This window comes from Ictalurus punctatus, chromosome 14 (genome assembly GCF_001660625.3).
Source record: "Ictalurus punctatus breed USDA103 chromosome 14, Coco_2.0, whole genome shotgun sequence".
Taxonomy (NCBI): domain Eukaryota; kingdom Metazoa; phylum Chordata; class Actinopteri; order Siluriformes; family Ictaluridae; genus Ictalurus; species Ictalurus punctatus.
The window spans coordinates 28,265,086-28,317,585 of record NC_030429.2 but is presented as its reverse complement, the minus strand read 5'-3'; the positions used below and the strand labels follow the sequence as shown (position 1 = coordinate 28,317,585).

Below are 52,500 nucleotides of genomic sequence, written 5' to 3'. Positions count from 1 at the left end.
GTTCCAATGAGCTGTCAATCACACTGTCTGGAGGTGGAGTCTGAGTCACATCTGACACAAGATGGAATCAACAGACATGAATGTGCATGTGTGTGTGTGTGTGTGTGTGTGTGTGTGTGTGTGTGTGTGTGTGTGTGTGTGTGTATGTGTGTGTGTGTGTGTGTCCCCGCTTTGCTAAAGACCTTTGACCGCCTGGTCCATCAAGGACACAGAAGACATGTCTGAACTTGTACCACTGCCTGAAATGTGCTGATGGACCTCGGGTCCAGTCCTGAGCTCCTGGACAAGAATGTCAATCAGATTTTACGCTGTTGGATTGTGGAACTTCTCAAGGTACACCTCAGAGCTTCATATTCTTCACCATGCTATATAATGGCAAAACTGTCACCAAAAAAAAGGTACGTTTTTGATCAACATATATTTTGTATGTGCTTTGATCCAACATGAGTATGGATCTATGGATCTTCTGGAGTCTTCCTGGTCTCTAGCTTCTCAAGACATCCAATAACACCTCTACACAAAAGATGCGTCCATTTACAATCCAGACGTGGAATAACTGCCAACCTGGAGCAGCAACAAATTGCCTTAATTCTTAGGGATTCAACTTCGTTTGTATAGTGCTTGAGCAAAATCAGACTCTGTAGGGAACCCATCATGTTCTCAGACAGTGGGATGCAATATAAGTCTCTAAGATTCTTTAGTGCAGGAAAGTCAAAGTCAAAGTGGCACAAGGAGCAGCAAAACAGTCAGTGTCACTTCGGCTCCTGGCCCCAGAACCTAAAAAACATCAAGAGCTGATGTTCATCCAACAGCAGCAGAAGAACTTCAAACTCCAGCAGACAAATGCTGGTCCAGTTCTACATGTATGGTTTAGTGCTACAGTGTATTATCAGATTATCTGAAATTATAATTAATGGCAAACCCTCTAAGCCTATATCAAGTACAGTAACATCTAAAGATCATCACAGACCCATCTGATCTTCTGCATCATATATTCCGAAAAAGTCATTTGCTTGAGATAGATGTACACTCCTTCAAAATTCAGTCAAACCTAACCTTTTTGAGAAGCTTATTTATCCAAAGAACCCCTAAAGAACCTTCTTTTTTTCTGAGTGTGTGTATTAACTGGGTAAGTGTGTGGTACAAACTCCAAAATTATTACTTATTATACTCTTCTCAATATGTAGAACCTGTCAGATGTTTAATATTTATCTTCTTGGCGCACTTACAGAAAAACATAATTCTTAAGCATTCTTAGCCTCTTAAAATAGTTTTGCTTGGAACCCTTACTGATAGGGAACGCTCTGTTGTAGGTGTAGTGTATGCAAGTATTAGCGAAAGCAGAAAGCCTTGTGTACACACAGTCTTATCCATAATGAAGGGTCAGAGCACAGGCAGACAACTTTAAACCAGGATCATCCATAATCGCAAGATCTCCACGATGAAGAATAATGAAATTCAAAATTTGGAACAGGGCTTGGACATAACAAGACAACAAATCCATGACTTCTCAATGAGATATCGAAACAGCAGGGTATACATAGCCAAACTAGGTAAGGATTTAACACGGAACAGGTGAACACAATCAGGTAGCATGCCAATGACAGGACAGGGAGGTGCAAAGAAACAAGCAGCACTGACCAAGCTGGGAATTTATGACAGCAGGGTTCTACATAGAACATTTAAAGGTTCCCCTAAAAGGACAACTGAAAAATAGTCTAAATGTGTACTTAAGTTTGTTTTCCTATAATATCATCAACTTTGCTGCGAAAGAATTGAAAATTGCATTCGGTGAACACACATTCTCATGGTCGGACACACACTTAGGGGTGTAAGGCATCCATAATTCACCTTATCGCTTCATCTCTGTGTATCTGTGGGTTAATAAAATAAAGAAATAATTTAGAACAGTAAAGAAAACTAAGTATTTAAGTAATTATCATGATTAATTATTAAGTAAACAATTTTATCATTAAAAAATTATCAGTTTATATAACATTTTAAGCAAATAAATTTGCAATGCCATGCTTCTATTATGAACAGTGAACTACACACCAACTTGCCAACTTAGGTCTTCAACCTCAGGTTCCTGATGTGTTCTTCTCTGAGATCTGATCATGCTTTAGTGATGGAATGAGCATCATCCTAACTAACCCTTCAAACAATATCTAATATCTGCCAAATGATTTGAAAGTGAGGTAAATTGTGCACATTTCACTACAGAACGAATAGTTCTCTAGGTTTTCCTTCCACCTCCCCAGATACAAATCCCCCCTGGGTGAAGGATGACCCGTGATGTGCTGCGGAGTGTATTCCTGTGGTGGCTGGTTTGCCCGCAGATTCAGACTGAAATCCACAGACAAAACAGCATAATTGGACACTAATTACTAAATCTATTTACAGTTTGAGAGTTATTTTAAATAATTAGTCGTGTGTATGGTGTGCATGCAGTAATTTTTGGATTTTAAATGAATTATTATTCAAATTCATAAATGAAACAAATATCATATATTTAACCAGAAAAATCTACACAATAAACAACACTCAGAGACACTACATAAGAACGACACACAGAAACAGAAGCAGTTGTACAGACGCAGTTCCCTTCAATGTTCCTGTAAAAATGAAAGCAAAATATAAAGTCAACTAAGACGTGTCTTGTATAGAAAAATCCTCCAGTATATCTGTCTTCACACTGAAACTGGGGGAGTTTTTAGTAGAGATCAGGGTGATGAGCATTGTCTCTCGTGTTGGTTATGAACCAGAATGATTTCAAATAGATAAAATAAACACTCAATATTTTTTTGTTCAATGTGAAGATCATATCACTTTTTGGACCATCAACCCCCAGGTTCTTCTTCTTCTTCTTCCTCCTCTTATTATTATTATTATTATTATTATTATTATTATTATTATTATTATTATTTTCTGTGACCCCAAGCCTTTGTATTTTGGTTTCTCCTTCTTATTTATTGTCACTAAAGCCATATTCAGTAAATGTTTTGGTATAATTTCATGTTTAATTCCTTGACTGCTCTTGTTCCACTGAGTCAGTTGAGGAAGTAGCAGAGGACGATGGAGGGATAATTTTTGTCCATTTTTACAGCTGAACTCCTTCCAGTGCCGTTATAATGCAGGAAGTGGGTACAGCGAAAAACACTTACGCATGCACACTCTTCATTTACATGTGGCTGGTTGGAATTTAATTCTCCGTATTAACTATACAGTAGCAGCAAACAAAAGCATCACAGGTAGAGTAATGCTTCAATAAACATTCATTTGTAAATGAATAAAACAAAAGATGACATCTACTTTGTGAACAAATGCATCTCTTCTAAGCTCTGATGATGTGATGATACTTTTTATTTATAAATGTTATTTTATTACAAATGAACTTTTTTCCTCGTTTCTTTGTCTGACTCTAGGGCCTCACTTTTTCACTAAAGTGAAGTGAGAAAGTGCCCTCTAATGGTGAGTGTGTGTCACTGTGGCGTGTGTTTCGAACGTTTAATGATGAATGCTGAGCTGTATGAGCCGTCTGGACGTGTTAATTGGAATAATTGGAATGGAATGACAATTCTCTTTTCCTCTTTCACACACACACACACACAAACACACACACACACACACACACAGACACACACACACACACACACACACACACACACACACACACACACACAGTCAGCGTAAGTACTATAGGCCTACATTCTAAATGGCTTATAATTGGACATGGCGTTCACTATTTAGGGTGAAGTCATTATTTTACCCCCTGCACCTTATCTTACTGCCCTGTCCACTAGAAGCTGCCAAATCTCTTTACACATCAGATTTGACTTTTAATTAATTCATTAATATTTTGTGATGTTACACTGCCACAGACAGAGAGAACATTAATACTGTGTGTGTGTGTGTGTGTGTGTGTGTGTGTGTGTGTGTGTGTGTGTGTGTGTATGTGTGTGTGTGTTATGTCACATAAACCACAGAATGCGAACATTTCGCCGCTTTCTTAAGCAAAGAAAAATCACAAAACCGCATTTAATTATACACACTAATACAGTATTCTTGAACTACTAATACAGTATGTTCTTGGCAGTGATATGGTGATTGATTTTACATTTCTTACACAAAAAGGTGTTACACACACACACACACACACACACACACACACACACACACGCACACACACACACACGCACACACACACAAACCCCCTTGAGAAAGCTTATTATTTGTAATAACATCATTTAAGAACAAAACGAATTCCAGTAAATAATAATATACTGATATATTTTTACTTTTTAGACAGATTATCATTTTGATCCAACATGTGGACACATACTTTTTATTTATATTTAATTAAATATACAGAAATAAAGCCGGAACTTAATGTCTGCGTAAAATGAAGACCATGGACCCTTTAAGACTGGTGTGAAACTAGAGCTTTAAATGAAATGTATTTATTCAGAGCAGATTTTTCACACATGAAAAGGTTTAGCAAAAGTGTAACGTGACTTTGTAAATATTACAGTATACCACTAGTGAAAATGCTTCTATTTTCTCATTTATTATTAAATACCCCACAAGTTTGTGTAAAACCAGACGTTAGATCAGATCCATCTGAGTGCTTCAGTAGAAGAGATCTGATCTCCTGTACAAAAACATGATCAATATCACAAATTTGCTTCAGTTTAAATGGTGCAGAATCTTCTAGCTTGTACACTCAAGATATCGGAATATTTCCCATTTTTGTTTTCATTTGTTTTTGTTTGTTTGTTTGTTTTTTATTCTAAACCGTTCTGTATATTTCCAGCTTAAAATGAAAAAATAAATGAATAAAAATCCAAGATTTTCAGTGAGGTCTCAGACTGTTGGACTCCACAGTATGTACTAATGATATTAAGTCAGAGTTTTGGAGTTTAGGCGACATCAAGAGTTCTTTAGGTAGCCCTGTGTGAGGGGGAAAACCCCTCTGTTCTAAGGTCTTAACACTTTTAACAGTTTACCCGGACAAGGCTTCCAGGACAAAACCAACCAAAATGTAGTTAATGTCCAGATTTCTGTAAAGCTGATATGTAAAAATGTTTATTGTTAAAATCGCTACACAATTGAAAAATTTTATTTAAACCCAGCTGGAAAAAAAAAGCAATAGAAACCATTACAGAAATTCTAAGGGTTTTAATGGTTATAATGGGAATTGTATTGGTTTTAATGGAAACTATAATGGTCCTTGTGGGTCTCTACTGGCAATGTGTTGGGTTCTATTGCTGGCATGTTTATGTCGAGTGGGAAACAATACAAATCCTAATACATTTAAATATTGAAAAAAAACACACTAAATTTTTAATGGTTTTAATCGTATTTGCAGTGGAAACTATTAGAATTTCTGTAATGGTTTCTGTTGTTGTTGTTGTTGTTGTTGTTTTCAGCAGGGCCAGTCAAATCGTAAAATTCAAAATATGACCTTTTCCTGTATTTCCTGTATTTTTTTTTAATTACTTATATAAGATGAAAACCTTAAGAGTGCAAAATAAATTAGAGAAGCAGTACATTACATCTGTAGTTGGAAAAGTGTAAATATACTACTGCAATAAACAGTACAATACAAATAAACAAAGGTTTTCATTTCACTCTTGCATATTAATTTAATGTCTGTAATTTCCTCTATATCTTTCATTTTGCCTTTACCTTTATGTAAAGAACTTTGAATTGTGTCTGTGTAACAAATGTGTTATATAAATAAACTCACCTTTCCGATTAAACCCAAAACCTGTTCCTTACTTCCTGTTTCACCTGTTAATGTCCTACACTGTAATCACACCCCAAAGCCACGTGCAATCATAAATCATGTCTATAAAAAAAAATAAATTAAAAAAACCCTCTTACACATATAAAAGAACCCCACAACAGCAAATATAAGGGAAATCCATGGACCTGGCAACCATCCCTTTAAGACTTGCATGAAAATAACATCTTAAATAATATGCGTTTATTCCGAGATCATTCATCTTAGCCAAAATGTTTTTCTTAAATGTTAAATGTTTGGCTATTTTTAAAAATGATCACGACTCATGTAAGAACTGAGATGTATATAGCATTTTTTTTTTCATTTTGCACAACAACAGCAATAAAGAAGACAAGATCAATACAACAGACATTAATACAGAGGGTTACAAGTGTGTAGTGTTAGTGTTTTAATTACATACACACTGTCAGTATATAATGCATATAAAAACAGTCTGTTATACCCCAACACACACACACACACACACACACACACACACACACACACACAAGTTGGCACCCCCGTCCATTATCCTGTCCAGGAGCGAAACAATTAACGGTGCTCTCCAGATAACAAAGGCCCCTAAACATCTGCGTAGAGGGCCTATTGAGGCCCCACATGAGCATGCGCCCTTGCTCCTTGTTGAAATTAAACACAGCCCGTGTTTGAGAGTTGGACGCGGCGGCCATCTTGGCCCGTCCTGAGCACCAAATGTGGCAGCAGTTGTTGCGTCCTGGATCCGTTTAGCGCACATGTGACGCCTCCGCCGAGGGTCTGTGGGGAACAGGCTGCAGACGCACACACATACACACACACTGACACCAACACACACACACACACACACACACAGAGACGTGTTTATACTGGTGCTGCTGCAGGTCGTACTGTAGGAGTGTTAGACAGCAGAGGATGACAGCCCACCTCAATCTGTCTCTCTTTCAGTCTCTCTGTTTTTGACACAGATGTCCTCATCGTTTTGTCTTTCTGTCTCTTGGAGGTTATCTATTCTGTTCTGTTTCCTATCTATCTATCTATCTATCTATCTATCTATCTTTTTAGCATTTGGTATTTAAAAGAGAGTCTTGGACAAAAACAAAAAGAAAACAAAATGAATACATAAATAAATAAATCTTCAGTTTATTGTTTAGAATCGTTTTTTCTGTCTTTTTTATCTCTGCCCTATATTTTTCTCGCTCTTTCCTTTCCATCTTTTTCTCTTTTCTTTTCTCTTTCTTTGGGTCTCACTGTTCTCAATTTTTATTTTTATTTTTTTAATCGACTTCCACTTTCTTTAGGTCTGAGTTCTTTTTTAATCATGTTTAGTTTTTTCTTTAAGATTTAGTTAGATATCTTTGGGTGGTTTTTATGCACGATGTTGTGCTCAAATAATTCAGGATTCAAATTATTTCTTTAATAACTCTAGACTGTTAAACACGGCCTTGGCTCAGTTTAAATAAAAGTCATATGTTAATCACGTCACTCCATTTCTGAAAAGTGCATCAGCATCAGCATCAGCTTACATCAGCTCCTGCTCAGCAGGTGTGTAACCCTCCTCGTTATCTGTTAGTGTATGTGAAGAAGTGGTGCTGCATTTGAGGAAAACCAGAGAGTAAATATAAGGAGTGGAATTTTACGACTGCATGGAGGTATTTTCCTTTTCATCCCTCTTTCTTTTTATCTCACTCTCTGATTTTCTTCCATGTGTCTCATTTCTGAAATGTGTCATCATTTATTTATTTATTTTGGTTCTCCATTTGCCTCTCTTTTAATTTATTCCTATTTCAGCTTTCTCTGTCATTTTCTGTCTTTCTGTGGGTCTCACTCACTCCATACAGTATTTTTTTTCTTTTAATTTCTATGGTCAATTTTTTCATTTTGAATAATTGTTCTGTCTTCCTCTATTCTCTTCTTTATTGTCCTTGTTTTTAGATGTTATCCTTTACATTTAAAAATCTTATTTCTTTTTCAATTGTGCTATTTATTTCCATTTCTGAAATGTGTTCTTGTTTATTTTTCTTCACTGGTCTCTTTAGCTTCATTCATTCTTTGTCTCTTTTTGTGACCAGTTGTCCTTGCACTTTTAGTCTCTGTCCCTCTTTCTTTATCTCATACTCTCTTATCTTTTCCCCCTCTTTCTTTCTTTTCTCTCTCAGTCTCTTCCTATAAACAATTTATACACAAGTGTCAGTGCTCAGCAGCATTATATTTGGTGTCTATCAGTCTTTTATCTATCTGTTTTTCTGTCTCCTTCTAACCAGTTTTTAAAGCCAGTCTTCGTTAGGTTTATATTTTCCTTTTCCGCTTTTTTCCCTTCTTTTTTTCTATTCCTGTTGCTGTTTTAACTCTTTTCTCAGTCTGACTCTCAGACCAGTTTTAAAAAGAAATGTCACCCCTCCTGATCCTTTTTTTCATGGTCAGCCAGTTCTATATATATATATCTATTTTCTAAACTTCTTTCATCAGATGTCCTCACATTTCTGTGTCTCTGCAGTCACTTGTTTCATGCAGGTGTGAACAGTAGGGGAATTTGTAGTTATTTTTTATTCACCCTTACTTACTTTTCTGTCATACTTTATTCCTTTCTGGCTCAGGTAAGACTTCCTGAGTGGTTAGCGGTTAGGTGGTGTGATGGTGTTAAGTGCCTAAGATGTAGGAGCTCCATGCTGGGCCGAACCTCCAGATGCTTCATTCCTTCTGCTACCACATCGTGTGAAGTCTTGCGTGCTTGTTTTAATTGGCTCTTGGAGAAGTATGTGTTTAAGGATGTGTTAAAGGAATGCTGCAGGAAAACCAGCTGGGACAATAAAACCTTATACTTTCAATTAATAGAGTCAGCAATTAGACCATCAATTAACGTAATCATGCTTATAGAGGACGGTTAGTTTAAGACCAGGACCAAATACTCACTAAAACACATCATTAAACACTCACCACTAAACACCAACACTCTCCATCAAACACCAACACTCTCCATCAAACACCAACACTTGCCACCAAACACCAACACTCGCCACCTCACACCAACACTCACCACCAGACACCGACATTCTCCACCTCACACCAACACTCCCCACCTCACACCAACACTCAGCACCTCACACCAACACTCGCCACCTCACACCAACACTCGCCACCTCACACCAACACTCACCACCAAACACCAGCACCAACACTCACCACCTCACACCAACACTCGCCACCTCACACCAACACTCACCACCAAAAACCAGCACCAACACTCGCCACCTCACACCAACACTCGCCACCTCACATCAACACTCACCACCAAACACCAGCACCAACACTCACCACCTCACACCAACACTCGCCACCTCACACCAACACTCACCACCAAAAACCAGCACCAACACTCGCCACCTCACACCAACACTCGCCACCTCACACCAACACTCACCACCAAAAACCAGCACCAACACTCGCCACCTCACACCAACCCTCGCCACCTCACACCAACACTCGCCACCTCACACCAACACTCTCCACCAGACACCAACACGCACCACCAAACACCAACACTCTCCACCAAACACCTACTGTCATGAGGTCTCAGGGAGCTTGATGTAATTGCAGAATTCTTTTAACATAAACAACTAAAAATAACAAACAATGACAAAAAAAGAACCCAAAAAAAGAGACTGAGGCAAGGCAAAGAAAGGAAAACTCAATATGAAAATCAAAACCTACTCATGGTGTAAATACAAGATATCAATACATAACATAAAACATACAGTCACCTGAAAAAGTAAGTACACCCCATAGGTGAAATTGGTGGCTTTTTTGACATATTTAGACAAGCAAACATTTGATCCACTTTGAAACGGTGCCTATTAATAAAGGTGATTTACTTGAACAAAACCACATGATAAATTAGCTTTTGCAATCATTTATTCAACAGAAATATCAATAGATGTGATATTCTTCTGTGGAAAAAGTAAGTACACCCTTGGCCACTCTTTTTTTATCACTCTTCCATGCAATATTCTTTCAGCTGCAAGATATTTGAAGGGGTTTTTTTTGCATGTACTGCCTGCTTCAAATCCCCCCACAACATTTGAATAAGACTCAAATCTGGGCTTTGACTAGGCCGTTCCATAACCCTCCATTTCTTCTTTTTGAGCCATTACTTGGTGGATTTGTTCGTGTGCTTAGGATCATTATCCTGTTGAAAGTTTCTCTTTCAGTTCAGCTTAAACTTTTGGACAGATGGCCTCACATTATCTATAAGCACTCTTTGATATGATGCAAAATTTATAGGTGAATCAATGAATGCAAGCTGTTCAGTCATTGAGGCAGCGAAGCAAATCCAAACAATAACATTTCCACCATCATGCTTCACAGTTGGTTTGAGGTGTTTCTCCTGAAAAGCTGTCTTTGGTCTGTCCCAAACATGTCTGCTGTTACTGTGGCCAAACAACTCTATCTTTGATTCGTCTGTCCAGAGCGCATTATTCCAAAAGGTCTGGTCTTTGCATTTTTCCAGACATGCCTCCCATGAAGGTCAAACTTGTGCAATCTCTTTCTAATTGTAGAAGCATGCACTTTGACATCGACAGTTGCAAGACTTACTAGCAGATCCTGTGATGAAATTTTGGGGTTCTTCGTTGAACATGAGTACAGCTAAAAAGGTCTCATTTACCAACAAACACCATGCAAAACAATTCTGTGCAATTGTTATTTCGCCAATTCAAGCAGTTTTCTGCAAAAAAAAAAAAAGCACAAAAAACTCTGCAAATTGCATTGCAAATTTTGAAAAAAGCTGCAGCAAAAACACACATTTTTGGCCGCAACAATCACAAAAAAATGTCACAAATTACTGTACGGCCTGAACAAAGGAATAGAACATGAAAATCAAAACACACTCATTATGAAAATGCAACACAACATAACAGCAACAATACAAACAATACACACAGTGCTTCACAACCAAGAAGGGAAAACACAGAATATAAATAGGGATACTAATTAGGGGAATGTTCACCATCATGCCAACATTCTCCATCATACATCAAAATTCACCATCAACTACCAACATTCACCAACAATACCATCACACATCAACAATTACCATTAAACACTACATTCTCCATCAAACATCAACATTCTCAATTAAAACGGCAACATTCACCATCACACACCAACATTCACCAACAAATATGAACAACTTCATGGAAGTTAACAAAAATAAGCATCTACTCTCTCACCATGCGCTAAGCAGATTCAGCTCACAGTCCCTGCAACTGCAGCTCAGTCCCATGACCTGCAACTGTATTACTTTTCATTGTAACCTGCTGATAAAAGTCTAAATGATAGTATTTTTAAATACTCCTCCATGCTCAGGAGTCTCAGTTGTGGCTGGAGATAAGATTTGCTATGAATAAGCTGAGTGTGAAAGATGTGCAGAAGAGCAGTGTGAGGAAAGCCCACAGTACAGTCTCAGACCAACAATACCACAGCCGGTTCGTTACTACTGTAGTATCCAGCATCACTGCAACACAAGTGCAAACCTGCTGTTATATTATTATTTCCTGTGTTAGCACTATTCTGCTGGTATCCAGCTCACTATCTAATAAAAAGTATGATGAATATAATACAAGACCTTTCCTTTCTGGCTAGACAGTCTTTAATGCTAGTAGATTATAATAATAATAATAATAATAATAATAATAATAATAATAATTATTATTATTATTATTATTATTATTATTATTATTATTATTATTATTATTATATTAGTAGTATGATATTAACCTTTTTTATAGCGTACTTTTCATATACAGCTCAAACTCCTGTACAATCCTGCAGTAATAAAATGTAATCAAATGTGCATGGTTAAAATAAAAGATGATGTAAAAATAAAAGAACACAAACTGAGTGTAAAGAGACACAAAAAATACAAAAATGTAGAATAGAATGAAATAATTTTTTTATCATAAAATGTTTAAATAAATATAAAATAACAAACAATAAAAAAAAACAATAAAAAGTACTTTAAATTAAATGCCAAGTTAAATATATATGGTTGTGTACTTTAAAAGTTTATTTCATAGAAACTTTCATGCGGTAAATTATAGGAAAGAAAAAGTTATACAATTGAAGTTTAGGGTTATTTTGTAATAACCCTGAAAACATCACCAGTACATGACCAGTACATCACCAGTACATCGTGTGTATGCGAGTGATTTCTGGTGAAAAATAATATGTTCTGATTTACATGATGCAGAGCTGCCCTCTAGTGGTATAAGGGTGAAAATGCTCTAAGACTTCAGCAAGATTGCTTGTTTTAGAAAAGGATATTTAGCAGTATATGAGTGCAGTGTTGAGTCAGACACCAGACCATGCTCATCTGTCTGTTCCACCTGGATTGAAACATACCTGTCTATTCCAGCAACCTGGCATGGAGCAGAAGTGATCAGCAAAAAATAAAAAACGTTTTGAAGGTGTTGATTAATTTTCTATAACAGCAGCTCTGACAGTAGCGTAGCTGCAAATCACAGGTATATATTAATGCACTTGTTCTAATACCTTACCGTTTCTATAGCAACAGTTCATTCTAGTGATGGGGAGTTCGGATCATTTTACCGACTCGGATCTTTGAACCTCGTTCAGTAAAATGAACGAATCTTTTCTGACTCATTTTGTTCATTTCAGCAGAATATAATTAAAACCTTACATGTTAAATTCCCCAACACGTCTAGTACTTATGCAAACGTTGATCACATTTGGAATAAAAAATAAACTATAGGCGAATGCGGCCAAGGCCGAATTATGAGAAACAGAAATGATTCATTAATAGCTTAGCTGGGTCTTCAGGCTATGCAGTCTGTTAGGTCATGACACATTTGTCACGTCTGTTCCCCGGAAACAGAAATGATTAATTCACGTCTCGAGTCTTCGGTTTCGAGAAGTTCGTTCATCCTGTGACCGCCCCATAGGCTGAATGGAGTGCAGCTGTGACTTGATGAACGAACGACTCGAACCCAAAGACTCGAGACGTGAACTATTCATTTCTGTTTCCTGTACAGAACCTATGGGGATGTTATGGCGCATGCGCGGTCAAAAATGAACGAATCACTCTCTGAGACAACTCGTTGTTCCCGAGTTATATTAAAGATTCGTTCAAAATGAACAAATCGTTCATGAACGGCACATCACTAGTCGTTATAAGCATGAGGTAAAAAGTATCTGTCGGAAAATTCCTGTAGTATAAAAGGAATACAATATACACAATGTTTTATTACATACTTAATATTTTGTTGAGTATTCCAAAGCTCCCCCTCCCGGGAATAGTAAATGGACCAGTTATGTCCCTTATGGCCTTCCAATTCACTTACACCTGTTTCTCATTAAAGTTCCGGCTATTTATTGAACGTAAAGTAGTGGCTTCTCTTGTACAGCTTGAGCTTTAGTTTATATTTTGTAGCGGCCGCAATGGTTTGTATATCAGCTGAAGCATTTTTTGGTTTCCTTCTTGGATTTGTAAAATGTGCTACTAGACTGATGATGTACCGTACATTAATATATTATTTAGCCAAGTTTAACGTTAGCTTACTTGGGACCGACTTGCCGGCCGTTGTCATGGAAATGCAGCTATGGCTAGTCGCGAGCCCCAATGCCATAATTTCGGACCAATATAATGAGAGGGTTGCGCCGCGCGCGCTGATCTCTGCGGGCTTTTCCTGAGGTAAACAGTGGCTAACGTTCTGAGCTAACGGGAGAAACCAATTAGTAAACGGGTTTCTTAGCGAATAAAGGTCAAAGAAGTGTCTTCGGATATTCGCAAAGATTTATAACATCACAAATGCGAATGACTTAAAAGCGAGCCAGTTTAATAAGCTTATGTCGCTCATTTAAAAAAATTGTATAAAGTTCGCTAGCATGGTGATGTTTAGCTAGAGGGCTCACTGGGTGTTTGCTTTTATAGCTAATATTAGGGAGCAGGAGGATCTCCAGATCTACACACGCCTGTTTTAGTCTGTGTGTGATCAGCGTTTTTAAAATTAAGCACTTTGGATAATATTTAATATAGTTGTACATTCACCCAATAAGATATGTGTCCTTCAGTATGACTGGTGTTCATTCACCTTCATGTCATTTCTATAGACTTAAGTAACTGTTATGAGGAAGAACCTCAGACAGGAGACTCAACTTGATTTAACTGCTGAATCACCAGTTTGTGTCTCCCAGACAAGGAGACACTGTGATTTTGGGGAAATTGTGAATATTTTATGGGTTTCCTTTTTTTGTTGTCTGTTTCTGCACTTCTGATCAGTTCCAACCACACACTGACCACTGGTTGGCTTTGGCGTATGCAGATCTGTTAACTCTTGAGTTCTGGAATAAAAAATGTGATCTTGACCATGACATGATTGTTGGTGGGATGGTTTGATTATTTCTATAACTCCTGATTTCCCGTCTCTGGAGTTTACACATAATTGTGCAGAAAGGCTACAGTAACTCCGATAACCATTCTGTACAATTGTGGTGAGCAGAAAAGCATCTCAGATTGTACAACACATCGAAATTTGAGTTGGGATCATGGTTTTGAGTGTCCCACACTAGCTCCAGATTCTCATGAAAGCCGCATTTCCAAATACAGAATAAAACTTCTAAATCTGAAGAGAACATATCATTTACAGTTAAGTGTGATATACTAATCTCTTTATTTTATCATTTTTTATCAATACTTAGGGCCCCAATGTCAGTACGTTTTATTTTGTACACTTCTAAAATGGCTGCTGAGCACAGCACTCGGTCATGCATAACTCAAGAATGAAACCTTTTGATTGACTCCAATAAAAATGACACTAACCCAGTTTCTTCCTGGGGTTTTCGTTTCAAAAGGAAAAAAGAGCGAGTGGGTTTATAATGGTACGAGGGATTAAATGGATCATTTCACCACAAGATATGCAGATATTGTGTCTATGATGTACATAACCATTTCTTTTGTGAGCTATGTTGAAAAGGGGATTTTTATTAATGTTGTCCTTAAACAAGAATGCGTGTTAACTAGAGTCTATGATCATGTGCCGTCACTTAATCTTACAAATGGGGTCATGAGAGGGAGAAACTCACAATCTCCTCTTTTGTTTAATTCAGTTATTAAACAAATTAACATGAACATTGCTTTAACTATGAAGATTGATTCCGTGTGCTCCTATTTTGAAAAGTTACTGGAAGTTGCATTGAAACAAGCACATTTTAATTAAGCATGTACATGTTATTCTAGTCTTCTTGGCTATCTTGTTCTCTGTCATTTGATTTGAGGTTCTTGAATTTATATTTCTGTGTATCAAATAATACGTTGAACAAGTTGCATAATACAGTATGCTGTTCATTATAAAATACTGCTTATATTGCATGAGGTGTAATAAAGGTTTAAATCCCACACTCCTTCCGCTGAAAAAGAAGCGTCCTTCTCCTCGACAGGAATTTTAAAAATGCATGCTTTTTGTAAGCATGCTGTTTTCCAAGAGCTAATATATTAGCATGTTATCATGGGGAAAGCAGCAATGGCTGTGGTCAACAGCAAGCAAGAGCTAAAAGATTCCTCTTGATCCTTAGGTTTGGTTTACATTGAGCACTTCAGCCTTCTGGTAAGCTATGATGCTAACGCTGACTGAGTCATTACACTGATGCTAATACCACAAAAACGTTCACGTATCTGTGCTGAGTCGGTCAGTAGTACACTAAACTAGACGAAAACACAAACTGCTGCAATTAAGGCAGCCTTTCCTCTTTGATTCAAGGGACCCTTGAAGCAATTACAAATTAATTTTACAAATATTTGCCTCTGTTCCTATGTGCAGCTACACATGTAATCCAGGCAGCTTCTCTATTGATGTTGATTTTATATTCTTTTAAAGCTGTGTTGTATAAAATGGAACTTTGCAATACCTCTATAATCAGTGCTTCCTCCTTCTAGGATTTTCTGAAGAGGTCACGCCGTGACGTGTCAATCTTCTATCGATCACACGTCTTCACATGATACGAATTCGCAGGTCAGTTCACCACAGTGCAGTGACTGAGAAGTTCATAACTTCTGATGAGGGACTCTACGTGGTTGTGAATGCATGATTTAAAAAAAAATAATAATAATCTTTCATAGCAGTTGTTCAATCTTCTCGGCTGAGCAGCTGTTTGTTGAACTGCAATGCAGGCTTGAGCTGCTAGTGCTTTCATTTGTTTCTTCTACTCTGATGGACTGGATCACATATCAGTATATTTGTTTTTCATTGTTTGTGATGCATGTGAATCGGGTGAAATTGATATCCACATACTCGTGGATTTTTTGGGGGAACAGGTGTATTCATATTAAAGACAGATATTGGTCAGTTACTGTTAAAAATATGAACCAGATCCTCTTGCTGCAGTAAATAAAAGCTGTTGGATAAATTCAAAGAAGTAAAGTAAGCACACATGTAACTGTACAGCAGTTAATTCAAGACAACAATGCATGAAATTGTGTGTGTGTGTATGTGTGTGTGTGTGTGTGTGTGTATGTGTGTGTGTGTGTGTGTGTGCTGGTGTCTTGTTTCAGACAGCTGGATGCTTGCGTATGGATTTCTAGGAAATGGGGAACATGTGTCTGGTGCTAGACAGACAGACGGGAGACACAAGGGTGATGAATTAGCTGGATTAGTGTCTAATAAGGGTTGTAAAATAAACATTTCTTCTGCAGTTCCCTCACTTTTGGACCCTACAAACACAAGTTACTGTCTAGACAGACAATTTGAGGGGATTTTATCCCCTCAGGTTGTGACTGAGTTTAGTGTTTACTGTAAGAGTTCTGTACCAAGTCTAACAGGAAGGAAAATTTAATGTTCTCAGCTTCTCTAATGAATATAAATACCCAATTTAAAAATCTATCACTTGGTAAAACAGAAACTAGCATTACAGTAATCATGCTAACCCTAGAACTAGCATTATAATAAACAGTAGAGATGAAACAGAATGCAAATACCTTGTTAAGAATGAGTGCACAGTATAATGTGTTCTAATTGGATAAATATAGCAGAAATTAATATATTTATTTTTTCATTCATTTAAAGAAATAATTGCTCCAGAGGTGTGTATTGAGACTGCGTTCCCCGTGGGATGCAACAAAATAATATTTTTGCTCTCTGAGGGAGCTTTCATGCAGGTGTGAGGGACAAACCAAGATGAGGCAATGCATTTACAGTGTTCGTTCAGTCATTCTTAGTAACTGCATGGTCAGGCCCATGGTGTTTTTAAAAAAACAGGATACTAATAGAACACGGTCATTTACATAAATGCAGCTCACTATCGCATGTGTCTTTACTGACATGCAGACGCTGGGCTCCGTGCACCCCGTGATTTAAACAATCGTACACAAAGAAGCAAGCACCAAAAGAACAATTAATGTAAACATATCTGGATGATATGATGACAAATTAGCCAAAGCTTTTAATACATTAAGAGATATTTTTATATACTCCCCCAGATCTGTGTAATTTGTGTGTATATTTGAAATCTATTTTTATGTCTCAATTCCGTGATTCCATCCATGTTTTCTGCATCACAGACATCATAGAGCCCTGCATAATACAGAGAAACATGACTCAATTGAAAACAATTTTTCTGCTGAAACTGACATTGTGTCTAAGTCTTCCCATATTTCTGTGGTTTGGTCTTTCTGTAAAGCATAACATGTGCAGCCATCCATGATTTCATCGGCCAAAACAGAAAATAAACTTTTGCTACCAAGCCCACTTGGTTTTGGATTTAGCAATCGTGATTACTGGCTCCTCAACGATGCAGCCTCGGCCTTAACCTCCACTATTGTGAAAAGAGAGAATTGTCATTTCATTTGCATTCAACAATGATGTGTATGTTTGAAGATATTGTTGCTGGGCACAAATACACAAGTATTTTGTGGTGTTCTGATATTGTTCTAGCTAGATTCACACAAATTCTCTTTTGTTAGAACATTAAAAACTCAAGCTATTGCTCACTTGGATATTGAAGAGCAGTTGCAGTAGCACTCTACATATTTTTCTTCACCTGGTTGTGGTAATGTTATAGCAAATAACGATTTGTGCTATTGCCAGAGTTTGACAAGTCTCTTCTTGAGATCCTGAGTGGATGACGAATAGCTGGTAGACGTCACCATATTTGATATTCTTCTGTTGCTCATATTTGATGTTCTTTTGCACCTGCCTCCTCTCCCACAAGTTTCCTTTTGGACTCTCATTGCCTGTTTCTCGTTGCTGTAATGCTACTTGTTGTAGAGGTGCTCACACTGTGCAATTCATTACAGATAACAGCTCTCGGACTGAGAAAATTGCATCACTGAATGATGTGCACTACACAAGTAGTCGCCACAGAAGCACAATTTGTCTGACTGGGAAACCAAGCCTAAAATCCCACTCTGCTGGCATATTATGCAAAGCATTGTTGTAGCTTGTTACTGGGTAAATCTAGCGTGATGTTAGCTGGAATATCTTATTAAGACAAAGTTAGATATATTTTCTTAACATGCTTGACAATATTCTTTTTACAAGAAAGCGACTCATTACCCAGAAACAAGGCTTTCTTGATTTTCTTTTTTGCAGTGTAGTCCATGTGTGTTAAATGTTGTCCTTCTGCCAGAGTGACTAACTTGCAGGTGAAACAGTGTTCCTCTGGCAAGTTCCATTGTTTTCTGGCATTGAAAGTAGTGTTAGTCAACCTTTCCAAACTCAGAACTGTGGGAGGCTGTAAAACTCCCATTGCCTGTTTTCTCCAGACTCCCTCAACAATGCTGTGGTCAGAATTTCCCCAGTTTGCAAAGGGTGGTGACCTGTATGTCTCAGGATTGTGCTCCCGGAGGACGTTGTGGAATCGAAAGATGCCGTGGTGATATTAACCACTTTGTCTGGGTGGACCTAACACACTAACCCTGTTGTTAAGGATGCAAAATGCATTCTCTGTCACACTCCATGCCCTCAGACAGGTGGTGGTTTAGGATCCTCTGATCATGGTATGTCTGCCTGTATAGAGAGGCCTTCATGAGATCTCATCTTCTACAAACCTGTATAAGGCATCACAAAAGTGGAGTTGATCAGTGGTTCAAGAGGAAAATGGAGGCCCTGGTCCTTTGCATAAGTCAGAGTGTGCAAGCAATCCAGCACCTGGGGTTCCCCACCAGACCTGGGTAAACGGTGGTGGAAATGATCTTTGTATAATGTCAAGAGAGTCTGTGCTTATAATTGTAGTAAAAGCTGCCATTTTTTAGCTTTAGTTTGGATATGTAGTGTATGTATGTGCTTCCCATTCAGTATCTGCTGCCTACCATTGCTCTAACATTTTTATTTTGATATGTTTTTGCCCTATCTTTCAGCTTGCATGTAAATTAATGAAAACAGATGCAAAGTTACAGAACAAAAAAAAACACACACAGAACTCTGTAATCACTGGAGCTTAGGTTCAGTAAGTCATGAACTGGTACAAAGCAGCCCATGTCTCCGTAATGATTTTGGAAACAGCACTTGGTCCTTTACAGAATGCAGAGGGATTTAAAGGTTCACCTTAATTAGGAAAAGAAACAATAAACACACAGGTGAGACAGTGACATTATTTTGATATGAAGCCAGCTCAACAATCTTTTAATAGGTTTCAATATGCTAGTGGGCTTACTTTAACCAAACATTCACAAGCTGGGTTAATTAACATCACGCTGTGGGTTAATAACTTGCTGAGCCGGGCTGTGGGCCTCTACCTCTGAATTATACGCCAGCTGAAGAACTGGCCCTGAACAAAAATCAGGGTCGATCTTCTGACACAAAGGAGTCCAGTGTATTCAGTTCATTGACTGTAGGCAATTTTGAGTATAATACAGATTCTCCAAACTGGTGGGGACTAAATTCATCTTAATTAGTGATCACTTGAACATCTAGTGTGTAATTCTTTTTAAGATAGGACCTGGCAATGTAAGGGTTCTATACAAAAGTACCCTAGAACTGAATATACAAGTCCGTACAGGATCTCACAGAGTTTTTTGTGATTGCAAAAATGCTCGATTTTGTTGCGGCTGTTTTCAAAATTTGCGATGCAGTTTGCATAGTTTTTCGTGCTTTTATGCAGAAAACTACTCGAATTGCAATTGCGCCAAATAGTTTTGCAAGGTCTTTCACAGTGTTTGTTAGTAAATGAGCCCTTTAGCTGTGCTCATGTTCAACGTATTTGAATCGAAGTGGCTGACATCACATGACTCGTCCTTGCCCAAACCTGCGGAAAATCTGCTTCTTGGAATATTCCGGAGTTTCCTTGATTTTATGTTCATTTCTATTCAATTCAATTCAATTCAGTTGTATTTGTATAGCGCTTTTTACAATAGACATTGTCTCAAAGCAGCTTTACAGAAATATCAACACGGTGTACAGATATTAAAGGTGCGAATTTATCCCAACTGAGCAAGCCACTGAGTGGCGATGGTGGCAAGGAAAAACTCCCTAAGATGTTTTAAGAGGAAGAAACCTTGAGAGGAACCGGACTCAGAAGGGAACCCATCCTCATCTGGGTAACAACAGATAGTGTGAAAAAGTTCATTATGGATTTATATGAAGTCTGTATGGCGTTAGGAGCAGCCGTAGTCCCAGCAGTCTGGAATTAGAGAAGATTTGAGCTCCATCCAGAGACAGAAAGGATCTGGATCTCTAGTATCTCCATAAATTCGTGTGGGGCTCGGCGAAAGGAGAGAGGGAGAAAAAAGATAATTATGACTGCGAAGTAGTAGAACAAGATCTGAGATCGCAAAATCCTGGAGGGACTGATATACCATACAAATTCCTGCAAATCAAGAAAATTAAACTAGAAATTGAACAGGTGGAGTATGGGAAAATGTGCAATGTCTCAGGTGAGTTATCAGGTAAGTGGGGATCCCAATGCAGAGGATTTATTAAGAAACAAACAAAAAACTAAATACATAACAAAGTAGATCCCAGAGATTTGGGCCAAGCCAGCAAACAAGCCAAACTGGAAATAAGGCAGTAGTAACTCAGATAAGTGCACCATTAGTTACTTGCAAAACCAAAAAACACAAGAGGGTATACACTGCCCGACCCTAATATTGGCACCGTTGGTAAATATGAACAAAGAAGGCAGTGAAAAGTTTTTATTTTGTCTTTATTGTTTAACCTTTCAATCTTTTGTTCAAAACATTCACAAAAATACTCAGCTCTCATGGATAGCAAAAAAATGCAAACAACACAGGTTCGTCGAAAAAAATATCTTTGTTACATATAGGTGTGCAACAATTATTGGCACCCTTTTAGTCAATACTTGGTCAAGATAACAGCTCTGAGTCTTCTCCTATAACGCCTGATGAGGTTGGAGAATACATGGCGAGGGATCTGAGAGCGTTCATCCATACAGAATCTCTCCAGATCCTTCACATTTCAAGGTCCACACTGGTGGACTCTCCTCTTCAGTTCACCCCACAGGTTTTCTATGGGTTTCAAGTCAGGGGACTGGGATGGCCATGGCAGGAGTTAGTCTGCTAACCTGAAATCGTGCATGGTACACCCCTCTGGTCTACTTGCCAAGATGCTTTCTTTTAGTTATTCTGTCACGTCTTTGTGTCCTACTTTCTTATGAGCAGGAAAACTAATTCATCTGCTCTCATGCAATTCTGAATCCAGTTTATCATCCATCTTTTTGTGTGCTGTGTACAAAGTTATGCAGTGTGAGAAGTGCAATGATTCAGAAAGTTTGAAAGTTAAACAATTGAGTCACATGGTGGCATTGTTCATAGTTTTGTTTATTCACATACTTTCACATGTTCTGTCTCGCTCTGCCAACGGCTTAAATTTCACACCTGAATTTCTGGGAAATTTTACAATACACTGAAGATAGATATTGTGGTTTTTAGTTTGGAGGCTGGGGGGATCAGAGTGTTCACTCTAAACCGATAGAAACTATGAAAATGTCCCTACTGAACATTCACTACTCTCCCTGAACACAGCATTGTTTAATAAAAGTCAGACAAGCTCTGAGAGCATGGACAAATTAAAGCTGTTTGTTTGGCATGTTAACACTTCCTCAGTGTTGGAGAACGACCCCGGCAGAAAACAAGAATTGAGAGACAAATAACATCAATGTACTTCATGAAGCTCAATTTCAACACTTAGGCTTTTCCTTAATGAAAAAATATATATGGGGTAAAATAAGCTGGCACATGTTACAACTTTATAAACATGGTTTACGCATGGAAGTGTCTAATTTAAAGAATAAGTATCTATAACTCTGTTTGGACTGGGTTAGTTTTACAGGAGGAGTAATAGACTTTTTAATGGAGTATCTCAAGGACACACAGTGCTTGCTGTGTCCATGCTGACCCCCTGTCCACCACCAAAAACTCCTACAATGGGCATGTGAACATCAGAACTGGACCATGGAGCAATGGATGAAGGTGGTCTGATCTAATGAATCACTATTTGTGTGTGTGTGTGTGTGTGTGTGTGTGTGTGTGTGTGTGTGTGTGTGTGTCGCTTACCTGGGGAACAGACAGCACCAGGATGCACTATGGGAAGAAGACGAGTCGGTGGAGGAAGTGTGATGCTCTGGGCAATGTTCTGCTGGGAAACCTTGGGTCCTGCATACATGTGGATGTTACTTTGACACGTACCACCTACATAAACATTGCTTCAGACTCAGTTCCCTCTTTCAGCAGGATAACGCTCCCTGACACCTGCAAACATTGTTCAGGAACAGTTTGAGGAACATGACAGAGTTCAAGGTGTTGACTCGACCTCCAAATTCCCCAGATCTCAATTCGATCGAGCATCTGTGGGATATGATGGACAGGGAGGCCCCACCTCACAACTTACAGGACTTAAAGGATCTGCTGTTAACATCTCGGTGCCAGGTACCACAGCACAACTTCAGAGGTCTTGTGGAGTCCGTGGCTTGATGGGTCAGAGCTGTTTTGAAGGCACAAGGAGATGAGAACCTACACAATATTAGGCAGGCAGTTTTAATGTTATGGCTGATGGTTTATACATTGAAATAAGCTTTTTACAAATGCTGGCCAATATTGTTGGTCTATAAAATATTTTTTTTTTATTGCCAATTAATCAGTTAACCCTTGTGCGTCAATCAAAAATGGCGCACTTATATAGTGCTTTTATCCAAAGCTAAAAAAAAGTTACACATAGAGGACAAAAATTTCCATGTCCAAAAACTGTCCAGAAGGCTTGAAATATTTCACTTTGTGTGTAATGAATCTAAAATATATGAAAGTTCCACTTTTTGAATTAAATTATGGGGAAAAAATAACTTTTGCACGATATTCAAATTTTTTGAGATGCACCTGTATTTTTCCCCAGAGGCTAAACCTGATAAAATACTACACACTTCAGAATTTTTATTATTTTTTTAAATCGTTTTGAAACCTTGTCAACAAAATAAAAGCCTATGAACACAGAGCGCATGATTTTATGCTAAACGTCACAGGGATTAAATATTGCAGTTTGAACGGGTTTCAATGAGGACGTTTTTGTCCTTAAGGTCCTGAGTGGAACTGTTTTGTGTATCTAGTTTAAAATAGATTTATCAAAGCAAATGAGGGTGAAATATTAAAATTCCAATAAAAATACACACTTTTTGCAAAATTGATGCTTTTAGCAAAATTGTTTTTAAAAATAAATAAAAAGTCAAAAATGTCCATGAGGACACACAAGGGTTGATCTTTACAAACAAAATGTTCTCTAACTTCAAACCCACCATTTACCAGAAAAACTAAAGAGCATGTATGATATGCAGACAGTCTGACACACTCCTTGGCTTCACACTCCCTGGCTTCCAAAGTTACACAACATGAGTGGATTTTTTGGTGTAAGCACTTGCTGGAGACACAAGAAGTGAGACTGAGACCTAAAAACATATTTAGGTGTGTGCGTGTGTGTGCTGTTGCACTTTGGCACCACACTAGATGCTGGTTGGTCATGTTTTACCTGTTCATTGTTATTAAAATGTATTTGAACAAAGTTAATGTTAGTTAATGAGCAAGCCTGATGTGTATTGGTGTATTCCTAACATTTAGCTTAGCATGGTTACACTTGTATGTTGAAGTCATGAATAAAGGTGAGAAATTACCACTGAAATGTTGTTGAAAATGTTACACATTCTGAAATATGAAGTATTTTAGTGCTGATAAAAATGGTGCACAGTACTTGAATGAACAGTTTTAAAAATGGAAGTCCTGTAAAAAATGACCCTAAGACACTAGCTTAATCTATTTATTAATTTATTTCAGTCTGGATGGAAACTGAGACGTTGTTTAGTGCGTCTCTGGTGTCATCCTTAAAGAAAAAAAATTCAGTTCTTTAAAAGCTCTGGAATTGAATTTTGATTCATCAATATGAAGCATGACCATGATGCAGAAAATTCTTCCTACAACAAAGAGAAAGAAGAAAAACAGACATTAAAAAAAGAACAATTTTCTTATTTAAAAGAAACTGCATTAAACAGTAGAAAAGTGCTCCATAAGTCTATAGTAAAGTCAACTCCATCCTCACCTAACATGAAACAAGGTCAAGGGGAAGTGGAGTGAGAGACGCCAATAAAAATAAATAAATAAATAAATAAATAAACGGGTATTGTATATTAAAATGGTATTGGAATACAGGAAATACACTTTAGCTGAACTGAAGCGTAATCAGCATTGGGGGATATGAGAGATCGTAATCAGGGATTTGGTAAGCATTGCCTCAAAGAGCGCACAAGTGTATGAGTGTAAGTGTAGGGTAAGCAAGTGTAATGACAAATGTGAGTGGATTGGTATAAGTGTAATGTATTGGTATATGAGTATACAGATGAACAAGTGTACATATAGTATCTCACAAAAGTGAGTACACCCCTCACATTTGTGTAAATATTTGATTATATCTTTTAATGTGACACACTGAAGAAATGACACTGTGCTACAGTGTAAAGTAGTGTGTACAGCTTGTGTAACAGTGTAAATTTGCTGTCCCCTCAAAATAACTCAACACGCAGCCATTAATGTCTGAACCGCTGGCAACAAAAGTGAGCACACCCCTAAGTGAAAATGTCCACATTGGGCCCAAAGTGTCAATATTTTTTGTGGCCACCATTATTTTCCAGCACTGCCTTAACCCTCTTGGGCATGGAGTTCACCAGAGCTTCACAGGTTCCACTGGAGTCCTCTTCCACTCCTCCGTGATGACACCACGGAGCTGGTGGATGTTAGAGACCTTGTGCTCCTCCACCTTCCGTTTGAGGATGCCCCACAGATGCTCAATAGGGTTTAGGTCTGGAGACATGCTTGGCCAGTCCATCACCTTCACCCTCAGCTTCTTTAGCAAGGCAGTGGTCGCCTTGGAGGTGTGTTTGGGGTCAAGCATGTCTCCAGACCTAAACCCTATTGAGCATCTGTGGGGCATCCTCAAACGGAAGGTGGAGGAGCACAAGGTCTCTAACATCCACCAGCTCCGTGGTGTCATCACGGAGGAGTGGAAGAGGACTCCAGTGGAACCTGTGAAGCTCTGGTGAACTCCATGCCCAAGAGGGTTAAGGCAGTGCTGGAAAATAATGGTGGCCACAAAAAATATTGACACTTTGGGCCCAATTTGGACATTTTCACTTAGGGGTGTACTCACTTTTGTTGCCAGCAGTTTAGACATTAATGGCTGTGTGTTGAGTTATTTTGAGGGGACAGTAAATTTACACTGTTACACAAGCTGTACACTCACTACTTTACATTGTAGCAAAGTGTCATTTCTTCAGTGTTGTCACATGAAAAGATATCATCAAATATTTACAAACATGTGAGGGGTGTACTCACTTTTGTGAGATACTGTATGTATGAGTGTACTGCTGTACAGGTGAACAACTGTATGGGTGTAGCTGTATATGATTATACAGGTGTACAAGTGTATTGGTGAATGAGTGTAGCTGTATATGAGTGTCCATCTGTATGGGTGTAGCTGTATATGAGTGTCCACCCCTATGGGTGTAGCTGTATGAATGTACAGGTGTACATGTGTATTGGTGTAGCTGTATATGAGTGTACAGGTGTATGGGTGTAGCTGTATATTAATATGTTAGTTTACTAGTGAATCTTCTACAAGTGTTGTGGTGTGTGTATTCCGATACAAGCATACTGGTGAACAAGTGTATTCTTATGCGTTTGTACCAGTGTACTATTGTATTGTACGAGTGAGTGTAGTGGCATAGGAGCGTCCCGGTGTTTGTGTATATTAGGGCTGGAATGATTAGTCCAAATAATCAATAATGTGGAATATGAAAAATGATCAATGTGGATATTTAGAATCAATAACAGGAACATGTTATAATGGATGAGTGCGTATTCCTGGGTAGAATGTAATACCATAGTGAAGCCACTGGGGGCAGCAGTGCTCACATTGCCCTGTGTGTACAGTACTGTACGATAGAACTGTTTTAGGCCCAGCAGTTTTTAGTTTTAAAGGTGTGTGTGTGTGTGTGTGTGTGTGTGTGTGTGTGTGTGGGTGTGTGTGTGTGTGGCAGAGTGACCTTTCTAGTTCATGAGTTTAGACTCGTCTTTGGTGCGCAGTGTGTGATACAGATCAGAAAATGAGGGGTTGCACAACCAGCACTTACCATAAACAGAGAGAGAGAGCGAGACAGACAGAAAAAGGGAGACGGTTTTTTCAGATTTCCTGTCTACTGTCAGACTCTGACTCATAGCGTCAAACTTCTTCCTCCTTCCTCTGTTAGTGTGTGTTGTGTGAAGCAAGGGGGGAGGAGATGGATGAAGAACCTAATCAGTAGTGGGTATATAAGCGTGTTTAGATGGAGGTTATTATGATGGCTGATGGTTCGAGCTGTGTAATAATCAGTTTAGAGGAGCAGTAATGGAGCGACTCGGTGTATCTGTGTTGAGCTGCGTGCTGCTGCTTTTCTCCACTTCCTTTTTTACAGGCCTTCACGGTGAGTAACACACACTTCCTGATGTTCACTATTATGTTATACAACATATGGGTTTCAAATCTTACAGCAAATTATAACATCACATACAATAATGTTTAATAATGTATAATAATATTATGTTAAATACCTTTTGGAATTTTGCAATTAATGTAAAAGTACATCTTTCTGATTGGCCAGTAGGTGTGTTGTTGTTGTTGTTGTTGTTTTTTGCTTTTATACACGCACACACACACACACACACACACACACACACACATATTTACATATATATATATGAGAGAGACAGAGAGATACATGTAGGTCCAGTCCAAATTTTCATCAAAGTTCTAAAAAATGCTTTTGATAATCAACAGGAAAGTTTAAAGTTGTTTATTTTTCAATAACAGCACATACACAAGCATTATGTTCATCTTATACAGCAGCAATTTCCCATAGATTACTTTTTTATTTAGAAATGTATTAAAGAATGACATCATACTTTTAATCTGTTTATAGTTACATTTATTGTCAGTTCCATTTTATCCATTTGTACTTTTTATCCAATTGTGGTTACATTTAAACTTATGGAACATCTGTGAAACAAATTAGTTACTGCTCTTACTTATGTTTTAGCAGTTTTAAACAGTCACAAACCATTACAAAGCGCTGACACTGGAGACTCCTTCCATAAATGTTTCATAAACATCTCTGTACTTTGAGTTTTTAAAATCTGTTTATGTGGAGCGTCTGCGGTACACGTCCCTGTAAATGAACGAGCTGTTGCTATAGAAACGATAACGTATTAGAACGAGTGCTTTAATATAAACCTGCGCTACTGTCAGAGCCGCTGTTATAGAGAATTAATCACCACCTTCTAACCAATTACAGTCCAGAACTCAGCAGCAGTGTGGTGTAAAGATTAGAATTATATATATATATATATATATATATATAAAATTACTGATCTTTTAATCCATAAATCACATGATAATTTCCCTCTCACTCTGTCTGTGTCTCTCAGCGAGCCCCATCTCTCGGACTCCATTCGTTCTAAGCAAACTATGTAAGTTTTGTGATGTCAGGCTAAGTGAGTGTAACACCACTCAGGGCCACTGCATGGTCAACTGCAATATCACTTCCATCTGCGAGCGCAGTGATGAGGTCTGCGCTAGTGCATGGTACATACACACACACACACACACACACACACACATACACACACACACACTCTGGTCATGTCACAGATCAAAATAAATACTATAATAATCTAAATAGTTATTTTAAAAAGACTAACTCTTTGATCATTATTATTATTGTTATTATTGTTAAGGCGCAGAGATGGTGAGAACATCACCGTGGAAACCGTGTGTCATGACCCATCGGAGCCGTTTCACGGTGTGATCCTGAAAGACTTCAATAACAAGGAGTGTGTGATGAAGCAGTACGCACACCTCGGGCCTGACTTCTACATCTGCTCCTGCCAAGAGGAAGAGTGTAATGAAAAGCTCATTTTCTCCTCAGGTAAATGATCTCATTTCAGTTCAACAAAACAATAATGTCACTTATTTAGATAAACAAGCCACTGATCATTTTTCGCTTTAAATAATCAAGCGACTGATCTTCTTTCAGTTTAGATAAACCACTCTCCTATTATTGTTATTAGAGTAGCAGTTGTAAGGCTCTTTGTTAGCCACCGTTTGTTTCAACTGTGTCTCATTTGCATTTTTGATAAATTAACTTACCCTGAAGGCCATAATTAACACTGTTTTGTTTTGTTTTGTTTTGGAGCAGAGACATCACTGAGAAACCCCCCAGTGTTGACCATCGTCCTTGTTCCTGTCTCGGTTCTGGCCGTCATGCTCCTCTCATTGATTTACTTCTGCTATGTTCACACACTCCGTCAGTCCAAACTGAAGCACGATTTTAGTGACACACATTCTATCCTCACCACCAAACACGAACGTTCTGACAGCATCTCAAACTGGCTCAATCACAACACGGAGCTTCTGCCCGTCCATCTGGATGAAATGGTGGGGAAAGGACGTTTCGCTGAAGTGCACCGCGCCCGACTCGGGCAAAAGACGAGTGAAAACGGGGTGTTCCAGACGGTCGCAGTGAAAATCTTCCCACTAGAGGAGTTCGTGTCCTGGAACACGGAGCGCGAGATCTTCCTGGACGCAGAGCTCTGTCACGAGAACATCGTCCACTTCCTGGCGGCAGAGAAACACACAGTGGAGCAACGGTTGTGGCTGATCACAGCCTATCACGCTCGAGGAAACCTTCGAGACTACCTCAGAGCCCACCGACTCGAGTGGACAGAGCTCTGCAAGATGGGTGGTGATGTCGTAAGGGGTCTGGCTCACCTGCACAGTGACCGGAATGCAGTGGGTGGAGTCAAAGTGCCGGTCGCTCACCGAGACTTGAAGAGTGACAACGTGCTGGTGAAGGACGACCGGAGCTGCTGCATCTGTGACTTTGGCCTCAGCATCCGACTCCACAACAACATGAGCACGGAGGAGCTCGCTAACAGGGGACAGGTCAGACCACACACACACACACACACACACACATACACACCCACATACACCCACATACACACACACAAACACACATATACACACACACACACACAAATACACCCACATACACACACACACATACACACACACACACACATACACACACATACACACATACAGAAAATGAAGGTTACAGAAGAGGATTTATTATTATTATTATTATTATTATTATTATTAACAGTATAAAATGATATGTTGACTGAGTTTTTTCTGCAGATTATAAACTCTATATGGATTACACGAGCTCTACAGGAAACTATTATTTGTATTTTACTTATTTTGCATGTTTACCTGTGCTCAGGTGGGCACGGCGAGGTACATGGCCCCCGAGCTGCTGGAGTCCAGACTGAACCTGGAGAACATTGAGTCCTTCAAACAGGCAGACGTTTACTCCATGGCTCTGGTGCTGTGGGAGATCACGTCCAGGTGCACAGCCATCGGAGGTACTGCGTTAACGCTATCATGCTAATTCACAGGTTATCGTGTTAGCATTTCCAAATCACGTCAGAGTTAGCGTGGCTTTACAAATTTCTGTTCCATAAACCTAAATATTCAAATAGCTTCTTAGCTCAGTAGCTAAATATCACTTTATAAAATGAAGTATGACACACATAAACTACACAGCTCAGACAAAACAACATCAGACTTTATTCAAGTTAAATTTGAGAATATTCTAAATTCATTGATGTAACAGACAGCCCAAGTATGCTGCCATTTTATGTGAGTACAGCAGCAAACATGCTAAAATTAGCAACAGAACAAAAAACATGGTGGAATGCTCTTCATTTTTCAGTAAGGAGCACAAACAGGTGCATCTGCACCACAGATCCACTTCCTGTAGGTGCACCTACACTTCCTGTGTGATGTGTGTGTGTGTGTGTGTGTGTGTGTGTGTGTGTAAAAACCATAGATATAAATACTTAGATGCTGCATTTCCTATTTAGCCCTGTTTTACTAAACACGTCAGTGGCTTCTTATGGTGCTATTCGGTGCTGAGAAAGAAACTCGGCACTTTACACTGTTAACACAGTCAGTACTGCAGTTTTACACTTAACACAATCAGTACTGCAGATTAACGCTGTTAACACGGTCAGTACTTGAGATTTACACTAACAGTCAGTACAGCAGATTTACACTGTTAACACGGTCAGTGCTGTAGATTTACACTTAACACAGTCAGTAGTGCAGTTTTACACTGTTAACACGGTCAGTACTGCAGATTTACACTGCTAATGCAGTCAGTACCGCAGATTTACACTGTTAATGCAGTCAGTACTGCAGTTTTACACTTAACACAATCAGTACTGGAGATTTACACTGTTAACATGGTCAGTACTGCAGATTTACACTAACACAGTCAGTACTGCAGATTTACACTGTTAACATGGTCAGTGCTGCAGATTTACACTTAACACGGTCAGTACTGCAGATTTACACTGTTAACGCATTCAGTACTGCAGACTTACACTGTTAACGCAGTAAGTACTGCAGTTTTACACTTAACACAGTCAGTACTGCAGTTTTACACTGTTAACATGGTCAGTACTGCAGATTTACACTAACACAGTCAGTACTGCAGATTTACACTGTTAACACAGTCAGTACTGCAGATTTACACTGTTAACACGGTCAGTACTGCAGATTTACACTGTTAACACGGTCAGTACTGCAGATTTACACTTAGCACGGTCAGTACTGCAGATTTACACTGTTGACACGGTCAGTACTGCAGATTTACACTGTTAACATGGTCAGTACTGCAGATTTACACTTAGCACGGTCAGTACTGCAGATTTACACTGTTAACGCAGTCAGTACTGCAGATTTACACTGTTAACACCGTCAGTACTGCAGATTTACACTGTTAACACCGTCAGTACTGCAGATTTACACTGGTAACGCAGTCAGTACTGCAGATTTACACTAACACAGTCAGTACTGCAGATTTACACTGTTAACACGGTCAGTACTGCAGATTTACATTAACACAGTCAGTACTGCAGATTTACACTGGTAACGCAGTCAGTACTGCAGATTTACACTAACACAGTCAGTACTGCAGATTTACACTGTTAACACGGTCAGTACTGCAGATTTACACTTAGCACGGTCAGTACTGCAGATTTACACTGTTGACACAGTCAGTACTGCAGATTTACACTGTTAACATGGTCAGTACTGCAGATTTACACTTAGCATGGTCAGTACTGCAGATTTACACTGTTAGCACAGTCAGTACTGCAGATTTACACTTAACACAGTCAGTACTGCAGATTTACACTTAACATGGTCAGTACTGCAGATTTACAGTTAACACATTTAGTACTACAGTTTTACACTTAACACGGTCAGTACTGCAGATTTACACTAACGCAGTCAGTACTGCAGATTTACACTGTTAACGCAGTCAGTACTGCAGATTTACACTGTTAACGCAGTCAGTACTGCAGATTTACATTAACGCAATCAGTACTGCAGAGTTACACTGTTAACGCAGTCAGTACTGCAGATTTACACTTAACACAGTCAGTACTGCAGATTTACACTGTTAACGCAGTCAGTACTGTAGATTTACACTGTTAACGCAGCCAGTACTGCAGATTTACACTTAACACAGTCAGTACTGCAGATTTACACTTAACACAGTCAGTACTGCAGATTTAGACTGTTAACGCAGCCAGTACTGCAGATTTACACTGTTAACGCAGTCAGTACTGCAGATTTACACTGTTAACACAGTCAGTACTGCAGATTTACACTGTTAACGCAGTCAGTACTGCAGATTTACACTGTTAACGCAGTCAGTACTGCAGATTTACACTGTTAACGCAGCCAGTACTGCAGATTTACACTGTGATTTGACTAACAGAATAATGGATTTTTATTCGGCCTTCCTCTGTAGTGCTATTAATGTAGTTTGTTCCACAAATAAACATTTACAAGACCAGAGTATCTATTAATTACATAGTTATTATTATGTATAATAAGGATATCAGTATGTATAATATTAAATAGTGAGTTATATGCTAGTGTATAATATTATGTGTATATATATTATATTATTAGAATGATGTATGTTTCTATTGAATTGTATTTTATATATTATAGAATTTTATATATATAGTATAATTTATATTATGCCATTAATACTGCTGTAATATATTATTAGTTCGATTTGTATCTTTACAATGTGTGTTGATTATATTCTATCATTTTAATATTATATAAATAGCGGCTCCTGGCCAAAACTTCTGAAATCTAATTTAATGACTACTCGATTTAGTACGACTTATTTTTGGATCAACGCGATAGAACGTTCTCTTTTCTTCCCTCGTTTATTGTATGGAAATAAAAAAACAGAGCGGCGATTCAAAAGGAAGTTCAGCGAAACAGTCACAGCTCTCTGATTTTTAATCCATTTTTATCTCTATGCTGATTTATGTAGAGCGCTAATCTAATCTCACATGCTAATCACTATGTAACACACTAGCTAACACGTAACACGCTAGTTAGCTGGTTTTGTTTGGGTAAAGCTGTTTAGTTAGCTGTAACTGATGTGTGCTTGTGTTCCAAGGGTTATTATGGACAACCTAATCTGATTATGCTAACTGTGTGTGTGTGTGTGTGTGTGTGTGTGTAGAGCTGAGAGAGTACGAGCCACCTTTCGGAAAGTTGAATCAGCCGTGTATTGAGAGCATGAAGGACACCGTGATCAGAGACCGAGAGCGACCTGAGATCCTGCTTGGCTGGAGGACACACCCGGTAATAATGCTACCATTGCTAAGCTAAGCTTGCACTAATGTTAGCCAAATTCAGGTACCTGTGTGATGACATATCTACTGCTAGAGAGGTAACATTAATGTTAGCTAAGCTTATCTCTCCAAGTCATGTTGCTGGCCAAATTTGCTATTATATATTACACTAATTCTCCATCATTGTGTGTGTGTGTGTGTGTGTGTGTGTGTTTCAGGGTGTGAATGTGCTGTGTGAGATGATCGAGGAATGCTGGGATGAGGATCCGGAGGCTCGCCTGACAGCTTCGTGTGTATCCGAGAGATTTAACAACTTCAGTGATCCGTCATTCCTCTACACCGACTTGATCAACGAGGATAAAACAAGCAACCTCCCGGAGACAGAGGCGGAGCTTTTAAATTTAAGCTCATGAAACGTGTAGCGGATGCGTTTCTGTCCGCAGACTTTCATTTCGCGTTTGTACTTCAGAAGAAAATCTGTATAAAATCAAGAAAACCATAAGTATTTTTTATGTATGTTAAACTTTCTGTAAAGTGAATAATGAGACGATGTAAAAGTGACCTAAACTGACTTTTATTATAAATCACATAAAGATAATTCTCTAATCATGGCTTAAGAAATATTATCTTATCTAATGTCAACTTGCTGGTGCTGTTTGTGGAATTTTATTTAATACTGGCCACTTTTAGCAAAAGCTACGTAACAGGTTAGCTAGCTAGTTTTGTGGATTTTCTGTATTGTTAGCTAACTGATTTTTTTTTTTTTCGGCTTGGCTGTCGGCTAGTTCCATTTTTAGTGCTAATGTTAGATTTGAATGGGTTTGTTTTAGCGTTTGGAAATTTCACCAATATTCTGTAATATTTAGTATAATATTTAGTAAACTTTTATACAAAATGTTTCCTCCTCGTCTGAGGTGTAAAAGTTTGGTACTGACCATGACAAAAATCAAAAATTACATTAAAAAAAAAAAGCAGTAATGATTTGTTTCCATGAAGCTAATATTGCAAAGCTAATTCCTCTAATCCTGTAGCCATGGCCTATACGCTAGTTAGGTGTACAGATAAATTCATCAACTAAAATTTTATCCAAAATCAGCTACCTAGGGCTGATTAAAAATGTTAAATAAAATTCCCAATGTTAACTAACTAATTTTGCGGGGGAAATTTCCCATTAGCCAGCTAGCGTTGTGGATTTTTTTTTTTTTCAAATGTGTGCTAACAGTTTTGTTCTGTTGGATAGCTAGCTTTTCAGAGGTAATGGTAGCTATAGACAGCTTTGTTTCAGTGTTTGGAAATTTTCTTTAATGTTAGCTAGCTAGCTTTGTCCACCAATATATCACCAATAGCGCGAATTAGCCAGCTAGTTTGTAGTTTTTCACACACTTAAATATCATAATATTATGTTTCCTTTCCGCTGAGGTGTAAAAGTGTCAGTCTGGAAAATGACAAGTTTTGTTGGGGAAAATTTCACTTTTTGGATTTTCTGGAATATTGTAATTAGATTTGTTGTGTGAGCTAGCTAGCTTTTTAGGGTTAATGTTAAATATAACTAACTTTACTTCATGTGTTTTTATACAACATTATTAAGGTCATTTGTTTGAGTAAAATTTTTCTCTAAATGTTGCTAGCTAATTATGTTGATCAACATTCTCTAAGATTAGACTGGAGATTTACACACACTTAAATATCATAAAAATTGCTTCCTCTTGTCTGAGGTGTAAAAATTTCAGTGTGGAAAATGGAGGTATGTGCTGACAAAGCAAACTACATGTTAAAGAAAATACAAGAAAAAAATTAATATTGAAGAAAAATGATAGCAGCAGCAGCAGCTGATATTTATCTGTACATCTTAGTGAATTCCGGTTCAGCGAGTCAGATCATTTGACTCCTCTCACCATAAGAGTCGACTCTTTCAGCTCCCAAATGGCTCATTTCCATTCCTTTTCTGAACTGAACGTAGCTTATGATCTTTTAATCTGTGATTATGCTTCTTATGTCTGAAACTGTTTCACGAAATCTTACTCGAATAGTTGTCCATCTTCACCATGCAGCAGATCCGCTCGGTCATACCGACTCACTTCCTAAACAGAGTCAAACACATGACTCGCCCTTCAAAGACTTTTCCACTGAAGCTGTTTTATTATATTGCACTGCAAGAGAAACGGTTTTGCCAATATTCACAAACAAAAGGCTCACGCGTGTCTCAGGTCAACTCTCAAGGTTTACTGTAAAAGTGCTGATTCAAAGAATCGACTCCTTTACGAATGACAGATCACTAGTATATCCTCCATCCAGTGCAGACAGGGATGTACATTCTAACTTTCTCTCGCATGGAGTGGTTTTCCTCTTCAGTCTGAAAAAGACAAACTTAACGTTTTGACACAGAATAAAAAACCCCTACTAAATTAACAGAAATTACAATTAAACGTCATACAACACAGTTCCAGTTTAAGAATCACACCTTCTTTATTATTTTTGTTCAAATATATATTAACGTAAAAAAATATATACATATATAGAAATGTTCTCACCAAATTTATTCCCATCATTTTTAGGAGTTTGATTCACAATTGATTCAATTGATCGAATGAGAGAAAAGCAGTGTCAGTGTAAAGTGTCTGTTAATGTAGAATCTAAATAGAAAATATTGTAAAAATAGTACGTATAGTGTAAATAAGTGACTCGGATGATGCCTATGTGTAGAAATGTGAACACTAGCCTCTGGATAATTAGCATGTAGCTGCAGTGGCGCTATTTTAACAATAATGCAAAAACCCAACTTGTGTAAAAATAAGTGTTTTGCTTCATCTTTCTCACTGTTGTCACCTGTTTTGGGGAGTGTTTAGACTGGCATTAATACACCACTGTCAATCATTATGCAAATTAGAATACATGTAGATTAGATTAAAGTATATATTTCTTCATCGGTTACGAACGCCCGTGCGCACATTTCACTTTCGCTTCCAAATTTGCTGCAATTTGAAGGCTGCAATTGCTTAAATGGTGGGTTAATTATCGTTCTTAATGAAAAAGACAACAGACAGTACAATGACAAACTCGCTTATATTAAACCAAATCTTCCGCCATCTTCCCGTCAGTCCGCTCGCCTCACTCTCCCCGTCAGTCCGCTCGCCTCACTCTTCCCGTCAGTCCGCTCGCCTCACTCTTCCCGTCAGTCCGCTCGCCTCACTCTTCCCGTCAGTCCGCTCGCCTCACTCTCCCAGTCAGTCCGCTCGCCTCACTCTTCCCGTCAGTCCGCTCGCCTCACTCTTCCCGTCAGTCCGCTCGCCTCACTCTTCCCGTCAGTCCGCTTGCCTCACTTTCGTCACGTGACAAATGAACTCTGACTCATTCGGCTCATGCTGAATTGAGCAGACGCCTTCAGTTTTTAATTGTAATGTTCGTTTCCACGTTCAAAAAACAATGTTGCATGCTGCGCCTGCGTCAGACTCGTGCTGGGGATGTGTGTGTGTGCATGTCTGTGTGTGTGTGGACAGCATTTACCGCGAGTTTTACAAATCAGGATAATCACGCACGGTTTTAATAATAATTTAATGTGACACGGTAACACGAACCGTCGGGGAATTTTATCGTGGTTTATCGTGAAACCGGTAACCGCTTCATTCCTACTTCTACTCGTCATTGGAAAACGTAGCAAAACACATTCAGTATCGTAAAAAATAATACTACATAATCATGATCAGCGGTAATATTGGTGAGCTAGAAATAGCCGATGAGTTATTTTATCCTTTTTATAAATTTCAAATATTACACATGGTTATCAAGACTATCGATTGTGTTCTTCTGATTCACAGATTAGATTTAGGTACTGATGAATCGTGATGCCCGATTTTACGACACGGAGAAGTTCAGAATTGGGGTTCACACAGATTAACTCTGCAGAGGTGTGCTGATTTTAATCCGAGCCCAATACACTGCCCAGCACGCACATGCCACACTCAACACCAACAGAAATGTCCAGAGGGCATAGATGGCGTTGTAATCCCTCGCCTCGCCCACTGTGGCAGCCTGTGGGAGAACGAGACCTTAGAACACATTTTTACACACACACCCAGATTAGTTTGATGTGGTAGCTTCCTTACGATTAGTCCTCCAGCGACGATGGCAAAGAAGATGGACATCAGGGAGAAGTACACACAGCGCTTCATGGGGTACTCTGTTCCAATAAAGCTCCTGACAATAACAAACATAAACTTTTATATAGAATGCTGCACTGTAATTCTGTTAATCTGTACTGTTGATCTGTGCTGTAATTCTGTAAATAGACACTGTAAATATGCCCTGTAAATAGACACTGTAAATAGACACTGTAAATATGCCCTGTAAATATGCCCTGTAAATATGCCCTGTAAATAGACACTGTAAATATGCCCTGTAAATAGACACTGTAAACAGACAATGTAAATATGCCCTGTAAATAGACACTGTATATAGACACTGTAAATATGCCCTGTAAATAGATACTGTAAATAGACACTGTAAATATGCACTGTAAATATGCCCTGTAAATAGATATTGTAAATAGACAGTGTAAATAGACACTGTAAATATGCACTGTAAACAGACAATGTAAATATGCACTGTAAATATGCCCTGTTAATATGCACTGTAAATAGATACTGTAAATAGACACTGTAAATATGCCCTGTTAATATGCACTGTAAATAGATACTGTAAATAGACACTGTAAATATGCACTGTAAATAGACACTGTAAATATGCACCATAAATAGACACTGTAAACAGACACTATGTCTGTAAGAATTTACTGTAAATCTAAATTTTCATGGTTTGCTTTTATCCAAGAATAAACTATTGCTTTAAATACCATTTTTAACCCATGTGCAATTATTTTAAAGTAAATGTTGTGTAAAATAGTAGTGATAGTAGTGATCGTCTTTTTCCCTTTCATTTTTTCCTTTTAAATGGAAACATTAGAAAGATCAGAGATTCAGTTTCAGTCACAGAGAGACAGACAGGTCTTACACTTTACGGCAGTGAGGACATCGAACACTCTTCTCTCCTGACTGAGGGCCCTATAACACAGGGAGAATCTTCAGACTGGCATAATAACGCTCATTTTAATACTTTATTAATAACATTATTACGATTAATGCCTGATTAATACACGGTCTCACCAATACAACTGTCCAATGTTGGGCTTCTACAGACTTATTGAAACTGCGTATATTTCCGATAAAATGTTTACTGTAAATCTGTCTTTCACTAACTCAACATCAAATCTGTACAAGTTTACCATAAATATTTAAACTTTACTGTAAATCATCACTGTATAGTAAATCCTCTTCTAACTCTACCGTGAGTCTGTAAAAAGCTATTATAAGATAATGATGATTCTCACCAGGAACGTTTGGCTGCAGTGTCCACAGCTCGCTCGCGTCCCATAATACGGCACCACTGCACTGCTTGGACCTTGACCAGTCAGCTCGATCACTCTCTTACTGAGGAAACACAGAAACAGAATTATAACCCCAACTGATTCACACGTCAACCACCACAGGAGAAAATAACTAGGTTAGCTTTCTTTTTTCCTTACCACTGAGGACGGGGACACGCCACTCTCTGTGAGGAGGTCTTACAGATCAGGAGACAATGGCATGAACAGCGCACAAACCTCTTTCCTGCAGGGGGACTACTTATAGGCTGCACGCATACACACAAACACACACACACACACACACACACACACACACACACACACACACACACACAGAGCACAACTCATTTATAAAAACTGGTAAAGCCCAAATGTGTGAGCTTAAACTGCAACTTGTAGCATAAATACTAACAGAGTTGTAGTGTGGTCACTTGTTTCCTGTTCATTTCAAAGAAAATAAAAAAATAGCAGTTGCAGTAATCCCATTAACCACACATACACTCAGTGGACGATGCTGTACAACAGCACCCCCTCGTGGTCGTCCAGCTAACTACTATTACTGTGGATTGTTTTTCTATCATATTTTGTTTGTCCTTACATTTAATAAACCGTGAAACATCCGTGAAACAAGTTCGTTACTGTTGTCACTTATGTTATAGCAGCTATAAACAGTCATTCCCTCACCATCCCTCTCTCTATTCTCTCTCGAAGTTAATAAGGCAAAAAAATGCTGCTTGTTATATCAAGTAACCAAGAAACCGCAAATAAGTGTAAACTCCTCTGTCCTGAAGATGTGGGAGAACTTAAAATTAGAGATGTACCTCTGACTGTTACAAAGCTCTGACACTGGAGACTCTTTCCATACATCTTACATAAACATCTCCTTACAGAAAATTTCACCACATCAAAGATTACAGTTTATAACCCGTGTATGTGGGGTATCCACTGTACACGTCCCTGTGAACGAGCTGTTGCTATAGAAATGGTAACGTATCAGAACAAGCGCATTAATATAAACCTGCGTTACTGTCAGAGCCGCTGTGACAGAAGATTGATCAACACCTCCTGACCAATCAGAATCCAGACCTCAGCAGCAGCGTGGGATAAGATGAGTTTACTGCTGGTGTGGAAAAATGATCAGCGCACTTACCGTGGCCTCCTGACACACCCCACATTTCACAATCTGCTGGCCGCTGTTAGCGTTCATCGCGATCTGAGCTCCACATACACCACAGAACAGGGAGGTGGAGCCAACAGCTGGCACCGCCCAGTATGGAGGAGGAGCCTCTTCTTGATACAGTGGAGGGGATGGGACAACTGAAAAAAGACAATGAAAGTTATTGCAATTACACTAAGTAACTAAGTTTCTCGTTCAGTGTGCAACTATAAATATGTTGTACGTTTTGATGTAAATAGAATGTTTAAAACTGTTATTATTGAATAACATGAGTCATCAATAAGTAATTAAATCATTAAAGAATAAAATGTATCATTGTAAATTTTGTTTGCTCATTTACTTATTGATGTTGACTGTTTTATGTTTATAATAGTTACAATGTTTTATTCCCTTTAATTGTTTTGCGTTTTAAAGAAAAACAACTAGCATTATTCTCTAATGTGTAAATGACTCAGTGATTCCGTCTAAGTGATTCAGTGGTTCAGTCTAACCGACTCAATGATTCAGCCTAAGTGACTCAGTAATTCATCTAACTGACTCAATGATTCAGCATAACTGACTCAATGATTCAGCATAACTGACTCAATGATTCTGTCTGAGTTATCAGTGGTTCAGTCTAACTGACTCGATTATTACACCTAAGTGACTCAGTGATTTAGTGGTTCAGTCTAACTGACTCAGTCCCCAGTGGTTCAGTCTAACTGTCTCAGTGATTTAGTCCCAAGTGATTCAGTGCTTCAGTCTAACTGACTCAGTGATTCAAACCCGGAAATGACCCAATGTTTACAAACATTGATCGGTTCTACAGCCGAGAAACGTGAACTAAACAACCTTGGTGGATATATTTGTCACTAATTTAGAATAGCGACAATGATGTTTATTTTTTTATCTAATAAATAAGTGTCTGATATACATCGTTAAGCTACTGCGCTGAAACAAACTCCGAACCGAGTCTGACTCTTCAGTAAACATCACCTGAAAATGACTCATCAAGCAGTGTGTCAAACTGTGACCTAGTTCAACTCCGAACAATAAAAGTGTGTATGATCGCTTTACAGCATAAAATCGTTTCTAGGAGTCAATACACAGTATTTTTTGCACACACAAACACAAAAAGTCATCATAGAGTATTATAATCCGGAACTTATGACGCCGCTCAGTTCCTGATCTCTAATACGCTTCACTAATAAAATCATGTAAATAACCCGAATTAAACTCACGGTTTGGCATGGAGGAGTGGTGAAGATCAACTTCACTCGCCTCCGCACGGAGAAGGGGAGAGTTTTCTGCCTCATCCGCCATTTTCAGCGATTTAAAGAGATTAAACTATAGAAAACTTAGAAAACCGTGAAGTCCATCATCATGAAGCAGAGGGTAAGGGGCGTGGCTAATTGCGTCATCTCCGAACACATGACGACATTAATTAAATAAATAGAACATCTGAATTTACAACTGTAATCAACATCATCATCATTATAATAATAATAATAATAATAATAATAATAATAATAATAATAATACAAAATAGTTTTAGTTATAAAATACTGTTCAAAGTGCTGTACAATCAAGTAGTAAAAAATTAATAAAATATAGCAAAAAATAATAAAATAAAGTAAAACAGCGTTTATGGAAAATATAAATACACTGCATGAGCGTAAGGAGATTAAAAACACTCAAATTTAGAATCAAATAATATCCAGATGAAAAATATACGATATAATTACGATTTATACAATTACACGATTCAATTTTGATTGCCTTTAATTAACTGGCATTTCATTAAAATGTCTGTGCTTCCCAGCAGAGTGAAATAAACACAAAACATGTCAAAGTTTTTCTCACATCAGTAAATTATTGCATGATGAAGTTCCTCCTGATTCATTTAGATGCATTTCTCTGTAAATTATCAGATAGAATGTTCCTGTAGACTTCTGAATTCATTCTGCTCCTACCATCATGAGTTCATCATCAATAAAGATTAGTGAGAATGTTCCAGAAGCAGCCATGCAAGCTCAAGCCATGACGCTACCTCCGCCATGTTTCACAGATGAGCTTGTATGTTCTGGATCATGAGCAGATCCTTTCTTTCTCCACACGCTGCCCTTTCCATCACTTCGGTAGAGGTTAATCTTGGTTCCAGAACTTTTGTGGATCTCTCTATTTCTTTGCGAATTCCAATCTGGTTTTCTGATTCTTACTGTTGATGAGTGGTCTGCATCTTGTGGTACGGCCTCTATATTTCTGCTCTCGAAGTTTTCTTTAAACGGTGGATTGTGTGACCTTCACCCTGCCCTGTGGAGGTTGGTTGTGATGGCACTAACTGTTGTTTTTGGGTTTTTCTTCACAGCTATCACAATGATTGTTTCATCAGCTGCTGTTGTTTTCCTTGGCCGACCCGTTCCATGTCTGTTGTTCAGTACACCAGTGGTTTCTTTCTTTTTCAGCACATTCCAAATTGTTGTATAAGCTATGCCCAATGTTTCTGCAATGCCTCTGATTGATTTTCCTTCTTTTCTGAGGTTCAAAATGACTTTTTCCCCATAGACAGCTCTCTGCTCTTCATGTTGGTTTATCCTTTTTTAATAACAAATGCAGTCTTCACAGGTGAAACCAAGTGTAGACATTCAGAGCTATTTATTGTCACACATTCAATCTAACAGGACACGCCTAGGTAGCAAGAAACACCTGTCAGTCACATGTTCCAATATTTTTGCTCAACTACAAATTGGGTGGTCTATGTTCTATGTTGTTTAACGCATCTACATATAAATACCAGGAAATAAAAGCTGAAATTCTTAACTGTCTTCTCATATTCATCTTTTGTTCTCAAGCCCAGATGTCTTCAGTATACAGCAAAAACAAATTAATTGGCCTTGACGTTCCAATAGTTTCGGATGGGACCGCATTTAAAACACAAGTCCAAATGAATGGCTTGCACCATAAAGACATTAACACACAGAATCCAGGCTTCATGGATTTTAAACCACATATTTTAGCTGGTTTACCTGATGCTATATCTGTAAAACATTGCTCATAACAGATTTTCACCATACAAATGTTTTCTCTGGGGTGGGACAAAATCAGCTGATTATGACGGCCCGTGTTTCTGGAGGTAAAAGTAGTGGCTCAGTGAACAGCTAACCTTAGCCAGATGGCTAGTGTGTGCATTGTGACTGATAAGAGACATTATGTTGACTAAGGAACACAGACTAGTGGTCTGTGCACTAGTAGCTTAGTGGTTTGCACCTTTGCCTCGCACTTCCAGGGTTCAAATCCCGCCTGCATCCTCTGTGTGTGCAGAGTTTACATGTTCTCCCTGTGCTTCGGGGTTTCCTCCTCCAAAACAAAAAAGTGTTATAGGCTGTTTGGCATTTACAAATTCCATAGTGTGTGATTGTGCTCTGCAATGGGTTGGTACCCCATCCAGGGTGTCCCCTGCCATGTGCCCTGAGTTCCCTGGGATAGCCTCCAGGGAGAGAACTGTGACCCTGTATAGTATAAGCGCTACAGGAAATGGATGGATACATTAGTGTCAACTGCAGGGTTGAAGACGATATTGGCATTGAGAAAATATACATACAGTGCATTACTTACTACTTCACGGGAAATCAAATTTTAAAAATGTCAAAATTGTGATTACATAAGCCCAAAATCAAGTCCAGTATAAAGTTCTTGAAACGTATGGTCAAAGGTAACTCTGAAGGAGCTGGAGACATCTACAAGTCAGATGGGAGAAGCTGCTCACAGCCTGGACACTCCATGCAGCTGGGTTTTATGGACCGTATGGGCCGTATGAAGTCTCATTTGGAGACACAGCTAATATGTATGTGAAAAATGCTCTCTTGTCCAATGAAACCAAAATTTAACATTTTGGCCATGGCACAAAGCCATAGATTTGGCAGAAATCCAACACTACATCCCCACTGTGAAGCACGGTGGTGGAAGCATCATGTTGTGGGAATGCTTTTCATCAGCAGGGAATGGGAAACTGAGCAGGGCTGAGGGTGAGATAGATAGACAATAGGACAATGACCCTAAGCATACTGACATAGTTACAGTGGCATGGTTCAAAACTAAGAACTTGCATGTGTTAGAACAGTGCAGTCAATGTCCAGATATATATATATATATATATATATATATATATATATATATATATATATATATATATATATATATATATATATATACCAAGCACTGGCCAAGCACTGCGATTACGGTATATATTAATCCCATTCATTCATAGTCCAAGCAAGATATATATAACTTTTATCATTACACATAACACATCAGTATATAGAATGACTGAATCATATTCAATAACTACAGCAGAATACAAGGTGATCATGCAAGAGATATTCTTTTATAAGAACATAATCCATAACTGGCTGGTGGGATACAAACCCCTTGAAGTATATTATTTATCTGTAACAGCACAGCCCAAGTGTTTCACTATTCATATACAACAGCGATTTCCCAACAATTACAACTGTTTATTTATAAAAGAACTTGGCATATTTTTTATCTATTCATCGTAACATTCACTGTACACACATTAACTCTTTCATGTGTGGCGTCCACTATACACATCCCTTTGAATGAACTGTTACTATAGAAACGATAACATATCAGAACGAGCGCATTAATATAAACCTGTGATGTGCAGACGCACTACTGTCACAGCTGCTGTTGTAGAACATTTATCATCACCTTCTGACCAATCACAATCCAGAATCAACATGGCTGTGGTGTAAATACTATTATTTGGTTTGATTAATATTTGCCTTGGTCTTCAGGTTCTTCACCTGTGCTAGGAATGACGGCTTCTTGTCTTACACAGTAAATACAGCGGGGGAAATAAGTATCGGACGCGTCAGCATTTTTTTCAGTAAATATATTTCCAATGAGATTATTCACCTGACATTTTCCCCAGACATCAGTAAGGCAAGGAACCATCTGAAATCGGTAAGTAATTATACCCCCTATCTGTGTAAATTAATATCAGCTGGGTTAGTAAATTGATGGTCTATAAAAAGGCTTTTCATTACCATTTCATTCAATATTTTTTCCTGTGTCGTTCCTCTTTATTACACATAACTTCCTTTATGGACATTAATGTTTGGATTTCTTTACTTGTGTGGATTTCTTGAGTTAATACTGATGTCTGGTGAGAATTTCATGTGATTAACCTCATGCTGAATACTTATTCCCCCCACTGTAATTCCCCCACTGGTTGACATTTTAACACCACTGTCTGTGGCGTTTTAAGGAATAATGAACTGAAACCAACAGTAAGCAAAAAAAAAAAAGAAAGAAACTAATGTCAAAATTTCCTAGTAAGAGGTTGAGCAATAGTTGTTAGGTTGAGTTCAAACCCTAGCACAGCTGAACTAGCAATACTGGGCCGTTAACCCTCTGTGCTGCAGGGGCAGCAAAGCACAGCGCAGCACAGCACTAAGGGTATTAATGTATTAATGCACACATTCTACTACATTACTGTTTCTATAGTAACAGCTCATTCACAGGGACTTGTACATTAGAAGTGGACTCTCCACATAAACAGATTAAATAAATTTTTTCATCATTGATATGGTAATGTTTTCTGTAAGGATAAGTTTATGGAAGGAGTCTCCAGTGAGAGAAGTGTCTTGGCTGGTTTGTTTGTACTCACAATAAATAATGAATATAAAAATAAAATAAAATAATTATATAAAAAATTTAAAAATTCACAAAAATACTCTGCTGTCATTGGATATCAAAGAATTACAAACACAACACAGGTTTATCCCAAAAATATCTTTGTTAAATATAGGTGTGCAACAATTATTGGCACCTCTTTAATCAGTACTTTGTGCTACCTCGCTTTGCCAAGATAACAGCTCTGAGTCTTCTCCTATAACGCCTGATGAGGTCGGAGAATACATGGCGAGGGATCTGAGAGCGTTCCTCCATACAGAACCTCTCCAGATCCTTCACATTTCAGGTCCACGCTGGTGGACTCTCCTCTTCAGTTCACCCCACAGGTGTTCTATGGGGTTCAGGTCAGGGGACTGGGATGGTCATGGCAGGATCTTGATTTTGTGGTCAGTAAACCATTTCTGTGTTGATTTTGATGATGTTTTGGATCACTGTCCTGCTGGAAGATCCGACCACGGCCTATTTGAAGCTTTCTGTCAGAGGCAGTCAGGTTTTCATTTAATATCTGTTGATATTTGATAGAGTCCATGATGCCATGTGTCCTAACAAAATGTCCAGGTCCTCTGCAGAAAAACATTCCCAAAACATTAAAGATCCTCCTCCATATTTAACCGTGGGCATGAGGGACTTTTCCATATGGCTACCTCTCTGTGTGCTCCAAAACCACCTCTGTGTTTATTACCAAAAAGCTCTATTCTGGTTTCATCTGACCGTAGAACCCGATCCCATTTGAAGTTCCAGTAGTGTCTGCACACTGAAGACGCTCGAGTTTGTTTTTGGATGAGAGTAGAGGCTTTTTTCTTGAAACCCTTCCAAACAGCTTGTGGTGATGTCGGTGACTTCGGATTATAGTTTTGGAGACTTTCTGACCCCAAGACACGACTAACTTCTGCAATTCTCCAGCTGTGATCCTTGGAGATGTTTTAACCACTCGAACCGTCCTCTTCACAGTGCGTTGAGACGATATAGACACGCGTCCAATTCCAGGTTGATTCATAACATTTCCAGTCGACTGGAACTTCTTAATTATTGCCCTGATGGTGAAATGGGCGTTTTCAATGCTTGTGCTATTTTCTTATAGACACGCCCCATTGTGTGAAGCTCAACAACGTTTTGCTGCACATCACAGCTACATTCCTTGGTCTTACCCATTTTTATGAATGACTAAGGGAATTTGCCCTATATGTTACTTCATATTTATACCCCTGTGAAACAGGAAGTCATGGCTGAACAAATTTCCTGTTCCATTAACCCAGGTGTACTAAAAAATGTGAAATATAATTTTAAAAATACTTCAAATGTATTTTTCTCATATGAATTCTTAGGGGTTCCAATAACTGTGGCACACCTATATTCATCAAAATTGGGTTTATTTGGATAAACCTGTGTTGTGTTTGAAATTGTTTGATATCCATGAGAGTTAAACAATAAAGAGAATTTTTAACAGCCTTCTTTGCTCATATTTACCAAGGGTTCCAATATTAGTGGAGGGCGCTGTATGTCCCAAAGAAGCCACACTCACTTTGTAACATGGTGGCTAACTGGCTAGCTAGCTTACACTGATTTGTACATTGACATTAAAGGTGCTTCTGGTAAAATTGGCATCTCTTCTTGTTTTTCAGCTTTAGTTACCGAGCTTTCATATTTTAAGTCAAAAGTTATATTCTTGAAAATTGTACTTTGCCATGTCCACTGAGGACATCGCTAACTCTACCTTAGTAACCGTTTCGATGTAGGAAGTGGCATTTTATGTGGCGGGCACAGGCGAGCGGAGTGGTACACACAGTGAAACATCCCAGTGCAGTTATAGTAAATATGAGCACTCTTGGAACGCCGCTCAACCAATCAGATTAGTGGACAGGAACTAACAGTCTGTATAAAATAGGAATAACACACTTGGGAATGATCTTTTATAGAAAATAATCACACAACCCTGAAGGAGATTATTTTCCTGTAACAGTACATTCTGAAGTGTGTTATTCCTAACACAACAGAACCCCAAATATCTTAGACGGCCATGCGTCCTCAGTTAGAGGGGATCAACACGATATCTTGCTGGAGGTTGAAGATATTCCACAGACTGTGCTTTTACACAGTAATGCAGAGACGGCCACGACAGGTCACAAGCTCAACACAATGTGTTGCAAAACATAATGGAATGAAAGCAGAAGAGGAGCTAAGGTCAAAATTAAGCAATGCATAAGACAATAAAAATGTCTACTCACACTTCCGTTTCTGTCCCAACTTTAATCAGGAGCTGAACGTTCCTGGCCCACAGTCCAGAAACTCTGGAGTACAGTGAAAACCATTATAATACTGATAAGACATGTTTGTAAGCATGTTTGGCTTCTTAAAGACAAATGTAAGCTAGTGTTAATATATTCAAAATTTAAAGCAAAACGTGTTCATGGTGCTTGATTAAGCGTTTTACACACATTGCAGTGCTGGTAAAATAATAATAATAATAATAATAATAATAATAATAATAATAATAATAATAAATTAATTGATTAATAATGTATACCTATTTCAATAAGTCTATAGTATCCATGGTGTTAAATTACTAAATGTATTTTTCCTATTCAGACTTAGTAACTTAGTATGTTGGATTTAATTCATTTATTTGTGTGTTTATTAGAATTTTGTATAATCATGACTTTAGGCCTTCTGGAAACTTCTTCAGCAAAAATAAAAACTTCTGAGTCTCGAGGTTTTTGTTGGCAAAAAGAAATGAGACTTTTATTACAAAAAAGTAACAAGAGCCAGACTCCAGCTTGACCCAAAGTGTTTTATACACTTTCAAAACAAGGGCACTCTACAGATCATCCATCTGGTGTTTGATATGAGTATAAAGGAAGTCTTTTAGCAAACTAACACTAACACACACACACACACACACACACACACACACACACACACACACACACACATGTCCTTGAACATTGGTGCATCTTTTCTAACACAGGTTAGTGGATACACACTAAGGAATAACATAAGGATTATCATATGATGATCAGAGAATTTTAAATATTCTCTTTTTCTCTCTTTTTCTATTTTTATCGTTAATCCAGAATGAACAACAACAAAAAACATTTACTGCAATTGTTATAGAAATTATTTTACCTTTGAATTTTCCGTACACAAAGGAATCTGAAAACAGTACCGCCACACTGAAATATCAGAGCATTAAAAGATTGACTTCTTAACCTAATCCAACTAGTTAATTATAACAATACTAACTAACTAAGAATATACTGATTAAAAACAATAAAATCATCAGAATTGTGTATATACTGATTGAAACAACAGGCAGTGAATCAGGACACCATTTTACGCTTCTGGTTCTGGACAGTCCATGCCCTTTTACTTGTATTTGTACAGGGTAAGATGTAAGAGCTGAAGAGTAGGACCACCATCAGAACCCAGCTCACGCTTCCACTCCTCCGCTTCCTCCACGCTGACAGGAAGTGATGCCAATGCAGCGATTTTGCTTTGCTTTTCTTCTTTGAACTGGGCGAGAGACTCAAATGTTGACACAATACGGATCATGCTGCGGTTTATGGTTATAATCTGGGCATCTTTGATTGGTTGTTTGCTCTGGTTGAGTTGGTTGATGTCGTCTGCTAGTCGCTTCATGTTCCCCAGAGCCTGAAACATACAAAACAATAATACAAAAATAAACACACTGGGATGTACTCAGAGTATGTTCATAGAACCACATGGACACCATAAAGATGGCTGTGGATGTTCTACTTTGGATAGCCTCAAGACTGCACTTCCCAACAAACATCCTCTAGTCACAATCGTTAAACAGTCGATACAGTAACTTCACTTTGATACTCTAGACATAAAGTTAAAACTCTAACAAAATCAGTAATTACTCAAAACACTTAGCATTGCTTGACTGTATAGTATACAATTATAGAAGAGAAATTATTTATTATTGCACTAGCCCATGTCACGAAGATGAGTCTGGTTCCTCTCAGTTTCTTCCTCATATCATTTCACTGGGTTTTTTTCTTGCCAACGTTGCCTTTGGCTTATTCATTAAAGATAAAAAAAATGTATTTTCAAATTTATATCCAGATTTCTGTAAAGTTGATTTTTGATGATGTCTGTTGTTAAAAGCACAACTGAATTGAGTTGAATTGAATTAAATTGTAACTTCATCTAATCAGTTGAGGGTTAAGAGTCTTAGACAATCTTCCAAGCAGAAGTCCAATACCTTAACCACTGAACTACAATTGCCTCACCTGACTTCCACTGTCATCTGTGACAATGAGGGCATATCGCAACCACTAACAAGGGTAACAGTGGGGAACCAGGGTCTCCCTCTTGTGGGCTTTAAGTAGAAACCTGAGATTTGATTGGTTAACAATGTGTAGTGTTTACAGAATCCATGAACGACATGGAAATGTATATATTAGGCTGTCTCAAAACAGGTTGCCTTTTTATGAGAAACACAAAATCACAGGCAATTGCAATAATATCCACCACATGTTGGGACAACAATGTAGCGTGCATACCCAATGAATCTAGCTTGGTACTAGGGGTCTTTCCCATTAGACCAAGCACCATAATGTGTGCAAAGAGCATGGACATGTCCTGTTCTGCTCCCTGGTGGAAACTGAAAGTATCCTTATGCCTCCGGCCATTACAGGTGACATGGTCAACTGCATGCATCTTGTGAACACCCTTGGCTCTAAATATAGGTCTGCTGGTTGAACTTTAAATTGTAATCATGTCTTTAAAGGCAGCCCCCCAAAAATTGTGTTCTGGAATGTTGGGGACATGAAAAGTGCAATGAATTCTCTCTAGGGGTCTACACTGCTGTCTGTTCCTCTGTCCAATTGGAAACAAATTTCATGTGACCACTCGATAGGATTGGGAATTTTCCAGGTCCCAAGCCCCAAAAGTTGGACGTATTATTAAAATAATACCCCTGTAGCTTTGTCATAACACCTCATTGGTGTGATGTGGTCGCTGCCGAATGAGCTATCCCCTAATCCCTCCCTACTCACACACAAACTTTTTCTTTTTTTTTACACCACAAGGCATGTCCTATATGGATGGGCTCTATAGGGCTTTTAAGTTGTGGAGTAGTCTTTTGAGGGTCTTTTCTGTGGGTAAACACTCTCAGCGATAGACTGAGGGAAAAGTACCACACAAATTCAAGGTTGTAGCTATTTCAGAGAAAAAGATGAAGTGATAGGAGTCTATCTCCAGCTTTAGAGGACAGGTCATACCTGTAGTTCTAACTATAGTCACAATCTGTTAAGCAGATAGTGCCAATATATACAAAAAGGTCTGACATGCAAGTGATGAGAAGAGGAAAGAACAGACAACTGTTGACAGTGGTATTTTGTAGCAAAATACTACATCATGTGGTTACCATGGGACTTGATTTTGGCATGTGTGTGCCCAAACACAAGAAGTGTTAAAACACCTCACCCCCACCCTGGTGGTTCAGTGGTTAGGACCTGAAGTAGAATCGCACATTATAGTGAGTGAATGATTATAAAGTATCTAATCTTATGTTTAATTTCAAGATATTTGAATGTAAATATTTCAAAACTGAAATTATGGATTACCGTTGAGAGTTGTTGAAGGAACTTGGCCAGGATTCCTGACTCCAAGGGGACATCAATTCCCTCGAGTTCAACAGAGTCATTCTTATGGACCTCCAGCCATTTCATGATTTCATTCATCTTCTGGTTGAGTGTTTCCAAAATGGTCACAGCTCTCTCCAGCTTCCTGTATTTTTCAGCAACTGAAGGATCACTCAACATTAGTTTTAAAACATCTATTGCAGCTTTGAAAATGGCATCGATTTCAAATGTTTCTTTTATAAGTTTGCTAAGTTTGGCTACATAGGTCAAAATTTTTGCTGCAATTTGTGCTGCGGTGCTGGATGCAATCTCAGCTGCTGTTTCACTCGCTGCCTCGGCTGCACCTTCGGCCGCTGCCTCTGCGGCAGTTTCTGCTGCTGCCTCTGCTGCGGCGGCTGCAGCTTCTCCAGCCTCCACAATAGACTCCACTCCAACCTCTACAAGTGCTGCAGCAGCTTCTGTAGCAGCAGCTTCAACTACAGCAGCTACTCCTGCCACAACCACATCAATAACTATAGCTAGGACAGCTCCCATGTTAGCAGTGTGTCCTAAAAGAAAGGGAAAAGGGCATTTTTGAGAGACCTACAGCAAAATCCATAACTGTCGCATTCCACTTCCATTATTTTCAACTTCAATGACCAATTGTGCTTGAGAAATAAAAAAAAAAAGATACAGGTGAATCTAATTACAAATGACTATCTCTGTGTTAGCATGGCTAATAGGGGAGAGCAGGCTGGTGGGTGAGAATTGGCAGATGACAAAGAAATGTCATGGAGAAAATGAATGAGACTTGAGATACAACGCAAAAGGTTTTGACTTCAAGTCCCAACAGCACCAAACTGCCAAGATGAAATTCTTGATCAAGACCTTAACCTCAGCTGCTCATCTATATCCTCAAACATAAAGACTTTAGATAAAAGAATTAGCCACATAAGGTTAATGGAAAAAAAGAGTCTGGAAAATAAATAAATCATGTGAAGAAAATTACATGGGAACAGCAATTTTACCTGTGAAAAAAATAAATAAATCATGTGTAAAAATAAATAAATAAATAATAATAAATCATAGGTGAATATGAATGTTTCTTCTTTCCAATAAGTTTTAGATCTTCAGGACACATTCAAACTGTACTTGATGGTGCTTCAAAAAAACAAAGAAAGAAAGTTTGAACTGAATAATTTAAGCATGACTCCCTTTCTGAAATGTCCTTTATTGAAGTTTATAGAGTTATATCAGGCAGGTTCACCATAAAGCATTCAATTAAATTTTACTTGTAGAGCATGTTTTTTTCTTTGAACAATGCATATTGTTACAACGCAGCTTTACAGAAAAATATCTATTTTTTAAAGTAAATAAGGGAACTAAAGAGACTCTAGAGAATGGGGCATGAAGCATACCCCTGTTCCAAGCAGATTATATTTCAGTGTCTCCCGAAGCTACACTACAGATGTGTGACAAATTATAGGAGGGGAATAGCTTAGTTATGGCTCTGTTATGCTGTGTGGGTGTTTATTTATGTTTACTGTCATGCTCTGTCTCCACTTGTTGCTC

At 38.4% G+C, this 52,500-nt stretch overlaps 3 protein-coding genes and 1 long non-coding RNA gene across 12 annotated transcripts in view; 2 read left to right on the top strand and 2 right to left on the bottom strand.

The window, feature by feature from the left end:
* Positions 1 to 12,964: 12,964 nt before the first annotated feature.
* Positions 12,965 to 23,863, top strand: LOC108274903 (uncharacterized). 3 transcript variants are annotated; one of them, XR_008397850.1, is made up of 3 exons: positions 12,965 to 13,487; positions 15,729 to 15,804; positions 22,310 to 23,863. It is a non-coding gene; the product is annotated as an uncharacterized LOC108274903 (long non-coding RNA). The 3 variants fall into 3 exon arrangements; XR_008397851.1 differs by lacking the exon at positions 22,310 to 23,863 and adding an exon at positions 16,344 to 16,589 and having other exon boundaries at positions 12,965 to 13,237; XR_001814585.3 differs by lacking the exon at positions 22,310 to 23,863 and adding an exon at positions 16,344 to 16,589.
* Positions 23,864 to 26,479: 2,616 nt separating this feature from the next.
* Positions 26,480 to 36,051, top strand: tgfbr2a (transforming growth factor beta receptor 2a). 2 transcript variants are annotated; one of them, XM_017485196.3, is made up of 7 exons: positions 26,480 to 26,737; positions 27,738 to 27,894; positions 28,047 to 28,237; positions 28,505 to 29,253; positions 29,597 to 29,738; positions 32,936 to 33,057; positions 33,266 to 36,051. In XM_017485196.3, the coding sequence occupies exons 1-7, from the start codon at positions 26,662 to 26,664 to the stop codon at positions 33,458 to 33,460; spliced, it is 1,632 nt and encodes a 543-aa protein (XP_017340685.1). In that variant the 5' UTR covers positions 26,480 to 26,661; the 3' UTR covers positions 33,461 to 36,051. The 2 variants fall into 2 exon arrangements, with proteins under 2 accessions (XP_017340685.1, XP_017340686.1); XM_017485197.3 differs by having other exon boundaries at positions 26,482 to 26,737; positions 28,508 to 29,253.
* Positions 35,158 to 41,044, bottom strand: LOC108274853 (type I phosphatidylinositol 4,5-bisphosphate 4-phosphatase-A). 3 transcript variants are annotated; one of them, XM_053685780.1, is made up of 8 exons: positions 40,864 to 41,038; positions 39,617 to 39,783; positions 38,626 to 38,732; positions 38,431 to 38,530; positions 38,055 to 38,104; positions 37,151 to 37,241; positions 36,998 to 37,076; positions 35,158 to 35,400 (listed from the first exon to the last, which is right to left on the bottom strand). In XM_053685780.1, exons 1-8 carry the CDS (start codon positions 40,943 to 40,945, stop codon positions 35,396 to 35,398), a joined length of 681 nt encoding a protein of 226 aa, XP_053541755.1. In that variant the 5' UTR covers positions 40,946 to 41,038; the 3' UTR covers positions 35,158 to 35,395. The 3 variants fall into 3 exon arrangements, with proteins under 3 accessions (XP_053541755.1, XP_017340778.1, XP_017340776.1); XM_017485289.3 differs by lacking the exon at positions 36,998 to 37,076 and having other exon boundaries at positions 37,120 to 37,241; XM_017485287.2 differs by lacking the exon at positions 35,158 to 35,400 and having other exon boundaries at positions 35,489 to 37,076; positions 40,864 to 41,044.
* Positions 41,045 to 48,051: 7,007 nt separating this feature from the next.
* Positions 48,052 to 52,500, bottom strand: part of LOC108274843 (uncharacterized) — an 8,270-nt gene continuing 3,821 nt past the window's right edge. For all 4 annotated transcript variants that reach the window (XM_017485274.3, XM_017485275.3, XM_017485273.3 and 1 more), the window contains 2 exons: positions 50,932 to 51,497; positions 48,052 to 48,988 (listed from right to left, as the gene is read on the bottom strand). In XM_017485274.3, coding sequence (XP_017340763.1) covers positions 48,704 to 48,988; positions 50,932 to 51,483 — 837 coding nt within the window. In that variant the 5' untranslated portion in view covers positions 51,484 to 51,497 and the 3' untranslated portion in view covers positions 48,052 to 48,703. The remainder of the gene's footprint in view (positions 48,989 to 50,931; positions 51,498 to 52,500) is intronic.

Bases quoted from the DNA above. Each gene is read 5' to 3' on its own strand.
- tgfbr2a (XM_017485196.3), top strand. From the start codon at position 26,662: ATGGAGCGACTCGGTGTATCTGTGTTGAGCTGCGTGCTGCTGCTTTTC. The intron at 27,895-28,046 runs GTACATACACAC...ATTATTGTTAAG, and splicing joins GAGGTCTGCGCTAGTGCATG to GCGCAGAGATGGTGAGAACA. The intron at 28,238-28,504 runs GTAAATGATCTC...TTTGTTTTGGAG, and splicing joins AAAGCTCATTTTCTCCTCAG to CAGAGACATCACTGAGAAAC.
- LOC108274853 (XM_017485287.2), bottom strand. From the start codon at position 40,945: ATGGCGGATGAGGCAGAAAACTCTCCCCTTCTCCGTGCGGAGGCGAGT. The intron at 38,733-39,616 runs GTAAGTGCGCTG...GTATGCGTGCAG, and splicing joins GGGTGTGTCAGGAGGCCACG to CCTATAAGTAGTCCCCCTGC. The intron at 38,105-38,430 runs GTGAGAATCATC...CCTGTGTTATAG, and splicing joins ACTGCAGCCAAACGTTCCTG to GGCCCTCAGTCAGGAGAGAA.